We start from the raw sequence: 72,089 nt of genomic DNA on the forward strand, positions 1-72,089 counted from the left end.
TGGCCTCAGAACACCTTCCCTGGTTTGTGGTCAGTCTCTGAACCCCTTGATGTCTTCAGCCACAAAAGGCCGGCTTCTGGCATCAGACAGCTCTCAGAATCTCTGTAAGTATCATAAGAACTGCTCTAAATTTGACTGAAACTTTCATCAGGTGTGAGGCCAGACAATCAAATGTTCATCTGCGATAACTTTTACCCAGGTGCTCTGGTCTAGAAACATATTCAAGTTGGACAGAAAGAAAAATTATTTCCAGCCTACCCCTGTGAACATAGAGGAGCTGTTTCATGGATATGAATTTAATACATTTTACTTAGAGATGCCTGGGTGGCTCAGCTGGTTAAGTGTCTGCCTTCAGCTCAGGTCATGATCCTGTGGTCCAGTGATCGAGGCCCCCACTGGGGCTCCTTGCTCAGCAAGGAGTCTGCTTCTCCCTTCTCCTCTGCCACTCTCTCACTCTTCCTCTCTCCCTCTCAAATAAGCAAACAAAATCTTTGAAAAAAATAGAATAATACATTTACTTAAAAGGAAAGAAAGTCATTGGGTCCTCAGAAGTTCCAAAAAGTTTCCTCTGTCCTTTTTCATAGAAAAATTAACCTTTTGGCTTCTACACAGTGTTTAGAACACACGGACTAATGAGAGGCTGTTTGTGCTGACCTCAAAATTCTTTTATTTAAGGAACATTAAACACATTAATTATGATATATATTAATATGCTATATAAGGCAAGTCTCCTAACTAAACATCTTCACATTCTAGAGACTTCCATTATGCTTAGAATGATTTTTATGTTTTTGGTCACTTCTCGTGTTTTTCCCTTTAAAGATCTTGTCACCATGTGTATGGAAAGTAGTTTGCCGAGTTTCAAACTCCTTGGAATCTCCTCAGTTCTCCGTTCAGAATCAGGCTTAAGCTCTTCCAGGTTCTGTTTACTGCCAACTGATGATGACTTCCTTATCCAAATGGGGGAAAAACTTTTGAACATATATTAAAATGTGTGTATGATTTCTGAGACATCAAATGGCTGGAATAACAAGTCAACATTTTGATGAGTTAAGTGTAAATTAACTAAAAACACATGTACTAAATTCTCCTTGAAGCACAGATGGTTTGAGAAACCTAGAAGTGCTTGGAAAAAATATGGCTTTTATTTTCATGAACCGCCCCCCCCAAGTTTAAAAAATTGAAGATTAATTGCCATCTCTTTCCAACTGTTGCTTTAGATTTCTAATAGATTGTATCCTTTTGTTTTTAACCTGGATCACCTAAGGAATGAAAATTCTTTCCTCTTCCGTCTTCTTTCTCTTTCCTACTTAAGGATGAGTGGTTATTAGGGGCAAGAAACTCATCTCCTAAGGTGTGGATAGTGCTAATCTGATAAATATCAAGACACTGGTCAGCGATATTGTCTTATGGAGGAAACCTTGGAAGTACAGATAAACCTATATGGGGTTCTGCTTCAGCCCTATTTCCTTTGTCTTGGCAGAAGTGTCTTTTTTACTATTACATCACTAAGTGTTGATCCTCAAGTATAGACGTAGCATGGCCTGTCTTCAGCCTGTTCCGATTCTGGGCTCTAGGCTTCCACTGGATCAAACAAAAAGAAAGTTATCGGTGATGAGGTGAGTTGAAGGTTGCAACACTGGTGTTGAGGCTGAAGGCCAGTTACTAATAAAGTGATATTTTCCATAGCCTTCTTTGAACATATCTCTCTTGCACAAATCGTCTAGAAAGAAAGAATAATGAAATCAAAGCAAGATTCCTGCTCTCTAGACTAAAAACAAAAAACAAAACAAAACAAAAGAATAGAATAAAGGCCGTATATTATTGAGCATCATCTAACGCCTCTCCATTATTACTTCTGATGCTTAGAATATTGATATAATACCAATATCAAATACCAGCTCCCAAAATCATTAAACCTTATATGACAAAAGTATTGTCATATTTTCTTAAAAACTTGTTCATCCAATCATTTATTTTTCCACTTTAAGTGTTTTTTATTCACTTTTTTAAATTATAAAAGTAATACATACATACTTACCATGGTGTATAAACTCTAAAGAAAAACATGATCTTATCACCAAATCATATCACTATTATTGGAAGGTAGTAACCTACTCCTGGAAGCATTTTTATTAGGTTGATGTATTATTTCAAGCCTGTTTTCATGTCTGAGTAGTTTTTGATATTTCTTGCAGAAAAAATAAGTTCATGTTATACCACATTATTCCTTACCTGGTATCTTCATTCAAAAGCTCATTGAAAGTCTGTCTACTTCAAAGAAATCTTCTTAAATAAGGGCTTAATCTTCTATATCAGTATTACCTGTGATACGTTCGATCATTATGTAACTGATGGGCTTTTGGGTCGTTTCCAATGTCTTACCACACTGAAGAGTTTTGCTATACGAATCCTTGCACATATGTCCTTGCATTCTGGGGTTTTGATCTATGCAGTCTTGATACTCAAAAAAGGGATTGCTTAGCCAAGTAATATGGATACGTATAGCTATATTACTTTCCAGAAAGGGATGTAAAAATGTTGATAATATCCATTTCTCTATATTCTCTTTTTTATTTTTGTATATTTGCTGAATGAAAATAGTTTTTTGTTTTTCTAAATTATTTTCTAATCCATTAATTTCAGTTTTGTATTGCTGAATTTATCAGTTTATTTCTATAATTTAAAGTAATAATGATAATAAATTCTACATAAACAGAACACTGCTAATGCAAAAATTTAACACAAATCAAAAAAGAATGAGTTAGGCCACGTGTTGACATGGGAAGATGTCCACCACAATCAAAGTAATAAAATCAAGATGCAAAACAAAATGAGTAATATAAATTTTTCTAAATAAAGCAAAACAAAACATCCCTCTTAGATTAATTCTGAAACAATGCTTACCAAAATGATAACCATACTGCTTCTGGGTACTTGCTTTAGAGAGAAAGACTTCCAAATTTTACTCTGAAGACACATCTCTACTGTGTATATATTGGTCTGAGTGTATATTACTTTCTACCTAAAAAAAAAAAAAAAAATGGTATCAAACCTTTAATTGATAAAAGTAACTCATTGTAGTATGGCTTATAATGGTATACTGTTTTCTCGGGGCTGTAAAACCGCCATATTTTTTCCCCATGGTTGGTATTAATATGTTGTACTGAATTTGACCTTGTTTCCTAAAAACTGTCAGGCTCGGGCTGGTATTCTCCAGATAGGATTAATGTCAGTGCAAAATTTTTCTGGCTGCATAGTCCCAACAGAATCTAATTAAGAGCAGCGAGTTTAGGTCACATTATTCAGGTATGAAATCAACCTGGGATCGTACTTCCAAGTGGAGAGGTTGTACCTTAAAACACCATTTCAATTGCTAAGTTGTCGTTCTCTTAAACTTCACTCTAGATGTTGATATTTCTCAGACCACTCTGACAATTTTTGACATGAGCCATGCTCAATATTTAGTAACGACATATGTACAAGATTAATTTCCAAGTTGGTTTTGTAGTATAATTTTATTCTTTGAGGATATTACTGTCATTTGTAATTTTTCACTGTGGGTGAAGTATGACCTGCTCTAGTTAATTAGGTGTTTTAATCACTTAAGTTCAAAATGCAGTAACATGAACAAAGAGCTAACTCTTTCTTTCTTTAATTAATTACTGAAATATTTAAAGTTATATTCTTCTGGTAAATGAATACACAAAATGATCAGCAAAATGAATAGAAATTCCAGAAATGAACAGTATATTATATATTATGTTACTATATCATATATTTCTATATGATATTATATAATATAATTTTCACTTTACAAATAAGTGGAAAAATGGACTATTCAAGAGATGGTCACAATATAACCAGGTAACCATCTGAAAAAAAATTCAATTTCTACCTTGTACATTATACTAAAGTAAATTCCAAATGGATCAAACACTGCAACAGAAAAAAAATGAAACCATAGGATAAATAATAGCATGGGAGAATTATTTTTATAATCTCAGAATAGAGTAGGTTTTGCTAATATGCCATAAAACTAAAAGTTTTTAAATGATTATATAACATAATAACAAAATTTCTGTGTGTTAAAGTATACCCATACACAGGCTAAAGGACAAATAACAAATAAATAAAATATAATATCAAAATAGCATATTCCAAGTTAAGAGCTAGTATTCCCAATTCATGAAAAGCTCCTAAAAATCAGGAAGGCCAACAAATTGATAGAAAAATTGGAAAGAAAGGATAAGAACAAATGAAAATTAAGAAGACTCTTAAAAACTTATATAGCAAAAAAAATTTTTTTTAATTAAAAAAAAACTTACATAGCACTCAATTTCACTTGTAAGAAGAGAAACTCAAATTAAAACTCTGAAACACCATTTTTTACTTCCCATTGTCAAAGATCAAGTTTATACAATGTGCTGGTAAAGGCAACAGAAAGCAGGCATTCCTATTTATGTTGATAAGACTGTAAGAGCAATTCTGCTGCAAAGAATTTGGCCATATCTGTCCTAATAAAAAATTATATTTGATATAGCAATTGTACTTCCAGGAAGTTATTCTACAGATTAACCTGTGCATGTTGAAAATAAGACATATTGAAAAATATGCATTGTTTGCAGAAAAAAAAATACTATAACAACAGAAGAGGTCAGAAGGGCCCAGTTAAATGAAATATGTTACTTTGTTATATTTGAATACTATGCAGCCATCAAGAAGAATAAGCCAGGGGTCCGGGTAGTAATATGAACTAATAAAGGGATATTCAGTTAAAAGAAAAAAGAAAAAAAAAGTGAAAGACACAGAACAGCATGCCTAGCATGCTACAAAGTGTTTTAAAAAGAAAAAAAATACATATACATATATGTTCAGGCATAGAAAACTTCTGGGAATATAGATTTAAAAAAACCCTGGAGACAGTGGTGATCTCTGTGGACAGCAACTGAGTGCCTAAGGGATACTTCAGGTAGAATAAAGACTTGTCTTTTACCATTTACTTTTTAACATTAGCATTACCTACTTTTACCATTTACCATTTACCTTCTTACGTTTTGAACTGCATCCTTTTGGCAGTGTTCCAAGTGTTCCTATTGAAGGGTAACCCCTCCCATTCCTATCCTTCAAGTTACTGACTGGATGCAGGGAAATAAGCTTCTCCAGGTATTACAATATTCCCTCCACATACTCGGGACCAAATCTGGGAAACTGAGATCGTCAGGTTTTACTGTCATCCACACCCCAGAGGTAACAGGAGAATGTGAAGTAGGAGGAGCTCCTATAAGACAGGAAGCAAAAAGAGAAACACATTCTGAGGCTGGGGGAGGAGCCAAGGAGAAAAGAATCAAAAGTAAGAGTGTGGTCATGGGGTCAAAACCCCAAGAGAATGGGTAGAAACATCCAGATGCCATCTGGAAAATTCCAGGGTAGATTTCCTTGGTTCTTGTTTGTTTTTTGTTTTGATTTGGTTTGGTTTGGTTTGGTTTGGTTTGGTTCAGTGGGCTTGGCCTGAGGAATCGCTATGCCTCTTAGAGAGATCCCATGGTCCTTATAGTACCTCAAGCATGGGAACCTATCTGAGCAGGTGGGCTTCACGTAGCAGCACCAGCATCCTCAGGCCCATTTGTGACATGCTCAGGATCCCCCTTTTCCTCTAGACTACAATGGGGAGACAGAAAAGTCAATAGTAGACTCATAAGCCTGAAGATGACTGAGGTAGTGCCAAGGAGAGTAGCAGGATCTTATGACCAGACTCAAGGCAGGAACTATGAACTCAGAAGTAGCTGCAGTGCCAGGCCAAAGGGACCCAGCAGGACTGAGTCCCTGCAGGGAGCACCGGCTCAGGATCCTCAGCACAAGACCTGGTCAACCACTCTGCCTCAGGGAGCAATGGGGGAACCAGCAAACAGTGTGTAACATAGACACTACTCCTGCTTTCATGAGGACACTTGAAAAGCCCAGCCTTTAAGACTATTATTTTGCCATGGACTGAAGAGTATGTGTTGACACTCTACGCTAAGCTGTGATTTCTATGTTGTAGGTGGGATTTGTCCTCACCCTAAAACAAAGAATGCCTTGACACAAAAGATTGGGAGTCTCAAGTCATATGGGGATTGTAAAATACACCGATTTCATGCATCATTCCTCTTACATCAGTGTATTATTGTTTTGTTTGTTTGTCTGCTGGAAATCACCTAAAGTTCCGTTAGGGATAAGAAAATATATGGGTATATTTTGAATGTAATGTTATAAAAATCAATATTTTTTTATTTTTGTCAAGAGCTAATAAATATTGCATATTTGCAAACGAGAATTTATTTTCCCCTAGTTATTTGATAGACGGAAACTACATAGGAAGCATCAATACTTGCTCTTTGTTGGGATCCTCTTCTCCCCGACCTTGAACATGCCGCCAAAACTCCAGTAAAATCTCTAATTTTAGCTTCACCTGCTCTGAAAGCATCAAGTCATTTATCCAAAGCAAGGGCAAAGTGTGTGTGCGTGTGTGTGTGTGTGTGTGTGTGTGTGTGTGTGAAAGTTCTATACTTAATAGCTGCAAAAGTCTTCAGGTAAAGCAGCAATCAACTATTTATAATCTTTCAAATCTATTTCCAAATATACTATGAATATTCTTGGAAGCCCCCAAAGTATTTCTTGACTTGTATATTCATCAAAGTGCTGGAAAATTACACAAGAGCAATCAGATAAGGCAGTTAATATGGCTGGCACCAATGTGACTGCTTTACTCCTCCCTCTATGATTAATTACAACTAAATTGATGTTACCAGCAATGATTAATTTACATCTTAGGTGCAAAGTAAATGAACTAAGCAAATTGGAATTGGCACTAACAATTTCTTAAGCCTCAGCAAAGCACCCAAATCATGGTAAGCTATCATGCACAGAATAATTTCTCTCCCCAAAAATGGTTAAAAGGCATAGGTACAGACTTTATTTTTATATGTAGGTATATTTTTCTGTTTTTTGAAACGAAGCAAAAAAAATAAAAAAATAAACTTAGATCTCATTTTTGGCTTGGATATACTGCATACATGCATGTATGGTAAGGCAAATGTCTCGTCTCATTTACGCAGAGTAAATGCAAAATGTTTTCTTCCATCCTGATCTTTTAGTACTCATTTTAAGAATGTAGCCTGGGTTCTATGAAGATCCAAACCCACACCTGGCCCACTTGTGTATATTCAGTTTTCTCTTACTACAAATGAAGAGAATTATAACTATTTTACAAAGCTGTTGAATGGATTAATAGCTGAGATGCCCTGACACGTAGCAGGCTTCTTGCAAGATCTTATAAGGTGGAAGAGAGTAGAGGGAGTCTCCTAGAGGCTTCCCACTCACTGCCAATGCACCTGCATGTTTACTTATAGATCCAAGTACAGAAGAAAATAAAAGCCTAAGGGAGGCTGTTATTTCCTCCAAATGAATTGAGATAACAGGAACATGTATGTAAGATGACTTTGTGCTGAAATGGCATTGACACAGGGCATGCAAATATATAATCTCTTCGCAGAAGGAGGATAAAGTTCCAATCAGTCATATTTTGAAGAAATAGAGAAACATAGTTCTCAGAGTCATTAATATTCGTCTAGGTGTAACACATGATTTTAACGGAAGAACCCTGGGAGAAATTGAAGCCTAAGGGGCAGACTAGGAGCCAGGGTGAGGCTCTGGTTTGGAAAGTGCTCTCTTGATTATTTAAGATCAATAATGTGCATTCTCAGGCTGCAGAATTTACAAAATTCCCTAATAATACCACTTAACCCAGTTGAATACCTTTTTTTGTTTCAAGCAAGATTTCTTCCAAAGACATGTTACTTAACGGAATTAAATGGGATAATCAGATAAGCTTTCCAAAGATTTTTGCTCTTCATTCCTTAGAGCACAGGCCATATTTTAGTAATTTATTCATTTCAAGCACTTAGAATAGTACCACCTGGCATGGAGGAGTTGCTTGATAATTCTCTGTGAAATCAATGCATGTTTTATTCTTTAAGAGTCAGAATTGTTGGACAATTGATGGTTGTGAATAATGAATTTTTAAAAAGAGTCTATGACAACTATCTTTATCATTTTTAATTAACCTTTGACCACATTTTTTCATGACAAAGTCACATGTACATCTTAATTAAGGGACATAAAATATTGTTAGTGTCTATTATGTTTCTTTTAGGCACTTACAGTTCTTACAGGTTCTTTTCAGGTGGTATCTTTTATTCATTTGAAAAGATATATTTTGATAGTTGTAAAGAAAATTATTAGGTTGGCTCTAAACCTTAGACAAGAGGTGAGGTGAATCAACTAAAATTTCTTTTAAGGAGTTTATTGCAGTGGGGAGGAATACTCAGGGGAAAAATGAGCAAAGATCATAGAACAGCAAATCAGCTACAAAATGTGAAAATATTAATACATTAAATATCTTATGATTTCATTGAAACAAATACAGTCTTGACAAGGATGGGATGATAATAAATCTGACTTTAACATCTACACTATACAGAGGGGCCTCTTGTCTCTGTTTCTCCTTCCACATTTCGCCCATCTGAGGGGCTCTACTATTGCCTGCCCCCTCACATACAATTATATCAGGGGCTTGAAGCACTCTATACCAGCTCTTTCTGGAAAGATTTTTTTTTTAATTCAAAGCAAAAAATAAGACCTTTACCTCAGTAGTTGGCTATATCTTTATTAAAGTCTCCTGCTGCAGTTAAAGAAAAAACTTACTGAACAAGATGGGTCTTGTTTCTTTTATCTTGTACCACTGAGATTTGCTCCTTTTTTTTTTTTTTTTTTTGAGACTTGCTCCTAATTTAATTCCCTACATGACCACATATGTGTGGCTCTGTCCTCAAGAAATACAAACTTAAACAAGAGTTACTGAGCACCTTTAGGGAATTTAAAATCTGATAAAAACTTATATAGATATAGATATAGATAGATAGATATAGATATAGATATAGATATAGATATAACAAGTCTCATGTTAGATGCACAAACTATGAGTTGGTTCTCTGTGCCATTCAGGTGGTAAATCAAGTAAGTCACAGATCCTAAAGTTTAAAGTCTATCTCTTAATCTGGCATTTAATTCTGAAATGAGTTGAGAGCATTCTTTTCATCATGTTTTTGTTATTTACACAGCTTGGTAAGTAACACATTTTTAAGGATCATGAGAAAGAATTAAAGAGGGACTGATCACACAAATCAAATACCATAAGTCAATGGTACATATTAGACCATTTAAACAATGTGACTGAGGAGAGAGTAGGGTTTATGTTTTAAATCTGTTTTATGGTATGTGTGGCTATATTTATGTATTTATGCAGAAGTCCTGTCTTGGGGTATTTAGTTTTTTCTTCTAAGTCACTCATAATTTTGGGAAACAGGTGAAGCTGAAAAGTAAGTAAAACAACTACATATGTCTTTGCCTTACCAGTGTGATGATATTATCCTTTGATATGAACTTCATTAAGTTCTAACAGCTTTTACAATTCAGTGGTGAATACTTTATGTCGGAAAAAGGTCAAAGTTCTTAGTCTTGTCAAAGCATTGAGATTGACACCCTTCTTTCCTTGAAATCTCTCATAACATACGCGTCTCTTACATCATTCCTAGGCTTAGGTGGCTATTTTTGCAGGTGTGCTTGAGCTTTCTGACATTTAAACCTCCAAGCCTAGAGTGAACTTTCAAAGCAAATTTCTAGAAGTTTACCAAAATATTCCCTACAATCAGGATATAAAACTGTCCACATGGCTTTAGTCATTTTACTTAGTAACCTACCAGTTATCTATAAAACTTCATACTGCTACATTATTTATAAATATGTATTGGTTATTTCTTATAATTCTGGACCTGTTCTTTCTTCATTTGTTATTTATTTCTATATAATCAACCTATTTTTGATCATCAAATCAAGTTAATATTTTCTTAAATGTAATTGATAGCCAGGATTTTAGGAATAAGAAAGAAGTGTCTACACTCTCCTTCCTTCTCTTACTAATCTGCAAGAGCGTCTATATTTAGGATCCTGTGATAGTATCTTGGTGTTAACTATAGAAAGATGTGATGTTTAAGTTGCTATTGTCCTGATTGCCCTATCTAGTCTTTCACATGTAACAGTAAATTGGGCCCACTTCACCCATTAATGATCCACAAGCAGATTTGACTCATTTCTTCAAAAAGCCTCATCAGTAAACAATTATATTTTCCTTTGACAATGAAGAACCAATCCCATGTTCTTATTCAGTCCAGAAGCTTTCACTCTCCAATTGAAAAAAAAAAACCAAAAAACAAAAACACTTTCATGGACAAGCTTTGTCTTGGATACCAAACTGCTTCTACCCTAGAGGCCAGGAAATAGTGACAACAGCTTTCTGGGTACCAAAGTTTCAAAGCAGAGTGATTTGCTCATAAATTCACTGACTCGCTATGTTCTTTTTCAACTCCTGCTCACAACTCTCATAGAAAAGGAACAGCAATTTCAAAAGCCCTAGTGCTAGAAAAAAACTTGACTGACTCTTGCCAGAGTGCCTCTTAGAATGGGAAGTGATAGAAATCCAGGTTTAGGGAAGCCATTTTGGGGGAAGAAAAATTAACCCCAATAGGGAAAGAAGACTCAATTTCATAAAGAGATGGTGTTTTCATTTTCCTGGGTGTCTGACAGATTTTATGCTTCCCAAATCTCATGCCTCATGTGGCTCAATTTCATTTATCTTCTTTGGATTTAGTGAGACACCTGGTTGGTATACCCCTCTTCTGTGAGGAGGAACCGTACAAGCACCATACAGTCTTTGTCTTCCAACATTCTGTCACTTTTGGGGGGTGGAGAACACAGAAGAACACACGATGATGTGTTCAGGGAACCCAAGCACAGTCTATTCCTTAGTCTTAAAAACAATTGTCTGCCCCTCTTATCTCCTCTGTCTTCACTGTCTCCTTTTTTTTTAAGATTTTTATTTATTTATTCATGAGAGACACACACAGAGAGGCAGAGACATAGGCAGAGGGAGAAGCAGGCTCCATGCAGGGAGCCCAATGTGGGACCTGATCCTGGGACCCCGGGATCACGCCCTGAGCAGAAGGCAGATGCCCAACCACTGAGCCACTCAGGCATCCCTCACTATCTCCTCAATGGCACTGCCTTCCTGCCCTAGGTCACCCTAGCATAAGAGTTTAGTCTCTGTAAACAAACAGAAGAAACCAGGAAGAGAATTGATTTCAGGCTTTTTCTGCTTTGACCTTGCAACTCAACTATCCTAAGGCAGAGGAAGGCAAAAGTCCAACTAACTTCTTTGAGAATTGTAAAGAGAAAGATGCAAAGAAAACTTGATTTGAGTTAATATATGAACAAGCTGTATCACCTTGATAGTTTAAGTATATGTCTGTGACTTGCAAATAAAAAATTATTGACTAAGGAAAAGATTATTGAAAATAACAAATGGCTCTTATCACCACGTCATTACCAGAGCCAAGTCTGATGAATAAGGTGGTGTTCAAGATGGGTAATTCAGTTTGGGATCTAAAATGAGCTGTAACTATAGAGTAATTAAATTGACATTATTAATGACTTCCAAGATGCCTCTTAAATCAATTCCAAACCATGGAAGAAAACTATAGAGCTACCTAAAACTACTATGATCGACAGCTTTTATTTGCATATAATATTGCTAGTGATGTATTTCTTTACTTTTCAATAATATCAATGTGTCAGAATTCATTATTCAACAAATATTTTGCGAATTCCAATGTTTCAGGAACTATTCTAAGCACTAGAAATACTTCGGTGAATAAAACTGGCAAATTAGAAACCATACTTGCCTGCATGAAGCTTATGTTCTCATAGATGGAATACACAATAAGTAAAATAAGTAAATTATATATCCTATCACATGGTGATAAGCACTATAGAGAAAAATAATTCAGAGGGAAGAGCAGGGTAGGAAGAGTGGGGACCAGGGATGGAGTTCTAAATGTGGTGGTCAGATGATGTCACACCAATGTGACATTTGAGCAAAGACTTAAAAGAGGTGAGAATACAAACTATGAAGGCAAAAAGTATTTAGGAAGAGGTCAGCAAGTGAACACAAGGCATATTTAGAACCCAAAAACAAAGGCCAAGTGGCTGGTCTCAAGAGAGTAAGACACAGAATAGCAAAGAAGGAAGATAGAGAGCCAACAAAGAGTTGGGTCACAACAGCCCTTATAGACCATGTTAAGGGCTGGCGCTTTCGCTCGGCGGAGACGGGAAGCATTTGTAGGGTTTGGTGTCATTTCATTTGTGTTTTCGTAGGACCATTATGACTGCTTTGTTGAAAATAGACTAATGGATGTGAGAAGTAGAAATCAAGGATCCAGCTGGAAGTGTGGTAAAATAATCAGGGAAAGAGGTGATAGTGCATCATACCAACATGTTAGTAAGGAGAGCAATGGGAAGTGGCTAAATTCAGGATGAAATGAAAAGATAGGACCCAGTAGGATTTGCTGTCACATTGGATGTGAAATGGAATAGGAGATAAGCCACAGATGAGCAATGAAAAGGATCCACAGGCCACTCAAATGTAAGTAAAATTAGAGATCAAACATGTTTGGAGCAAGAAGTTGGAATTTCAATTCTGGATGTATTGTGTTTCCATGCTTATTAGACAATCGAGTAGTACTAGCTTAAAGATGAGGGCTGAGGTAACAGCTGGAAATAAAATGTTGGGAGCCTTGATTCTAGAGTGTGTTAAGATTTAGATTTTGATTTAAGGCCCCAGAAATTACATGCTATTTTATAGAATTTTGTCTGGTAGGAAAAAGATAATTTCTGTCCAATGGAAAACTATGTTCTTTTATTTGCTTTTTAAAAAATTCTATAAGACATTAGTCTATTTTGTAACTAATCCTGAAAATTTGTCTTAGCAGTGCATTCTGACGGTACTTGAGTTACTGCAGAGGCTGAGGCCTCAGTCCTCCACAAGACTGCCCTCACTTAAGACACCAGCTGCGAGACCCAGGGTTCCCACACTCATGACCAACTAGCTACAACCTTGGAGGTTCCCACTATGTCATGTATGATAATTTGCCAGAGCAACTCATTAAACTCAGGATAGCCCTATACTTACATTTACAATTTTACTATAAAGAACATAAATCAGGACTAGCCAGGTGAAAAGACACATAGGGTATACTAAACACAAAGCTCCCATGTCCTCAAGATATGTCCCCCTACCATCACATCCACATATATTACTAACCAGAGTAGTTTCCACAAGTTTTGATTTTCATAGTTTTTATTATGCAGACATTATTAATCAAATCACTGACCATAAATGCTTCAGCTCTCTCCCTTTCCCTGAAGGTCAGACTGTTATCATCTAGCTCAAACCTCACCATTCATGTATGGCCAGCCTCATCTTAGAATTACCTAGGAGCCCACTTGGAGTCACTTCATTAGCATAAACTCATGTGTGGTTCCAGGGGCTTACCATCAATAACAACATGCTCTCCTATTACTCAGTTACTCAGAAGATGCCAAAGGTTTAAATTTTTTTCTCTGGACCCACCCAGGACAAAGACCAGACAAATTTTTTATTATACAACACATTCTTTTACTGAATTGCCAGTAGTTACTCAGATGTTCTTTGAACTAGTTTTAGTATCTTACTGGCTCTCATTAATGAGTAAATAAAATACACACACACACACACACACACACACATAGGTATTGTATGTTTGCATGGAAGTTGTGATTTTTACCTTTTATAAAATTAAATGTTAGCAATGATATTAAATAAGGTAACAAAAGAGTAAATTGAGAAAAAAAAAGGTCCATGAAAGAACCCCCCAAGGCATGCCCCATTAAGGTTTAAGAGATAGAAAGCAATTCACAAGGGAGTCACAGAAATGCCTAGAGACCCAAGAAGCAAACCAGGAAAGTGTGTCTCCTAGAACCCAAACAAAGATTGTAGTTAAAGGCAAAGAGTATCAACTATATCAAAGTTGCTGATAAATCTAGTTAAAAAAACATAAACTTCAGGGTGCCTGGCTGGCTCAGTCAGAACAACATGCGACTCTTGATCTTGGGGTCACGAGTTTGAGCCCCATGTTGGGTGTAGAGATTACTTAAACAAATAAAACTTAAAAAAAAAAGAAATACAAACTTCATCATTGGATTAAGCAACCTAGTGGTCCCTGGTGACCTTGACAAGAGCACTTTTGAAAAAGCATTTGGAGTGGGTTTAAGAGAATGATGCTTGGGTTTTATACTATATGTTGGCAAATCGAACTCCAATTAAAAAAAAAAAGAGAGAGAGAGAGAATGATGAAACAGTGGAGTATTATTCAACCATAAAAAGCAATAAAGTACTGATCCATGCTCCAATGTGGATAAGCCTGGAAAACATTTTGCTAAGTGAAAAAAGTCAGACATTTAAAATATCACATTTTTGTATATATACACGTATATGTACATGAAATATGTATATGTGCATGAAATATCCAGAATAGGTCAATACATAGAAACAGAAAAGAACACCAAGGGCAAACACATGAAGGGAGGAAATAGGGAACAGCTTCTTCGTGGGTTCAGCATTTCCTTTGGGGCTGGTGAAATGTTTTTGGAACTAGATAGAGGTGATAGATGCACAAATTCTGAATATATTCAATACCACTGAATTGTTCACCTTACAATGGTTCGTTGTGTCATGTGGCCTTTGTCTTATGACAAAGAGGGAGAGAATTAGTGATGAGAAGTTGCAGAGAGTAAGTATAGACATGTCTTGTATGAGAGACTTGCTGGGAAGAAAAAAAAAAACAGAATTTTAGCTAGAGGAGCATGTGTGACCAAATGAACATTTTATTTAATGGAAGTAAGAATATGTTTGTAAGCTGATGGAAATGGTCCTGTAGAGGAGAAAAATGGATGATGCAGAAGAGAAAGAGGACATAGAAAAGCTATTCTACTCTTCATACATTTTGCTTTCATTAAAATGAAGAAGAAAAGAAGAAGGAAGAAGAAGAAGAAGAAGAAGAAGAAGAAGAAGAAGAAGAAGAAGAAGAAGGTAGGAGGGGGAAGAGGAAGAAGAGAAAGAGGAAGAAGAAATGGAAGAAGAAGAAAAAAAGAGGAGGAGGGAGGAGAAGAAAAAGAGGAAGAAGAAGAAGAAGAAGAAGAAGAAGAAGAAGAAGAAGAAGAAGAAGAAGGAGGAGGAGGAGGAGGAGGTAGGAGGGGGAAGAGGAAGAAGAAGAGAAAGAGGAAGAAGAAATGGAAGAAGAAGAAAAAAAGAGGAGGAGGGAGGAGAAGAAGAAGAAGAAAGAAGAAGAAGAAGAAGAAGAAGAAGAAGAAGAAGAAGAAGAAGAAGAAGAAGAAGAAGAAGGAGGAGGAGGAGGAGGAGGAGGAGGAGGAGGAGGAGAAGAAGAAGAAGAAGAAGAAGAAGAAGAAGAAGAAGAAGAAGAAGAAAGAAAGAAAGAAAGAAAGAAAGAAAGAAAGAAAGAAAGAAAGAAAGAAAGAAGAAGGAAGAAGGAAGAAAGAAGAAGAAAAACCAAAAACCTGGCTTTCACAATCCACTATATAATCCTAAACCAGATACTCCTGGTGTCCAATGCCAGCTCTGCTGCTATCTTGTTCAGTCTTCATGAAATCTCCTAAATCCTCACAACTGAAGCTTTCCCATCTGTAAAATGAAAGAACTGAACCATATTATCCCTGAGAATACTCTTAGTCCCAGGGCTCTCTGATTCTCCAATACTCGTGGATTTGTTTTATTAGGAGACCTAAGAATATCTTTACGGTGTCTATACTCTCTCCATAGTCATATCATTGGATCTCCTCAAACTTCCTTTAAAAAAAAAATTCAAAGCTATCCTGATTTATAGCAGATTAAACAAATGGAACACACAAGATGAGCAGAGGACTGAAGATGAGCTAGCTGCAATCAGAGACATCTGGGTGGATTTAACACCACAGCTTTAAAACATCTGCATGTCGTTAGTCCCCCAGTTCTGGAAATCATACATTCCGAAGTCTGACAGTACTTTGGATGAGCTACTTGTATCCTTAAGCTGCAGATGCCTCGTTTTGGCAAGAAATCCTGATCAGCACAGGAAAGTGCACAAAGGAAAATAAACATCAGAACATTTCTAGCATGCGATGAAGCACTATCTTAAGGCAGAAAAAAAAAAAGCAGAAATCTAAATATAAATAATGTGGTTTTTATTTACAGACCACAGGTATCTGATAAGACCCTGACACATCAAATTCGGTGCCCCAGGTGATTTTGACCAGCTTTCACTGTGGCTCTCACCAGTAGCCAGGTTCAGAATTTAGGAATCGGTTTTGACTCTCTTCCTCCTGGGGCCCCTTTGTTACATCCGTATTTTTCTCCAAGATTACTACTGACTCCATGTTATGGGCATCCTAGACTCTGAGACGCTTGCCCAGTAATTCTGTGTGCCCCACTATGTTCCCATTCCTGCCATGTGGCCAGTTAGTCCTTTCAGGAGGCAAGACCAACCTTTGCTAGATGGAGCTTTAAAAGCCCCAGTATTTGCTGGCAGGGGGCTTGAGGCCAGAGACTGGCTGGAGTAGCACAGCACAGGGCGGGAAGACCAGTCTTGCCCGGTGGCCTCACCCTTACTGCTTGCACTCATGAGTGCCTGACCATATTGCCAGTGACACTTCTCATACCTCAGCCTGTATGACCATAATCATTTTTAAAATTCCTATCTTTTGGGGGATCCCTGGGTTGCTCAGCGGTTTAGGGACTGCCTTCAGAGCATGATCCTGGAGCCCTATTGGCTCCCCGCATGGAGCCTGCTCCTCCCTCTGCCTGTGTCTCTGCCTCTGTGTGTGTGTGTCTCTCATGTATAAATAAATAAAATCTTTTAAAAAGAATTCCTCGGGGGGTGGGGATGACTGGGTGACCAGCACTGAGGGGGGCACTTGATGGGATGAGCACTGGGTGTTATTCTATATGTTGGCAAATTGAACACCAATAAAAAAAAAAAAATCCTATCTTTTTAATGTGTCAGTGTCTTTCTTTATAGAGGCAGCAGTGCAGAGTCTGTGCTCAGTTTTGAGGTCAGAGCTGGGTCAGAAGGCCACAAAGTCTGGAAACCTAGAATGAGAAGGTCTGGCAGGTTCTTGCCATGACCTCAGCATACAAGACCAACATGACCCCACTCTCTCCGTCTACCCTCCCCACTGTTCACTGGGTAAATGAAACTGAAGAGCAGGATTCCTTTCAGGAAAAGTCCTAGAAGGTGTTGGAAGTAAGAATGTAGCAAGGCCTGGAAGCAGACCAGCAAAATCCTGAAATGGCAGTTCTGGCAACATAAAGTGGGAACGTTGCCTTTTAGGGAGGTTGGTTTGTTACCTGTGGTTTTATTCTGTGGGATCTGCCCTAGAGAATCTTGACTAAATTCCATACTGGCAAGTAAATGATTTGGGAACATTTTGGGTTTTTGTTTTGTTTTGTTTTTAAGATTTTATTTATTTATTTGAGAGAGAGAGAGAGAGAGAAAGCATGATTTGGGGAGAGGGAGAGGAGGGGGTTGAGCAGGGAGCCCAATGCAGAGCTCAATCCCAGGACCCTGGGACATTTAACCAACTAAGCCATGCAGGCACACCGCATATTGGCTTTTTTTTTTTTTAAATGCATTTGAGAAAGTAGTAAAGGCAGTGTCAGTGTTGTCACACAGAGAAATCAGCTCTATTCTCTTTGGACAATGGTATGATTAATTGGGTTTCTGGAATTTGTCCTTGAAAGAAAGGAAATGGCAGTCTTCTAGAAGATCATGTTGGTATATAAATTGTGTTTTATTGTTTAGTGTTCCTTTGTAAATTAGCTGGAAAAAGAACCTATTCTGAGTAAAATGCTGAGATATGATTAAGACTATTAGAAACATTTCTAAAAATTGTTAGTCTCTTTCATCAAACTGGTTAAAAAGCCCTGAATTGTCCAAAGGTAAGTAAAACACATTCAAAGAGGGGCAGTGAGACCCATACAGGAGACCAGAAAAACAGAATATATCATTCACAAAATACTATCATTTAAAGCACCGTTATACTCTTAGTTGAGTAGGTGTTAAAATTCTTAGAATAACAAAAGAGTATAGATCCCAAACTTCAAGTCAGTGATATTCAGCAAACTGGCTATAAAGTCCTATTGGCCTGTTACTAATAATTCAAAACAATTGAGCTAGTCCAAGCTTGAAAAAAATAATTTGAAAAAAACTTGTGAGGTCTAAATTGTTGCTCCTGACTCCTACTACTAACATAATAAACTAAATGAGAGTTTTATAATATATTTGATTCTTAAGCTCCAAGCATTAACTAAGAAAGACTTTATTGGCCTCATTTGGTAGATGAAGTAGAGAGCAAGAGGGGCAGCCGGGGTCCCTCTGAAGGAGCAAAGCCCATGAGCACTGAGTTGGGAATATGAACACAGGTCTCCTGATCTATTCTCAGGTGTGAATGATTGGATTTGCTTCTCTAGGAGGATTAAATTAATCAAGTAATTTCTTTCTTGTCACTACTCTTCTATTGAGAACCAAGAAGACAAAATTTGAGAGAGATGTTTTTCAAGAGATTTTTATTTTCAATGTAATCTGGTAAATGATAAAATACCTGCAAGAATTACTGACCATGTCAAGGCTGCCAACAGCTAACATGACAGGCAGCATCATTCAAGATCATTTGGCGGTGGTTTTTTTTTTTTTTTTTTCTTCGAAATTGTGGTGATAAGATGGATAAGGTCATTTAAAGATGGTGACATGTGGTATCCGTTAACAAATGCTGGGTCGTATTTAAAACATGCTGAGAGCAGCACAGAGGCAGGGACAAAATGTTCTCCGTGTTTCCAGCCTAATATCTCTTCCACTGTGTAGATTTCCATCAACTGGTTCTATTAGGTAAATTACATCTGACCTTTATATCCCAGTAAAGGTAAATGTAATTTAAGAGTTTATGAACATGTAAGTAGGGAAAATGGAAAGAGTCCACCGTGCAAAGGAGGGATTGTGAAATAATGATGCAGAAGTCATTTCCACTGGGGCAACCCAAGAAGAGTAAGAGTTTTGTTGTTTGTTGCTTTGCTTGGGTTTTCCCCCTTGAACCTGAATCTCAGAGCTGGCACCTCTAAGTAAATTCCTTCCTTTGGTCCAAGTTGTCCTTAGGGAATCATCCATTTTCCATTCAGTATGTATTGATAACAGCACAAAAGAGAGCAAAAGTGCAGTGGGACACATGTTGTATACACTGTACTATAGGTGCCAGCACAGGTTTCAGGGGGAAGATTTCCTATGGTTTGTTGTTTTTTTTTGTTTTTTTTTTTCCCAAAGGCCTTGAAAATATTCATAAGCTGCATCATAGTGTTTCTACTTTTAAGAATTTACCCAACAGAAATGAGATGTACACTGATTGCTATAAAGCACTTCTTATAATAACAATTGGAAACGGTTAATGTCCCATAACAGGAGGATAGATAAATTATGATAGACCTTTATCATGAAATAAAACACAGCCCTCAGGTTTTCCAGAGGGCTCCCACTTTAAACAAGATATATATCTGGACTGAAAGAGAGAGAAAGAATCTAAAATATTCTCTAGAAAGTTAGCAGGTCTAGCTGAATGATGGGACTGTGGGTGATTTTCTAAACATTTCAAAGTAAAGATATATTATTATATTATTCTACTTCCTATAAAAGGAATATTTTAAAATCTTTAGAAAATGAAATTTATTGTTTTATTTATTTATATTTGTTTATATATGCTTTAGTATGAAACGAGCAAGGACTGAAAAGAAACAAAATGTGAACAGTGTCTGGATTAAACAGTTACTAGTAATATTTATTACTTCATATTTTTCTATATTTTCAAAAATGCCTAGAAGTAATTTTAATCAAGCTAGTATGTACATATAGAAAAAACATCAACTACTATGAAAAACTTCTTTTGCCATTTCTGTTTTAGCCTTTTGATACTTACTACATGCTTTCTAAATAATAGGCTCCCTCCTCTTGTGGCAGCAAGCTCACACAGTGGTCCCCAGTATTCCTCACTTCATGATATTCATGTGCTGGTGAGGTCCACTTGTAGAAAGAATAAACTGTGTGACCAATAGAATATTGGAAAAGTGACAGCCTGTGATTTGAGGGGCTAGCTAATACAGCTGACCCCCAAATAACATGGAGGTTAGAGACACCGACTCCTTGCATAGTAGAAAATCCTCATGTAATGTTTGGCTCCCCCCAAATTTACAACTAATAGCCTACTGTTGCCCGGAAGCAGCACTGATAACATAGTCAATTAACTTATATTCAGTGTGTTATATATATTCCATACTGTATTCTTACAACAAAGTAAGCTAAAGAAAAGGTTATTAAGAAAATCATAAGGAAGAACAAATACATTTACAGTACTGTATGTATTAAAACAAATCTGCATATAAATGGACCCACACAGTTCAAACCCATGTTGTCTGAGGGTCAACTTTTGTTATTGGTTTCTTGGATCATTCAGTCAGGAGGAAGTAGCTGTTGTATCATGAGAACACTAATGCAACCCCGTGGAGAGGTGGAGAGGAGCTGAGGCCTCCTGCCATCTTGGGAGTGAATTTTACAGCCCCAGTCAAGCCTTAGGATAAGTGCAACCTCATGAATAACTGACCAGGACTGTCTAGCTGAGCTCCTTAAATTCCTGATATACACAAATAATAAATACATTGTTTCAAGCTGCTGAGTTATGGGGTAATTCCTTGTGCAGCAGTTAATAACAAATATAATTCTATTTCTTAATGTGTTAACTTTGAACTTTTTCTATGAATGCTCTACCATGACATTTGAGAATTAGCTCACTTTCCCATCTCCCACATGCAATCCCCTCCTACCTCTTTTTTCCCAGTTTTAGGTAATTGTGTCCTTTGGTGGGTGAGAGGATTCTATCCATTATAGCTGGGAGGATAAATGATATGCCTAAAATTTGAGATGACTTCCCCTGAAACTTAGAGCACCTCTTAATCTCAACACATAAGGTGCGGTGGGTTCTGTGACTCTCCATTCCTCCTTTGCATACCCATCTGCGATCCTTTGTTAGCTATAACTTTGCTGATTACTTTTAGAACTACATTGCAAATAATTCTTCAATGCTCTATCAATAGGTTGATATTGATATTTGAAAATATGGTTAGTATTATGACAGTGTAAATGTATTTTTATCCAGAAAAGCCATGTGGTGTGGTAAGATCTGTTTCCGCTTCTCTTGATCCAATGTGATGAACTCTAGGGGACCCGAAGGAACATGTTTCTGTGACAAGATCAAATGGATCCTTCTTTTAGGTTCCATCAATATCTCAAAATCATGTTCCGTCTCAGTTTGCATTACATTTGGCCATGTCTTTCCTTAACATCTCTTTCCTACATCAGTATTGCCATATATTTTCCTCAATTTTTTTCAGTAAGATCTTCCAGCTGTTTGCAGCAACTGAAGGGGTCCATTTCCTTCTTCCTGATGTGAGTCTTGGAGTCCATGTTGTACTACTAGTTAGGAATCCCTATTTTCCGTACTCCCCAGTTAATGTTCTGGCATATATTTCCCTCCTGTGCTAGGTTAATTCTGCCGCATCTTTTATTTAATGTCTTCCCAATGCTTCCCACTCCCCCAAAACCCAATTGTAGGGTTTTTTCCCCTACTCTTCTCTAGAGCATACTGTTAAGTATATTTTTCAGGTTGGCTGTGTGACCTTGAGGAAGCTTTCTGTGACCTTGTCTAAAATGTCTTCATTTATACCTCCCACTAAATCAAAATGTTGGCTAGATACATAGTTCTCGCTTTAAAAATATACTTACTATCATTAAAGAGAAATTTGATACCGATATGATTAGTGTCAGACTTCACAGGACTTTTTGTTTTTTTAGAAGCTTTTAGAGTCTTGTCACTAAGTTGGTTTACAGAAAGTTTGTGACATAATGGCTAGATCATTTGACCACAGTGGAATCCATTTACAATGAAGACTCTTAACTTTTTGCAACTATGGTAAACTTTCTTCCATCATTTTTTGATAATTTTCTCTTGGCCTTTTTTTTACTATTCTCCAATAAACAAATATTGAACCTTAATTCATTTTCACAGTCTCACTTTTGCTTTCATGTTTTCTTTCCCTTTTAATTTTGCTGTATGTTCTCTTCCCTCAACCCTTTCATCCTTTTTAAATAAATCATTTGTAATATTCTCAATTTGAATTTCTATTGCATGTCACTTGTATGTAGTGAGATGTGAAGATGACAAGCTGATTACCTCACAGCACAAGGAACAGCTTCATATTGAAAATCAGAAATCAGTACTAATTGACCATTCTCTACTCCAAGAAATCTCGGTCCCGGTGCCTCAGATCAGGTGACTTTCTCAAGTCCAATAAGATTAGACAGAGACTGTGTGGTGGGTCACTTGCTGAGAACAGGAACACTAGGCAAATCCTAGGTTTCCATAAGTGAACAAGAGTCTCAGGCTGAGAATACACACTAGGGACTCTTTTTCCCCATCTTCTCTGCCCTGAATCCAGTCTTCTCATTCTTCTATTATTCTCTGCAACCGTCAGAAGAAAACTAAAACTTTCCTATGACATCAATATGCAGAACTGCTTAAATTGCCTTGTTCCAACCTTCTCATTCAAGACTGTTATCTAACCTTTGCTTTTTATAACCCAACTATTAATCTCTAATTTATCAATCATTCAACAGAACATAATAGTCAAGTGCTCAATGTGCCTAAATGTTCCGGCTCTGGAAGCCAGAGATTTTCAGGACACACACAAAAAAAGAAAGGCAAAACTGCCTACCTCCACGGGGCTTGCAGTCTAGGGGGAGAAACAAAGAATATGTAAAATCAGTAAATAGATAGAATGTAATGGTGAAAAGTTAAGCAGGGAAAGAGAGTAGAAAATGGGGTTTGCAATTTATTTTTAAATTCCAGTATGATTAATGTATAGTGTTATATTAATTTCAGGTATATAGTACAGTGATTCATTGATTATATAACATTAATCATTGCTGACCACGTTAAGTATATTCTTAATCCCCTTCATTTCTTTCACCCATCCCCCTACCCACCTCCCTTCAGTAACCATTGGTTTGTTCTCTATAGTTCAAAGACTACTAAAAAAATTAAAATAAATAAAAGTTTTTTATTTGCCTCTTTTTTTCTTTGTTCATTATTTTGTTTCTTAAATTACACATAGGAGTGAAGTCATATGGTATTTGCCTTTCTCTGGCTGACTTATTTCACTTAGCATTATACCCTAGCTTCATTCATTCATTACGTTTACCCATAATTTACCCATTCATCTATCAATGGACATGGGTTGCTTCCATATGTTGATGGTTGTGAATAATACTGTAATAAACATAGGGGTGCATAATTCCCTTCGAATTAGTGCTTTTGTATTCTTTGGGTAAATACCAAGTAGTAGAATTACTGGTCCATACTGTTTGCCACAGTGGCTGTACCAGTTTGCATTCCCACCAACAGTACACAAGAGTTTCTTTTAATCTACATCCTCACCCATACTTGTTTCTTAAGTTTTTTTATTTTAGCCATCCTGATAGTTGTGAAGTGGTATCTCATTGTGGTTTTGATTTCCATTTCCCTAATGATGAATGATGTTGAGCATCTTTTTTTTTTCTTTATTTTATTTATTCATGAGAGACACACAGAGAGAGACAGGCAAAGACACAGGCAGAGGGAGAAGTAGGCTCCATGCAGGGAGCCTAACGTGGGACTCGATCCCAGGTCTCCAGGATCAGGCCCTGGGCTGAAGGTGGCGCTAAACCACTGAGCCACCCGGGCTGCCCTGTATTTTGGAATCTAACCCCTTATCATTTGCAAATATCTTCTCTCATTTGTTAGGTTATCTTTTAGTTTTGTTGATTATCTCCTTCATTGTGCAGAAGCTTTTATTTTGTTATAGTTTATTTTTGCTTTTATTTTCCTTGCCTCAGGGACATACCTAGGAAAATGTCGCTATGGGTAATTCAGAAAAAGTAGTGCCTGCCTCTCTTCTAGGATCCTTACAATTTCAGATCTCACATTTCGGTCTTTAATTCATTTTGAGGGTTTTTTGTGTGTGTTTGGTATAAGAAAGTAGTCCAGTTTTGCATGTTGCTGATCAGTTTCCTACCACCATTCTTTGAAGAGACAATATTTTTCCATTTCATATTCTTGCCTCCGTTGTCATAGATTGACCATATAATTGTGAGTTTATCTCTAGGCTTTCTATTCTATTCTGTTGATCTATGTGTCTCTTTTTGTGCCAGTATCATACTTTTTTGACTACAGCTTTGTAGTATATCTTGAAATCTAGGATTGTGGTACCTCCAGTTTTTTTTGTTGTTGTTGTTCTTTTTCAAGATTGCTTTGGCAATTTGGAGTCTTTTGTGATTTCATATCAATTTTAGGATTTTTTTTCTAGTTCTGTGAAAAATGCTGTTGATATTTTGATAGGGATTACCTTATATCTATAGATTGCTTTGGATAGTATGGACATTTTATCAATACTTTTCTCCCCATTCATAAACATGGAATATATTTCCAAACAAATATTTTTGTTTCATCTTCAATTTCTTTCACTGATATATTAAATTTTTTTCAGAGTACAGGTCTTTCACCGCCTTGGTTAAGTTTGTTTCTAGGTATTGTATTTTTTTGATGTAATTATAAGCGGAATTGTTTCTTAATTTCTCTTTCTGCCACTTTATTATTAATATATAGAGATGCAACACATTTCTGTATGTTAAGTTTGTATCCTGTGACCTTACTGAATTCATTTAATAGTTCTAGTAGTTTTTTGGTGAAATTTTTAGGGTCTTATGTATATATATTGTGTCATCTGCAAATAGTGAAAGTTTTACTTCTTTCTCACCAATCTGGATGACCTTTATTACTTTTTCTTGTCTGACTGCTGTGGCTAGGACTTCCAGTACTATGTTTAATGGGTTTGAAATTTTTAATAGAAGGATCAAAGAAAATCTCATTAAGAAAGAGACTGTAGAGCAAAAGCCTCAAAAATATCAAACCGGATCATTAAATGTACATCTTTGGCTTTGAATCATCCACCCAGATCACTTTGACTGAATTTAAACAAGTCTTTTTAGCAAGGGTCAGGATTGTATAACGATCAAAAGTTCTTATGACAATAATCAGAAGACAGGCCCATCCCAGGCCTTCTTGGGAATATCAAGTCAAGTAGAATTTTTGTAAAGAAGGGCACGACCTTTAATGTTTTGGTGACCACATGTACTTTTGTGAGGATCTTATGTCCCCTCTTTCTAGAGCTTCTATTGAATGATAGCAACTAGATTCTTTGTTTTCTTACAAGGAATCCTAACATCAACTCAATTTTCAGATGAGTAAAAAAAGACTATACTTTCTTCCACATAAAGCCCCAGAAAAGAACCATGTATGTGAATATAAACTAAAGACAAATCAAAGTCAGGGGATTCTTTCTTAATGTACCTTTTCACTCCATATCTGTGAATAGTGAACCATAAGGTAATCTGTGGACTATGGCTGATTATGATGTGTCAGTATAGGTTTATCATTTGTAACAAATGTATCCCTCCAATGGCAGATGTTGATAATGGGAAAGGCTGAGCATGTGCAGGGCATTTGTCTCTACTTTCTGTTCCCAGCAAGTCCCAAAGAACATATTTGGGACATCTCACACACAGTCATGTAGGATTTGTCTGCTGCCACACCTCTCCCTTTGTGAACTGTGAACACATCAGAGACTCGGTGGCCACTGCCTTTTTATCTCTATTCCAGCCACATTTAGAAAGAGGCGAAAGTGAAGTAAAACGAGGTTAAATGGGTTTTCATAATAGGACCCACAATCTCTTACTATTAGAGCTATTGAAAGGCCCTATTCTTTCTCTATTTCCCTTTTCGAGAATTCAAAAAAAAAAAAAAAAGAATGGCCAAAAGACCACATGGTCAGACTAATGAGAAGAATGTATAAAGGAAACACTTTACCATTTTGCAGGCCCTCATGCTGCTCGTATTTACAGACATCTTACCAAGAAAGCATGTCCTGCAGAACATGCCAGAATAGGGGATGTTGAATTTTCAGTAACTCTTGGCTGCTTCTAACTGTGCTTTGAGTTTGACCGGGGCAGGTCTCACGGAGTGCTGACGTGTGGTTTCCCCTACTTGGTTCAGGCTCTGGCATGTTATCTCTCAGCTAGCAGAATGATCTTATGGTTTATTTGGCTTGGGGTACGACGTAAGGGCCCGAGTTATGTAAGGCTATTAAATCACAACCTGCCTGGGTGTCTTTGGAAGGCTGTTAGCCTAGTTCAATCTGGGCAAATACAATTAAGGCCCTGGCTATTATTTACAGCAAATACCAGTGAAAATAACCTCCAGTTCCTGGGTTGATTAACATTGATGCTGAGGGGAAAGGGGGGAGGACCAGCGTAGAACGTGTTCAGTGTCACAGCTTGCACTGATTAAAACCCTACTTGTCATATTCTATATCGTTGTACTGTAGTTATAGTAAATGTTCCTTGTAATGCATTTTCAAGTACAAAAATTGCTTCAGAAAAGAGCATTTAGAAAACTAATTCTATTGAAACCAATGAAGTGTTGACACATTGCCTGATGCAGATTTGTTTAAAGAGGCTTGTTTTAAGTTATAAAAGTACAGTCCTGGAGGCAAAAATCAGTGACTCCTCAGTCTAGCGACTGAGAGAACAGTAGAGCAGTATGCTCAGCCAGCACCCCCTCATTAATCCTTTCCCGTAATTCTACCCTCGTCACCTTCCCCCTCGCCTGACTCTATAGAATTTCAAACCTGCTGCCAGCCGAGGAACTTGCTCAGAAACCATTCATTACTCAGGCAAGGCATTTATAATGTTTGCTGATGTGTCGGTGAATAGGAACACAGTGTAAATCTGGACTGAAGGGTGTTCTTTTTGTCATCTAAATTGCTCCTATGCAATGTGTTCCACCAGCATTAGAAATCACCGGGGGTTTTGACACGCTCATCTTTCTGAAAGTGGCATTTCACCGAGCCCAACCTTGGGAAGAAGAAAGGATGTAGACTGTTTGTAGCTGAAAAGAGAGATGTGGCATTAAGTAAAAAGCTTATTATTTACCTCAAACTAGGCCACTGGCTCCCACAGAAACCCTTCAATGCCTACAGCCCCTGCTAAACTCAAACATAAAGATAGGCATCTCTTGTGTTCTAAATAGGTCCCTAATGTAGCCTAATTAAGCCGTTTCATGATGAGAGAATGTCAGGGAATGAAGGGAGTGGTCAGCAAAGAAAGTTGGTCCAGTTTTTAGGTGATAAACTGTGTCCCTGGGGAGAAACATGCCACAGTCATTGTTAAGTGCCAACTTCAAATTTCATAGCTGCTTTACCTGGAGATGATACGTAGGGGTATCTGTAAATCAGCATGCGGACACAGGGTGTCTAGTGGGGTAGATTATGACACTCTTTCTTTTACTCACGTGGATGATGAATTCCTTAGATTTGTTATGGCTGTTTGTATCCACGGACATCTGTCTGGAAACCCAATTGAGTCCCTGTTTTTTCCCAAATTCAGTTTCTGGTATAACCGGGACATTCTGCAGATCTTGGACTTTTCTTTATTTGAGGTAAAGCTTATGTAAAATTAATCTTCCAGTGACATTTAGTGCATCCACAGTATTGTGTAACCACCACCTCTATACGGTAACAAAACATTTCCATCACTCCAAAAAAGAAAATCCATACCCATTAAGCATGATTCCCCCATTCCTACCTCTTCCTAACCCCTAACCCTTGGTAACCAATCACCTGCATTCTATCTCTGTGGATTTACCTACTGTGGATATTTCTTATAAATGGAAACATAGAAGATCAGGCCTTTTGTATCTGGCTCCTTTCACTTAACATGTTTCCAAGATTCATCTGCAGTATAGCACTCCTTTTTATGGCTGCATGATGTTCCATTGTATGGACATAACCATAGTTGTCCATTTATTTGTTAATGGACATTTAGGATGTTTCCACCTTTTGGGTCTTGTGAATAGTGTTACTATCAATATGTGTGTGCATATATTTGTCTGAGTACCTGTTTTCAATTCTTTTGGGGTATCTACTTAGAGGTAGAATTATTGGGTAATAGGGTAATTCCACATTTAACTTTTTTGGGAAACTCTAAACTGTTCTCCCCAGCAATGATTCATGTTATGTTCCCATCTGTCATATATAGGGCTTCCAATTTCCCTACATCCCTACCAACGCTTGAGATTTTCTTTTCTACTTATATCCATCATCATGAATGTGAAATGATACCTCACTATGGTTTTCATGTGCAATTTCCTGGGGACTAATGATGTTGAACATCTTTTTATGTATTTGTTGACCATTTGTAGACCTTATTTAGAGAAATATCTATTAAAATCCTTGTCCACTTATTAATTGGGTTGTCTTTTTGTTGTTGAGTTGTATGGAATCAGGCTTTAGATCTTTACATTGCATAGATTTATTTATAATAGATTTATAAATTTATTGCATAGATTTATTCCTGCTTTGAGGAATAAAGAGGAAACATAATTAGAACCTGCAGTCATTAGGAATACCAAATTTTCAATTATAGAAGACTACTCTGGTATACATGGTAAAATGAGAAGAAGCCTAAGTTTTGGAAAACAAAAGTTGTGCTCTACCACTTCCTGCCTGTATGACCTTAAATAATATCATTTACGCCCTCTAAATCTCAGTTTTCTAATCTGTAAAATAGGTCTCAAGATGCCTACTTCATAAGGTAGTTATGTGGCCTCTAGAAGCCACTCGACAAATAGATTTTTGTTCCTCTCTATAGAATTAATATGGCCACATGGATATTTCCATGAAAATCACAAGTCACATTTTAAATCTCTAAGACATTTACTTCTTTTTTATTTTTTAATATTTTATGTATTTATTTGAGACAGAAAGAGAGATGAGCATGAACAAGGAGGAGTGGCAGAGGGTGAGGGAGAAGCAGATTCCCTGCTAAGCGAGGACCTGACCCCTGGGCTCTATCCCAGCACCCTGAGATCACAACCTCAGCTGAAGGAAGATGCTTAAACAACTGAGCCACCCAGGTGCCCCTAAGACATCTGCTTCTTAAGAGGATTTTATAGTGAAGTCAATCCTGAATTGATATGTCCTTTTATAATTTACCTGCTGTTTCTTTCTGTTATGTAAATCCTTATTCTCATGTACACTATACATCAGGCTACTTTTTTTTTCTCAAAAGTTATGTCAATATTGAACTTAGAACTTGTTCTCCATTGGGGTAACTGAAACATAGTGGCTCGATTCCCAGGCTGGCCCATGTAGGTATCACCCTCATCCTAGATCCTAGTCCCAGGGCTTATGTACAGCTAGGAGGGAAGAAGAGAACACAGATGGGTCCTGGGAAGAATTTTGAAACAAAGTGTGGTTTTTATCATTCCCCATGTTCTTCTATAGGCCTTTCCTACTATCTAAGACCCCCTCTTCCTGCCATCATTCCCATCATACCCTGGAGCCTGTTAAGCACCCACTCTTCTCTTTCTCTTCATCCATCCCAGACAACCCTCCAGTCTTTCAAAGGACTCTATCCTCTGAAGATATGGCATCTCCCAGACAAAATTGTCAGTTCCTCAATGCCCTCACATAAGCAAATTCCAAAGAGTCCCTTCAACTTCAAAGAAGTATCTTCATTATGGAAATGTGATATTTATTAACCCCAATAAATTATATGGAATATCAGTGAAGAGTTCTTGTGAACCGAAGGACTCCATTTTGAGCAGACCAGTTTTCTCAGAATGTTTCTTAGATCTATGTCCTTAAGCCACACATCTTATCTGGAGTTCCCCAGTTCCTTCTACTCTGAGCCCAGATAATCTTTGAAACCCATTTTTTTTTTCATAAATATTCCCACAAAAGCCCCAGTGCTGGTGGTGGGAAGATATGGTGAGTTAGGACTAGTGGAGCCATTGCACTGAAAAGATTATGTGTCTTCTAGGTGCCTATAAATGTAAGGTAATCTCGGTTGGGTTTGGATTACATGAGATTTTTAACTTCTTCTCACTAAGAAATTTGGGGATATCGTTTGTGGTTTATACCTCTCTGCTCATTTTTATAATTTCTTAAGTCTGTGTTCTTTTTTTATCCACCTCTTTTCAGAACGTCCAGGTATGTATCACTATTCCATGTTACAAATAAGAAAACTGAGGCCTGAAAATCCTATGGAACGTGTGCAAAGTGATGTAGTTAGCTCACGATGGAGCCAGAATTCCTATCTAGATCTCTTTCCAAAGCCAGAGCCCTTAACCAGTAGATTTTTACCACCCCAATCTATCAACTACCCCAGAATCTTAGCCCTGGAGCTGACCTTTGAGACCATTGAGTCCAGCTAATTCATTTCTCAAATGCAGAAGTGTTGTGAGTGTTCATTATTTTTTATATATTTTGTACCTCTCCTATTACTCAGGGCTTTCCACAGAAACAGAACTAATAGGATGTATTAGACAGAAAGAGATTTATTTTAAGGAATTGGCTTCTGCAACTATGGACACTTGGCAAGTCCAAAAAGTCTGATGGGGTAGATCAGTTGACTGGAGACCCACGAAAGAGTTACAGCTCTGTCTAAAGGGCATCTGCTGGAAGAATTACTTCTTCCTCGAGGAGGTCAGTATTTGTTCCATTAAGGCCTTCCACACATTGGACAAGGGTTTTCCATTTCACTCCCCATCCAAAGATTTAAATTCTAATCTCATCCAAAAATCACCTTCAGATAAAGATCCAGAATAACATTTGACCAAATCTCTGGCCTCTATGACCCAGCCAAGTTGACACCTAAAACCTGTCATCACACTTTCCTTCCATACCATTGTCCACACACACTCAATCACATGAACTCTCGTTTCCATGAAGTAAATTCAGGCTTCCCTAACCAGCCTCACGTGTCACTTCTAGTGGAGCAGCAGCCCTTAGGCAACTTCTGTGCTGGACAGTTAAATGATTTTACTCACAAGCCCAATAATCTAAGCAATGTTGCAGGAATGCCAGTCTCTCCTGTGTATCCACACCGGAGCCTGACTGCGGAAAGCCTCTCCGATTTCCACAAAGGCAGTGAGGCACATGCTTTGGTTAATTGGTGTGGCCAGGTCTCTGTTCGGGAAAGACATGTTTCCTTGGCCCACAGTTTAGGGTTTCATGCTGATCTGGTCGACACAGTTCAGATCACTTTGACCCACCACGGCAGTGGTTATGCTTTGATCTGAAGTCTAGTTTGTAATGTGATCCATTCAGATGGCTTTCCTAGAACAGGCAGGCAGGACAAAACCAAAGCATCCCATTTATCTTAATGGGTTTTTCGTCTTCTTTTTTCATTCTTTTCTTTTCCCTTTTCCTTTTCCTTTTTTTTTTCTTTTTTTTTTTTTTTCTTTTTTAGACATGAGGCCTTGCCAATCTTTTGTTGAGAAAAATGAGGAATCTGCGTATCTGGTAGACTTTGAAACACCATCCGATGTTTAGTGTTATTGTGCTCTGCTCTCACAGTGGTGTCCTGAATCATATCTTAAAAGTTCAACAGCCATTCAGTCACCACTCAGTATACTGGGTCATTATCAATGATTTAAACTTACAAAATGCTACCTGGAAACAAAGCCCATTTTTTTTTTTAAAGATTTTATTTATTTATTCTTGAGAGATAGAAGGAGAGACAGAGCCAGAGACACAGGCAGAGACAGAGCCAGAGACACAGGCAGAGGGAGAAGCAGGCCCCATGCACCGGGAGCCCGACGTGGGATTCGATCCCGGGTCTCCAGGATCGCACCCTGGGCCAAAGGCAGGCGCCAAACCGCTGCGCCACCCAGGGATCCCCAACAAAACCCATTTAACAGGCTGTTATCCCTGAGACCAGGTCTGCTGCTTAAGATGGGTCTTCTAGTGTGGTATCTGTTTGTCTGACATTTGTCACCACCTGTGGGTACCCAGCAGAATTTGTAATCCTGAAAATATCTGGTTAAATTACATAATTTTATGTGACAAAAGAAACACAATGGCATTTTTACCGCTAAGATGTAACTGTGGGCTTGCATTACTTTTCTCAACGCCCATATATTGGCAATGAATGTGTGAACAGATAAACTTCATTTTAATCGTTAAATACGTGCCAAGAGAGTTAAATATTCACAGATACTCTCTAAGTGTTAAGTGCAGTAGGAAAACCCATCAGTGAAATAAATCCTGTGATGTGCTGGGAGGGGGAGAAAACATTTTGTAAACGAATACTCATTCCAGAATGCATCTGTTTGGCAGGTAAAAATATTGTTCAGGGGAACACACACCTATATTTAGGACAGTTTCACAAGCTTAAACAGTGTCATTAAATCCCTGGACGTAACTTGCGCTTACTGCTTTTAGAATGACAGCGTGGCTTTCTCTTCTCACTTAATAATGATCAGGATCGCTTGTATGAAAAGCGACAGTATAGTGCTTTACGCAATAGTCATAAACAACCTCTCCTAAAAATGCATTTTTGCTTCTATACCTCAGTGAACAGCTCTGTTTGAGTAAATGATCCATCCTTGAATTGTGTATACAGAGAGAAGATCGGCATTGGATTGTTGTTTTAATAAACTGGAAGTCTGCCAACATTCTCTGGGAAGAGGACGAAGACATTAATGCTAGCATGCAATCTAGCCCGTGTTTGGATTTAAGATGGAATTTAATCTTCTTGCCTCCTTTTCCTTCCCCCTCCCCCCTTTCCAGTTCTTTCTTCCCTTGGTACACAGTCTCTTTTCATGGAGTTAACTCAAGCTATCTTCGACAGCATGAACTAATAAAGGATGGCAGTTTTAAAAGGGGAGGTATTCACCAATGCTGGAATGTGGAACATTTAAAATTCTTTCTGTGGTGCCTAGTTTAAGAGAGTGGTGATTAATGAGTTTATGTTATCTATCAAAATGCTTCCATCATGCTGCTGATGTGACATGGGATTTATGGTAATGAAAACCCTGCGATCCATCCCTGGTATCTAAATCTATCAGCCTGCATTCATACAAAAAAGCCCTAAATGATGTATTTGTAGCTATCTGAAAGCGAGATCATTTTTAAGAGATTATGCACTGCCAAAAGGGAACATTCTTAAAATATAGGAAAGGAAATGATTTCCTTTTTAACCTCTTGCTCCAGCAAGCATCATACTCCTAATATCAATCTCTTATTTTCAATAAGAGAAAACACTGAGCAGATGATGGTCACATGATTAGGCTAGCAATGTTCAGTGAATTTCCTAACATTTTCTGGGAACTCTTTGTAATACATTTGCAAAGGGTCATACAGGTTTTCTTTGGGAAAATTTGTAGTTGCTTTTTGTGCTCTCCATCTTAGAAAGAGAAAATCCACCAGTACCTAGAATAAAACTCACTGGGTTCCATCTGGCAGCTAAGAGTTTTCCAAGTAGTCCCCCCAAAAGCTTCTCCATTCTCAGCAGCTGGAGGAAAAAAAACACCATCCATCGCTTCTTCTTCATTAGGCAGGTATTTCTGTTTCTGCAAGGCCTTAGAGAAAGAATGAAAATGCGTTTCCAAAAATTGCCTATATCTCGCTTTCTGACGCCCTCTCAAAATGGTGCCAAAATATAGATGGAACATGCCGTGTTATCACTTGGGTTTGTGAATGCATATATTAGAAGAGAAGATACTGGATCGGGTTCCCAACACAAGGTCTCTCAACAAGCTGCAGGGTGTTGATTAGAAATGAGGTGTGTGAAAATAAATTTGTTTCTGCAGATAGTAAAAGTACTGAACTTTGCAACTGATTTACTTTTTAAAAAATATTGACCAAGGGCAGCCGGTGGCTCAGGGGTTTAGCGCTGCCTTCAGTCCAGGGCCTGATCCTGGGGACCCGGAATCGAGTCCCACATCCAGCTCCCTGTGTGGAGCCTGCTTCTCCCTCTGCCCGTGTCTCTGCCTCTGTCTCTCTCTCGTGAATTAATAAAATCTTAAAAAAAAGTATTGACCAAATCATGTGTACACTCATTGAAAACTCTCTGTTACTTGGACTCTGAAACACTTTGATGAATGGGAGAAAGGGGGAGGAGCAGCCCCTAGAAGAAACATGCATGTTTATAGTAAAGCCCTCCTGAACACCATCGTGTGTTATGTATACCCTAGTGGGGGATGTGTCTTTCACATCCTGAGGACCCTTCTATATTTTTACTTTGTGCATAGTCACTTTAGTTGGGGTCATCTCTATGTCAGGCATTTGGATGCCTACATTTCAAGTTAATCCATTTTTGTGTGCTTTGGAAAGCAGACAAAGAGCCCTGTAGTGGAATATTTTTCTTAAGGCAGAATTTCTACCTCCAGAGTGTGGACACAAGCTCAGTGTGTTCCAGAAACAGCACAGGCTTGTATTCCTTTGCCATTTTCCTGCTGCTTTTGCTACTTCTGCCTTGGAGAGATGCAAAGGATTGAGAAACACAGCTACAGAGAAAGGAATCCCAGAGGCCACAAGGCGAGTGGTAACAAGCGAGTGTGTGTTCTGTCTACAGGGCTGGGCTTGAAGGGGGTGGGGAAGTCTTGTTAAAATCACAGAAACTGTCTGTGCAGCAAATAGATTCTACCCCCCACCTCCTCCCACTACTAACACTGCAGAAAATGCCATCTATCAAAATGTTCTTAAAAGCAGTCCCTGATGACGCTAGAATAAAAAAGGGTGTTATGACAACTGTGAGGTGGGAGGATCCTCTTTCCACCCAGCTGTCTGTCAGACTGGGCACCAGAGACCCTTTCGGTTAATAGGGTCATACAGCAACCTGGCTCTCCATGGAGATGTTCTCTTGCTGCATTCTTCATTCTTCCCTCCACCCACCTCCAGATACCCTCAGGCCTGGCCCTTGAGGTCAGAGTCACAAGTCATTTCCTACCAGTTATGTCAGTGTTTCTGGCCTCATTGGCCTCACTCTGGGCCAACCCCAAACATCTTCTTCAATACTTAGATGGTCCAACCTTAGAAAAGAAATGATGAACCATTTGCAAGTTTGAAAGCACTTCTCTGTTACAAATTGAGGTTGGTTTCAGTTTTGAAGAAATAATAAAATGTCAACATGATTGTCTCCAAAGTATTATCTGCCTCACTGGCTCCCAAGTATTAAAATGCTATTAGTAGTTTTGTTGGGTTGGCTTGATTTTTGCCAACTGGGTAAAAAAACCATGAAAATCTCATTCTCTTTTCATGGGCAGGCCCTGTTTTCTACAATGAGGGGAAAATAAGTTATATTTGTTATATAATAATAAGGTAGAAAAGCTCCTAAGAAAACATCTCTAACTGCTTAAATTTCATAGGACAAAGCGATTAAAGAAAACAGACACACAGTTCAAGCAAAAAACACCATCAAGCTTTCGTTCCTTAAGCAGATTTACAAAGAATACCAGCTAGTTAAGCTGCAAAGGTAAATGGAAGAAAAAAGATTTTATGCACTCAAGTATCAGTCTTTGAAGGCTTTCTCACGCCATCACACACATGAAGAACTCTTAATGAGAAAGGGGCCTGACAATAGGGAGAAAAAGAGTTTTAGGACCGGTAATAATACTATATCCAGCCACATTGGAGCCTGATGGAAAAGGAAATATCAGTAATACTGATTGTGTTTTTATTTAAAATTTTGATATTTTGTTCAACATGAATTTTTGCCTTATTTTTTGATTTTGAAGTTATTACATTAAAATGGGATTTATCTTAATTAACTGAATTTTTTGGTACCTCCTAAATTTTATACCCAAGGCAAGTGTCTGACTGACCTCATTCATCTTGACCTGGTTCTGGCCCTTATTTCAGAGAAAAATGAAGCAGAAATTGGAGCCACTGGCATCAATAATTTTCCTAAACTTAGCAAGCTCCAATGAGCATAAGAATTCAAGTCTAGATTTTCATCGTGAAGTTACCAACATATTGTTTTCTAAAACACATGTCAAAGTACTTCACTGTCTGGAACATTTTATGTATATTAGGTGACAGATTTTGAGATGCTATCTGGGGATCTTCTTCCCAGCCCCTTACTCATTGCCATGAGTACCCCACCTATTAGTGTGATACAGTCATTGCCTCACAGAAAGGACATATGCCTCAGAAAAAAGAAGTAAATTCAGTGGCTGGCTAGGTTTTATAAATATATAGCAGAGAAAGACTAAAAAGCTCCAGTATTCAATTGCAAGAGTCAGGTGATTAAAGGGGGAAGATTTCTCTTAGTCCCAAAAGTTTGGGTTTTCATATCAAGAAACAAAAGCTTAAATATTCAGTCATAGCATGAATACCTAAAGTCTCACAATGGGGAATATGCATCATGCTGGTAAGAAGCTCACACTTTCCCACTTGAAATTAAATAAGAATTCATTCAGTAGATGGTAAAAGAAGAATGTTAGAAAACATGATAAAAGTATGGGTATCAGGGACGCCTGGGTGGCTCAGTGGTTTAGTGTCCACCTTTGGCTTGGGGCATGATCCCAGGGTCCTGGGATCGAGTCCCGTGTCTGGCTTCCCACAGGGAGTCTGCTTCTCCCTCTGCCTGTGTCTCTACCTCTGTCTCTCTCTCTCTCTCTCTCTCTGTCTGTCTCTCAAGAATAAATAAATAATATTTTTTTAAGTGTGGGTAGCAGGGGACACCTGAGATTGGTCCTGTTCCTGCTCCCTTAACAGAACAAAACCTTATAAAATTGTAGAAACACCAAATATGTACCAGAACACCAGAAAAGAAGAGGTTTCTATCTAAAAATGCTCTTTTCTGGCTTGCATAACTACACATACCACAAAGAAAACTTCACAATTACAATTCACAAGATTCCATGTGCAGAAATGAACGTTCTTTTTCTCTGTAACTAAACTAAACCAAACTAAAGCCTCCATCTATGTGGCAGAAAAGTTAAACTTGTCAAGATCACCTCAACCACATCTAACTTAGAACATGTTTTATTGGTTATAAATTTCTGTCAGTTCCATACTCTAAAGCTGTTTTCCTGACATTCCTCTCATGTGTAATAATAGATTAAACAGTTAGCGTAGCACTTTTACCTGCCAAGTATAAATTAACTCATTTCATCTTTACATCAACCCTCTAAGGGATACAGTTTTATTATCTCTCCTTTAGAGGTCTAGGAATTGAGGCACAGAGAGCCAAAATGCTGCAGGTTATACAGCAAGTAAGTGGCAGAGCTGAAATTTAAACCATGTTTTTAATGCAACCCCTGAATAATGGAAAAGCAGTCACTCAGGGGCAGTTTTGGTAGATGAATTTGAGGAAGGCCTCACCGAGCTGCCTCCCCATACCATCAGGGAGCTCTGAATCCCTGGAGAGAAATTCTGAAGCAGGTGGGAGTTGGCAGATAGTCTCACAAGGTACTGGCAGTTGAGCTGATAAAGCCAGAGGCTATGCTATAGGACAAGACACAACAGGGGAAGCCAGAGGGAACTCAACTAAATCTGGATTAGATGTACAGATGGTATATAAGTCTTTGGGAGCACAGAGAGCCTGGGGAACTTAGAAAGTTTATACAGGTTAGGAGCACCTACTCTGGAGACCCCCGGTTGGAATCTGAGCTCTACCACTTACTAACTACGTGATTTAGAGCAACATGACCTCCCTAGTGCCTTAATTTCTACAGATAAAGTAAAGACCATGAATACTGCATATGTATAAGATTTAAAAGAATTACATGAATGGCTTAGGATATTATGTAGTGAGTATAATTTCAAGTGTTGGGACGCCTGGGTGGCTCAGTGGTTGAGCATCTGCCTTTGGGTCAGGTCGTGATCCCAGAATCCTAGGATCAAGTCCCACATCAGGCTCCCTACAGGTAGCCTGCTTCTCCCTCTGCCTATGTCTCTACCATTCTCTGTGTGTCTATCATGAATACATACATAAAATCTTTTTTTTTAAGTATAATTTCAAGTGTTTGCCACTAAATTGTTATTCCTGAAAGATATGCAGAAAAACAGTATGAGGATCTCAAATTAACTGAAATTTATAAATGGAAATACATTTTAAGCTAGAAGCAACTGAGTTTATCTTAAGAAGTGGAAGTTTTCCACATTAAAAAAGGAAAGGTGATTTCCAAGCTAAGTTTGGTTTGATTACAGAGACAAAAAAAACAAGAAATTTACATTTCTGTACACTGCATCCATTGTAAGACACCATTCTTTGACTCTCCCCTGTTTGAACACATCATAGAGTGAAGTCACTGACTGGCTGTTTTAGGACTATATTTTTAAGGATGTTTGTATAGTTAAAAAGTCTTGGTATACCTTGGATATAGTGTTCCTCCAAAGAAATTAAGGCATATTTGTTTATCATCCAAAAAATAAAGATAGTATCTCTTTTCAGGGCAAATTTTAGGCATGCTCACTGCCCATTATAAATGATTCCTGTTACCTAAATTCAGGATTCCTCTCCTGTAACATAACCCACTGTAAGTGCCGGCATTACCTGTCCTTCACAGTAAGGCTTTGTAGGAGTTGGGTCAGAGGAATCTGGGGCAATCTGTGGATACTGCTGTTGTGAGTAATAATAGCTTTGTCTCTGACCCAGGAGTCTCTTGTTTTCTGTCGAAATCCATGACCCTGGCAGGCAAACCATTGTAATCTTACCAATAGGGTAAAATCTCAGAACCTTCACGTTGTTTTGAGTAGATTATCAGTACCCTAACTAGATCAAATGATTTAATGTTATGCAATGTGATTTAATAAGAATGGATAAAGAAGATGTGGTAGACATATACAATGAATATTACTCATCCATCAAAAAAGTTGACATTTCCAATGCCATGTATGGAGCTAGAGTAGATTATGCTAAGCAAAGTAAGACAGAGAAAGACAAACACCATATGATCTGTCTCATATGTGGAATTTAATAAACAAAACAGATGAACATAGGGAAAGGGAAAAAAAGGGAGGAAGGCAAACTGTAAGAGACTTAACTATAGAGAACAAATTGAGGATTGAGGGAGGGAAATGGGTGGGGGATGACCTAAATAGGTAATGAGCACTGGGTGTTGTATGTAAGCGATAAACCACTGAATTCTACTCCCAGAATGAGTATTACACTATATGCTAACTAACTAGAATTCAAATAAAAACTTTTAAAAATTTATTTCCATATAATAAACCTATTCTGGATCCTCATCCATTGAAAATTAAATAAATAAATAAAAATAAAATCTAAAAAAAGAATACTAATATTTTTACTTCTGTAAGTTTTTCAGTGTTTTGTTCTCAGGCCATTTATATATATAAAAGCTTATTTTATTCTATACCCACGATATATCCTTTAAAAAAGAAAAATGCTCATCTATATTTGAACAGTAATTAAAGGCTTATGCCAGTGACCAAAGATGTCCAGATGTGGTCCATTCTGAACACACACGCAGTCCAGGGGTATATGATTACCAAAGCTAAGAACACTGCAGAGTACAGATTCTCAAGGAGTGCAAATTCCGTTTCTTCATCTGGCACATTCAGATGAAGTCATGCAATCAGAATGCATTAGCATTTCAAAATCAAGTTCAGGACCATACCTTGAAGAAAATAACTACAGCAAATGGTGAATTCAGGACAATTATCCATTATTTTATTATCTCTAATTGAAAACACTTGGTTCACATTTTTTACTATTATTCAAAGAAACAGCAAACAAATCAGCTGACGGTTCTTCTAAAATCATACAATGAGCTCACCAAAGCAAACATACAAGATATGTATTCACAAAACACCGCAAACATCAAAGAGGGGAGTCAGTGTTTTTCCCTAGCTCTACCAGAGTCTGGTCATTCTGGAATAACATGTTTCTGCCATCTGCCCATTTGTGAATAACTTGTAGAAACTGACATCTAAAATAACTTGATGGGGGTAATTAAACCTAACCAGTCTTGGCTACTTTCTCAAATGTCATAATAAAAGGGTGAAATTATATACTAGACAGAGCTGTTTTCCAAAGTGGGAAACATAAAAATTTAGGGAGCTGAATTATAATGTTATGAGAGCAGTATTTTTACTGAGGAGACCGATGAATGTGGTGTTGCTGAGACATTTTTCCTCTTGCCCCACTGTTGGGAGTTGCCTCTCTTCTCTCCTTTATTCTTCCTCCACTTTTTCTACTCGGTCATTATCAAATACACTCATCTTGTTTAAATAACACGGTACTTAACCTCTGTTTGATGTTGGGAATGTAGGGCTGCTGAAATTACAACCAGAAGGATATGAGAGAGTGTGAGAGAAATAGGCAGGGAGGATAATAGAAAGAAATTTCATGTCTAAGCCTCATTATGACCAGAAAATATTTTAAGTTCAAAGTGTGACATCTATTTTTGGAAGGAGGAAACCAAACTGACCATAGATATTTTAACAGGGTAAAACTGGAGACAAGGATAGTTATTTAGGGGTTGACCATTTTTTTGGATTTTGGCATAGTTGTATATTAATGTAGCCTCATGACCACCCACCAGTATCTAAACAGCTCTTCTACACTCATGGAAGTTGAAAGAAAATCCAGTGAAGTGAATCTTAATCAGGATGCATTTTGTACTACCTGTGGAGTTTTCAGACCTACTTATACTAAATGTCTGTCTTTTAAACAAAAAGTTCATAGTGACTCAAATGGTACCCTTAAGAATTACTGATCTTGGTTGAATTAGTTTTTTGTAGTGACCTGAAAGAGATATATGTGGATTACCTTCAGGCTGGGGGATTATTAAAAGGCTATATAGAGAATGCCATGTATTGCAATCTCTAAGCCACGAGGCTTTGAGGACTGGAACACAAATGACTTCATGAAAAAACAGAACAATAGTGCAAAATGTTTGTGCAAAGAACTTGAACTACATTGGCCTACCTCTTTCATTTATCTAGAATGTATTTTTTAAGCAGTGTAAGTGGGGTCTATATTCTGGCATTCAATAAGGAGCAGTGGTATTATTCCAAAAGTCATGCTAAGCCACTTCACATGCCTCCCTAATTTTCAGCCCATATGCAACTGACTTTGGTTTAATTGGTGCTCTTTCAGTTACAAATAAAAGTAAGTTTTATCTACTTTATGCCATAAGAGGTCTTTGTTGTTGGCATATCCCAATCTCCATGAAGGTGATATAACACCTGGAGTGAAAGGAACTGGAACTCAAGTAGACTAGGATTCTCTTCTCTGCTTCTCTTTTTCTAAAGTTCTCCACATGCCAAAGTTTTCTTTGAGGCCGAAACCATAACTAGTAATATCTTATATCTTCCCAGCTCTGCCATCAGAGAGTGCTCTTTCTTCTGGTTGTAAATAAAAAACAAAAGAAACAAAAATTCTCAAGAAAGACTCTTATTGGTTGGCCTGGGTCATGTGACCATTCCCATAGCCAGATAATCCAGGACCTCAGAGTGGCAAGTGAAATAAACCTTTGTGTTTAGAGTAAGGGGAAAAAGAAGTTCCTCAAACTAAAAGGAGTAGTTGCTGAGCAGGTAAACAGTAGCTATCTGCCATCTTGGGGAAAAGGTTTGGTTTTATTAAATATAATATGTAGGGAAAACTATAGCTATCTGTGTAAGATAGAGCTTCCTGGGTTACTTTACTTACTATAGCAGCTGTCGTGAGAGAACCAACTGCAGTTTGCAGAATCATGGTGCAGCCTGTCTAGTGCTCTATTCAAATTCTCTTCCTTTGACAAATGGGGAGATAGAACCTAGAGACATAAAGGGCAATCCACACACATGAATCTAGAAAATAATAGTGTCCATTTGAGCTGATATAGCAAAGATACCATAGACTGGGTGGCTTAAACAAGAAACATTTATTTCTCATGGTTAGGGCGACTGAGAATTCCAAAATCCAGGCACTAGCAGATTCAGTGAAGGGGGAAGGCCCTGCTTCCAGGCTCATGGTTGGCCTTCTTGCTAAATCCTCACATGGCAGCAGGTGCAAGAGAATGCTTTGAGATCTCTTCCCCCTGGGCCACGGTCATCTAAATTCTGGTGCCTGGGTCTCCTTTGGGTGTAGGTCGCCCACCTGGACATGTGCTGCCCATTGTACTCAGCTGTTCTCTGATGTCTACCTCCGAACGACCATGAGGTGTCCTCCAGCCCCACAGGCCAGTCATGTCAGCACTTGTAGGCCTTGCACCCTCCCTGCACTGGAGTTGTTCCTGGGGTTGCTCCTTGGCCTCCCTGCCTCCATATCTGCCTCCTTACCAAGCCATTAACAAATGCCAGCTGCTCCAGGGCCAGTCCAACCCTGAGGCTTCTCTACGAAGTTAAATCTCTTCTAGCCATACTTTGAGAACTGAGATGCAAAGTCCACCACCCCTCCCAGATTCCCCCAAATCTACCTGCATGTTTCCCTCACACATGCATACACACACACACACACACACACACCACACACACACAGTGGGAGCTCTAACTCCTCAGGATTCCCAGACTGAGGTCTGTTCTGTAGTGCTCACCCTTCCCACTCTCTGTTAAATTAGGGGAAAGAAAGCTCCTGTTTCATTTTCCCTGTGCAATGTCTCATGGTACTATATTTTATTTATATACTTTATTTTTATAAATTATATGTTATTTATTTTATAATTCTGTTTTAATTATATATTATATATATATATATATATATTCCTCACACTTCTCCAGGTTAGTTGTTTGGGCTCTCAGCTGAGAAGTGTAGAAATGCTAAACAAATACTCTCTGTCATAAGCATTCAGTTCCTTAACATAAGAAACACTTGTTCTGGGGCACGTGAGTGGCTCAGTTGGTTAAGTATCTACCTTTGGCTCAGGTCATGATCTCAGAGTCCTGGGATTGAGCCCCACATCCAGCTCCCTGCTCAGCAGAGAGTCTGCTTCTCCCTCACTCCCTCCCCCCTCCCCCTACTCATGCTCACTCTCTCTCAAATAAACAATAAATAAAATCAAGAAAGAAAGGAAAGAAAGACGAAAGAAAGAAAGAAAGAAAGAAAGAAAGAAAGAAAGAAAGAAAGAAAGAAAAAGAAAGAAAAGCTTGTTCTCCCAGACCATGGACTGTAAGTTCATTATCAACATTAGAGGATAAGAGATCAACTCTTTTTTTTTTTTTTAAGTGGTAAATAAGGGTAAGAATCAGTATTTATCTTGCCTTCTTATATGATGACAATAACCAAATAGTGGGGGGCAGGGAGGATACTTCAGCTTATAAATGAATAAGAAATGTTAGAATTACAATTTCATCAGTTTGTAATCTCTATAACAAAGGATTTCAACAGCCACAAACATTGCAAAAAGAGAGCCAGAAAGTAATGGAAATGTACCACCATAGTCTATAACATATCCTTGCCAAAACTAATTGTACGAATGAATTAATTAATCTGATCAAGCTCTAGTACCAATTACAGGATAGGGGAACATGGGAAACAACAACTCCTTTAGGATGGAATCAGCAAAAACCGGATGGGGGGGGGGCACAAACAGACAACCTCGTTTCCTCAACAAATAAATTGCAAAGAAAGAAAGAGAAAAGAAGAAACCCATTGAACAAAAGAAGTTTTAAAGTCTATAAGCCAATCATAATATTTGGGTCATGTTTGGATCTAGGACTAGGAAAAATGAGTACCAAAAAAAGGACATGACCTTGACAAACAAGAAAGTGTTTGATTTGATATAGATGATATTAAAGAGTTGATGTTTTGGGAGTGTAATGATAGCACTTCACTAACATTAGTCTTTGTCTTTTAGGGATGTGTACTAACATATTTACAGGTGAAACTATTTAATGGCTAAGATATGCTTCAAAATAACACAGGGCTAAATGCAGCATGGTATCCAGGATTGGAATCTGAAACAAAAAAAAGGAAAATTAAAAAAAAAAAAAAAAAAAAAAGGAAAATTCCTGGGAAAAAACTGGTGAAATCAGAATAAAGTCTGAATTTAATTAATAGTTAAATACAACTATTAATTATTCAGTTTGACAATTGCATGATGGGAACATAAGATATTTAATAAGAAAAAAAGATATTTAATAAGAGAGAAATCTGGGTGAAGGTATGTGGAAATTCTCAGTGCTCTCTTTGCAAGTTTTCTGAAAACTTAAAATTATTCCAAAATGAAGAGTTTATTTTAAAAGTGATGAGAGAAAAAAAAAAGTGATGAGAAGGGTGGGTGACTCAGTGGTGAGCATCTGCCTTCGGCTCAGGGCATGATCCCGGAGTCCTGGGATTGAGTCCCACATCGGGCTGCCTGCAGGGAGCCTGCTTCTCCCTCTGCCTGTGTCTCTGCCTTTCTCTCTGTGTCTTTCATGAATAAATAAATAAAATCTTAAAAAAAAAAAAGTGATGAGAAAGGAGAATAACATGGAGCTCTGGATGGAACAAGGTTAACCATGGACTCGTGGTTGTTGGGACTGAGTGGTGAGTACTTGGGACTTACTATAATATAATTCCTGCTATTGAGTAAGTTGTAAATTCTCCTTAATAAGAAGTTAAGTCATTTTAAAATATATATTATCATCTCTTCTCTAGACTCTTAAAAGTCTACATAAACCTTTAGAAGCTGGTAATTTGGCACTTTATTCTGTGTACCGTTCCTGCTATCAGGACAGTGGTGTTTATAGAGCAAAGGGTAGGAGCAGAAAGAACAGGAAAATAGCAGAATTAAATAGTGTCCAGTTACATGATTTGCTTATTCTCTTTTGTTATTAGATGACCTCAAATTATTTCCTCTTCCTTTTTTATTTTTAAAATCATTTTCACCTCCTTTTTTTTTTTTTTACCACTTTTTAGATCTCTGTCACCATGTGCCCATCCGTGTGTCACTTGGCATAAGGCCTCACTGCAGTATAACAGAACATGCAAATAATTGTGGCATCATCAAGGTGGAAGCTTATGTCTCTCACACTTAAAATAGGTCCAGAAGTCAGAGTCCGGGGCTGTCATGGCAGCTCCTCAGAGTTTTCTGTGACTCTGTCTCCTTACTGTCCTTCACTCATCAGTTGCTAGGATGTTGACCTTGTCCTCAGGCTTTCCAGATAGCTTCTAGAACTCCAGCCATCACAACCACATTCCAGGCAGCAAGAAGACAGATCAAACCATTGCCTCTTAAGAAAGGTTCCCAGCGGCCCGCAGAATACTTGTGCTAACGTTTTGTTGACCAAAACATACCCATACAGCCACTCCTAGCTACAAGGTGGAGCGTGGAAAATGATTTTTTAATTGTGCCCTGGCTGTCCTCCATAAAACCAGGGTTCTATGACTAAAGGAGGAAGGAAGGGTGGAGGTTGGGTAGGCGGGGAGCAGCCTCCCCACAGTCAGCCGTGGGGAAAATCTGAGCATGCAGTGGCAAAGCAGTCCAACCATGACTTATGCCCGACTTAATTACCCGCCTAGTACAATCAGCAAAGATCTGGAAGACTGTCATCCCACATACACTGCTGACGGTTTACGTTGGTTGGTTTGACCGAAAGTTAGAACTAGAAAGCGGCCTGTAGGTTCACCCTTCACAGCAAGATAGCATCCACATGGAAGCCGATGTCTGTGCATTTCTGTCAGCCTCATGGAGAGTACAAGATATGCCTGCTGTGACTATAATGTTTTTTAAACCTAAAGTGGAAGCATTATAGATTCCTCCTGGCAGCCTTCTTGACCCTCTGGGAGACCTTCTGGCCTCCTGGCCAGTCTCCAGAGAGATTCCTGTCCGTCTTCCTGTGGGGAGACACATTCTGGGCTCCCTGCCCGCGCTCTAACCTGCTGTTCCTGTGGGTACAGAGCTATGTCTATTTGGGTCAGTCCTGACTGATTATCCTGTGACCTTTAAATAAATTTGCTTGAATATTCCACACATACCGATCAGGTACGCCGCACGTTTGCACCCTGGATGCCCAGTGAAAAAAATGAAGGATGGTCTAAAGAGCATCTGAGACATGACAGTGAGGATTAAGACTCAGCAATTTCTGGTCCTGGTGGTGAGACCTTAGGGAATTCACTGAGAGTCGCGAAGCCTTAGCTTCTCATATTGCTATGTCCTCAGCTTTCCTTGCAAGCTGATAGGGAAGCTCAGTTACAAGATAGTGTGTGTCAAAGTACTATACTTTACCTCCCCCCCCCAAAAAAATTATTATATTCAATTGTTATTACTGACCTACAAAAAAGTGAATCATTGAAAAAATAACAACAAAAAATGATAATAATGTGATTTAAGCCCATTTGTGGATAAGAAAAAGAAACATAGTAGAGAGTACAGAATCTGCAGGGTAAAGGAATGAGCCGGGTGTGCCTGAGTGGCTCAGTCCGTGAAGCTTCTGACTCTTGATTTTGGCTCAGGGTCCTGGGCTAGAGCTCCCTGCTCCCTCGGAGTCTGTGTGGGATTCCCTCTCTCCCTCTCCCTCTGCCCCTCCACTTCTGCTCCATCTCTAAAATAAATAAATAGGACCCCCGGGGTGACTCAGTCAGTTGGGCATCTGCCTTCAGCTCAGGTCATGATCCCGGCCGGGCTCCTGATATCGAGCCCCGTGTTAGGCTCCCTGCTCGGTGGAACCTGCTTCTTCCTCTCCTTCTGCCTGCCTCCCTGCCTGCCTATGCTGACTCTCCCTCTCTCTCTCTCTCTCTTTCTCTCTCAAATAAATAAATACAATCTTTAAAAAATAATAACTAAATAAATAAAGTAAATAAATAGATGAGACAGGATGGGTGAAATTATATCTGTCTCAGAAATGATAGATAACAAGCGACTTGTTCCATGAAATAAACTCAGAATATTTAAACCATCATTCCCATTAATTAGTATCTATTCCTTCCATGGAACACCAGTCTGAAGAGTCAACCTATCATTAAAGATCTTGTTCTCCCCCTCAGGGAAAGTTAGAATAAGTTTCATTCCTTTTAACTAAGTTACCTTTAAAAGAGATCTATATACTCCAGCCTCAACAGCAAAGACCTTTGGGCACAGTGTGAAGTGGCTGTATACACAGAAATCCAATTTGGGGCTAGGTGAGGAGGGGTAAGTATAGATACGAATGCATGTGCGAATATAACTCTATATATTGAAGCCTGCAGAAGGCTTATGGTTTTGCAGAGATACTAATGAGGAGAAATTTAAAATCCTTTAGTTTTTTATCAGAAGAAAAAAATATGCAACATAAAATTAAAATGCTTTTACAGACTATCACTTTAATGATTAACATTTTCATCGAGTGTTAGATTCAAAACTAAACTTCTGTGATTGACATAATAAATTACTCCCCATATGTGAAACAAAAATCACTTGGGCTTTACTGGCCAGTTAAGGGTTTTTGCTCTGATCTAACTTTAGAGGGTAATTTCTGTTGGGAGCTAAAGAACATTCCGTGACTTGACTGCTGAAGTCATAAAAGTCAATAAGCAGATTCACTGACCGTTTGTGAACTTTTCATGTGACCCACAGCTGGAGTAAAGGACCTCTTAACTGTGAGTAATTTTTCCTGATGAGATTAAAAATTTCTCACTCCAACTTTCCTAAATCTAGAACTTCCCTTGCATAGAAAACACACACACACATCACAAAAAGAATTGATTCCAGATGTGTGAGAGGCCTTGTGTGACAGTGTCTGGCTTTGATGGTCACAGAAGGACATTTTGGCAGGTGGCCACAACGGTATTTTGTTTCTCTCAAACTTGATGCCATCAAACCACACTGTAGTGCTCATCTGATTTATATCTGTATGATTTCTTCCTAACAAAGGAAGAAAAACAAGATAAGAGAATTAGCTAGATGTTCAGATCACAAGGCTAAAATGTATGGTTTCTAAAACACAGGTGTAGGTGAATTTCCCAGAAAGAATTTTGTCAATGCTGACTGTACTCCCAGTTCAATTCATGCTGTGTGGATAGAAGAAAGATAGGGGACATTGTCCCAAGACTTGAGAACTTAAAATGCCTTATGAGCAGCAAGGTTGTTAAGAATGAAACTACCATAGTGCTTCCCTAACTCCCCATGTAAAGCATCACTGTACAACCCACACCGGGTTATAATGACCTGTTTGTGTGACTGATGTCACTCACCACATTGAGTCCCTTCCAGAAGAGGAACCATGGCATGTATTCAAGGGAAATAAAGTGCCCAGAGTGTAGCCCAAAGCATTTTTAATAAACATTAACTCAGGGAGTGAAGGAAACACTGTAGGACAGGTTAAGGGGGTGGAAGTGCCATAGGGATTCCAAATGCAATCAAACATGAGCCCATTGTATTTCTGGGAAGTAATTAAGAGTTAATATCTTTCATTCTGCTGATAAGACATTCCTTCATGTTTCTAAGAACCAGTGAATTTCTGCCCCAGACCGTGCTATACACTGAAAGACAATGGCTACCATATTGAGAAATAGTCCTTATTCTTGGAGTCCATTGCTAAAAAGCAGACATTCTACACAAGAGGAGGACATTTCACACAAGAAGGGGAGAGGGATCTAGCTGAGAGGAAGCTGATTTCACTGCTATGTTTGACAACAGTGTATTCCCAAGGAGCAAGGCAGTACTGCTAGGAAAACTGGACTCAAACTCAGATGAGGGCTAGAGATTCTTCTTTTTTTTTTTTTTTTAAGTAAATTAAGACCTAATCTGCATATAGCAGTTAAGCAAGACAAAGTAGCTGCTTAGCAGCTTATAAACAGAGGAAAGAGCCCCTCAACTCTGTTCATGATCCCAGAGTCCTGGGATAGAGCCCCTTTGGGCACTGCTGCTCAGCACAGAGTCTGCTTAGAGTTCTCTCTCTCTCTCTCTCTCTCTCTCTCCCTCTGCCCCTCTCACTCATTCTCTCTTTATCAAATAAATAAATAAAATCTTTTAAAAGAGACAGAGAAACTCTGGAGGATGAATAACCTGCTTCCTTAAAGAAAAAAATAGCGAAGAAAGAGAAAAGGTTATCTGTAAATTAAAAGACACTTGAGAAACAGATCACTCTTGGCAATGTGTGGCTTTTATTTGGGTCCTTATTTGAGCCGAGCTAACCATGAAAATATATTAATGAGACAATCAAGAAATTATGGATATTTGATAATATTAAAAAATTGCGAACATTTTTGGATATGTTAAGTATTGTGGTTGTGACTTTAAAATTTGTTATATTTAAGAAGTATATTCTGAAATATTTATGTACAAAATGCTTCAAAACAAAATTTGCTTCAAAACAATCCCAGGACAGTAGATATCAATGAAAAAAGATATGCTGTAATCTGATAAGGTGGCTACATGAGGGTTTGTTATATTGTTCTCTCCAATTTTGTAGTTTTGACATTTTCTGAAGTAGAGGTTTTTAAAAATCAATTGGAAGAGGAAAAAATGAGACAGAGATTGTTACAAACTTGGTGTGAATTCAGAGTTTGAAAAGTAATGAGGAGGAAGAATTTTTAGAAGAAAGGGGGCAAAAACATTATGGGTGATACAGGAAAATTAAAATGTATAAAAATTGGGTGTGCCTGCCTGGCTCAGGTGGAACGCTTGATCTTGGGTTTTAGGTTCAAGCCCCACCCTGGGCATAGAGATAACTTAAAGATAAAATCTTGGAGTGCCTGAGTAACGTCAGTCTATTAAGCATCCAACTCTTGATTTCAGCATCAGTCATGATCTCAGGGTTTTAAGATCGAGCCTCCAGTCCAGCTCCACGCTTGGCGCAGAGACTGCCTGAGATTCTTGTTCTACCTCTCCTTCGGGCCCTTCCCACCACCCTGCCCCCCTTTTCTCCCTCTGTCTCAAATAAATAAAATCTTTAAAAATAAATGAATAGAAATAAAATATTTTAAGAAATACAAAAAGTGTGTGAAAGCCAAGAGAAGGAAAAAAAAATCCAGTGGACTTTTGAGAGAGGAGAACAGACAGCAGAGGGTCCAAGGCATGGTGCCTGGTGAAGAAATGCTGCTCACACTTATAACCTCTCATTTGAAAAAGGTGGTTATGAAGAAAGATGGTGGCTGGAGGTCAAGTGAAGATCTGTTGGGAAGGATAATGCTATGGACTGAATTGTGCCCGAACAAAATTCATATGTTGAAGCCCTCACACCCCCTCAAGTGATTGTACTGGAGATCCTACCATTAGGGTAGTAATTAAGGTTAATGAAGTCATGAGGGACAACTCTGATCTCACAGAACTAGTGCCCTTAGAAGAAGAGGAAGAGAGAAATTGCATTTCTAGTGAGAAAGGCAGCCAACTGCAAGCCAGAAAGAGAATCAGAACCCAACCTTGCTAGCACCTAATCTAGGATTTCCAGCCCCCAGAACCATGAAAGAATATATTTCTGTTCTTTAAGCCACCCAATCTATGGTATTTTGTTATGGCAGCCTGAGCTAAGACAGATAAAGCAGGCATGTTCACTTCATTAGCCTTTCTACTTCATTTGGAATTTATCACATTTTTCTTTTATGAGGTGGAATTCATACATGGAAAAATAAATGTCTCTAGTCCGTGAGGTGTGTCCACAAGAAAGGCATGGGAAAACAAAGCTTAGTAGACTCTCACAGGTCCTAGAGAGAGAGTCATTCATTGCACACCAAGAGTGGGCCATATGTGAGCAGACCTAGGGAGCAGCCTCAGCCAAGCAGGTGGAAGCCGAGAGAGCATGAGGACCCATGGGCAAGCACCTTTACTGGGGGTCAGCGTAGGGTACACAAAAAAGGGCTCACCAGGATTGCTTCAGGACATTTGAATCTCCCTACATCACGGTCAGGGGAGCGCAGAGAGGAGAATCATGGCCGGGACCAACTTTATCACACTGCTGCACCTGGTCACCTGGGCTGGTTGCTCACAACCTATGTAGAGGGGGATGTGGAGGCAGCAGGACCCAAACCATGAAGTTTTAACATTTTACAGTACAGGTACCAAGACTCAATAATTGCTTCTTTGAAATTTTGTTTTCATGATGTGTTCTTTTCACTGCGCTCACCTTTTATTTCTTTCGAGCAAGTAGAAAACAAAAGTTTTCAGTTCCATTATAATCAGAAGGCCTGCATAAACAATTTTAATTCAAATCTTTCTCCCTTATGACTCGCAAAGGCATCGGGATCTGCTTCAACTCTTAAAAATGGACTCGTGCAGGATCTTTTGGTCTTTCTGATGAGACTGGTCTTCATGTTCCTCCTCTTTATTATGTCACGGGTCCCCCAAATCACTGCCAGATTTGATGATTCACTGGGACAGTTCACGGGACCCATATAGAGTCACAGCTATGATTTATTATGGCTGAAGGATTCATGCAACATCAACAACACATGTGAAATACTGTCTACTAGGAAAGGTCAGTAGAATTAGTGCCCAAGGTTTTTACTGGAGGCTGGGCATATAGACACCCTCTACCAGCCCAAAGCAAAATTCCAGAACCCCAGGAGAAGAGCAGACATTCAGCATAAACCAGGGATACAGGTCGGACACAGGGAGCTACTCTTATCAGGGAATGCCGAGAACCTTCCTAAAATTTAAGAACCCAAATGCCAGCCTAAGCCAGCCTTGCAAGCAAGACAAGTGAGCCAGGTTCTTCATTTTGCTAGCATGTTGGGCCCTCCTGGTGGTTCCAACCAGAACAAGACAGTTCTGTTGCCTGGGTCCCACCACATGAGTTTCTGATCCAGCTGCTCTATAAGGAGGCCTGGTCACTGGGTTGTCCAAGGGTTCCCAGGGTTTTGAGAAACACTGATAGGGCAGTCTACTTTTGCCTGTGCTTCATACAAAAAAAGCCCACTTCCAACATATAGCCCTTGCATCTGTATTCCTCTTCTGTGATCACTGTCCTCCCTGCAGTGGCTTGGTCTCATCTCTGAGGTCCATTTCACATGCCATTTTCCTAAGAAGCCTTCCATCATCACCAACCAGAAGCATCCTCGAAGAGAGACGGTTTACTCACACCCCTTGTTCTGCTGCTTATCCTTCTCAGCCTCTGATTTGTGCATCCCTGCTGCTCTTCTTCCCTCCATGGCCTTTCCAGGCACCTTCTCATAGTTGATTTGTAGTGAAACAGTGTGTTCTGGAGTTACACGAGCATTTGAAAACTGAAAATATGACCCTTTTTATGAGAGATGTGTGATGCTTTTGATTGGAAATTCACCCAATCATAAGTAGACAGGGGCACCTGGGTGGCTCAGTGGTTGAGCATTTGCCTTTGGCTCAGGGTGTGATCCCGGGGTCCTGGGATCAAGTCCCGTATTAGGCTTCCCACAGGGAATCTGCTTCTCCCTCTGCTTGTGTCTCTGCCTCTCTTCATGTCTCTCATGAATAAAGAAATAAAATCTTAAAAAAAAAAAAGTAGACAGAATTTTCTTGTATTCCGCCAGTTGTGATTTGCTCTGAAGGCAGATACTAGCCCCCCATCAATGATTTTAGGATCTGGATCAACTCTATGAATGTATTTGCTTTACTTCTCGCTAGCATCTTGTCCCTTTTCAGGCTTCCGTAACCAGATTCAAAACTGTGTATATGGGACTCTGTAACTACAGAAGACAAAATAGTCCCCTTTGCCCTAATGTCCCCTGCTATGTAGTAGGCTAGGTTTGCTTCCAGAGTTTAGGACAGAAAAAGGAAATGAGAATTATTTTTTTTAAGATTTTATTTATCTATTCATTAGAGACACAGAGACAGAGGCAGAGACATAGGTAGAGGGAGAAGCAGGTTCCTCAAGGGGAGCCTGATGTGGGATTCGATCCTAGGACTCAGGGATCATACCCTGCCTGAGCCAAAGGCAGACAGACGCTCAACCGCTGAGCCACCCGGTCATCCCAGGAAATGAGAATTAGCACCCATCATAGGTTGGCATTAGCTTGGCTCTCTGTCCCCGACTACTTCAGGGCTGACGGCACACCTGCATTTCGAAGCAGGCACCTGCTAATCCACCTTTCCACCCACAGCATTCTGACTGGCTCTGCGATTAATACCCTCTTGTTTTGTGCGCATGGACGGATGGCAGGGGAGAAGGCAGAGGAGAGAGACAGGTCTGATCGTGTTTCACACCCCCAGGTACCCCGTCCTTCGTTGCTGACTGGGAGTCTCTAATCTTGACTCGTTCTGCCCAATGAGGGGCCCCAGAACACTCTCCCTGGCATGCCTGACACGTGCATACATGCACACAGGTGCACACGCACACACATGCACACATACATGCATACATACCCACGTGCGCATGCATACATACACACCTGTACGTGAGCATACACACATACACACCTGTACGTGAGCATACACACATATACACACATGCACATACACATGTGTGTGCATACACACCCAAGAAGGTGACAAAGAGAGCAAGAGTTTCTGAAGAAGTTGGGAGGAGGACGAAAGGGGGAAATGAACAGAGACTTTTTTTCTTTGCCCTTTGAATACTCTCCACCAGCCTTGGATTCATTTTAAATTTTCAACTTTGGAAAACTGAAGGCCCCAGCCTGTCTCAGCTTTATTGGTACTTTATCGACAAAGTAAGGTTACTGTGCCAACCCACACCTCTTTCTAAATGCAAACTCTGGGTCGTCCGGGGCAGCCCTACCTCCCTGGGAACCTACGGTGGCTGTGGATGGCACTGCTCCTATTTATAAGGAGCCCTTTGGGTGAGCACCTGCCCAGCAGACTGTAGGAACTAGACTGACTGTCTAGCAACGGATGCCTGCTGGGGCTGTGGCCCCCCTCATTCTTGCACTCATGGGGACAAGCCTTGTGAAGTTTTCATCTGAGTTGGCAGCACTTCCTCTCTGTCCACCCTGGGCACTGCCAATCTCTTTAAGGAGTCATTTTCTAGTGCTACAGCATGTCTCTGCCCCCTTTCCTCCCCTAATACAGTCTTGTCCTAACCCTGGTTTTGAATTGTGGAAAATCAAAATGCCAGGCTTTGGTCCTGGTACTTTATTAACATGACTGCCTCCTGGTCTTGTGCTAGGAACTTTATTTTACATCTTGTTTCAGTGAACATTCACAGCAAGCGTCTGGGATTGGTTCTCTCATCCCCAGTTTACAGGTGAGAACACTGAGGCACACCATCTCACCCATTATCTGGTGCCCATTCTCCCCGCCTCCCCCCATGACTTGCAATTTCTCACTTGGTCTCAGTATGCTCTAGGCTTGAAGTGGCATGTCTGATGGACCATTTAGATTAAGAGAATAAGGAGGCAGGTGATTGATCCAGAGGAGCCACCCTTCTTTATAACAAACAGGCAAACTGAGAACTGGCTATATTCGTGCCATCCTATAGAGGAAAGGGACAACACCCTTTCGAACCACAACTCCTCCTCTCTCCAGTGATTAGGGTCGGACCAAGGCTCTGGCCATTTGGGGTTGAATAGACAAGGCACCACCGCAAAAACATTGGCCTGTAGAAGCAGGACTTCACTGCTACTGCAGAGGCCACAGATGGAGTTTTAGGGCTGCCTCTTTCTCAAATCCAGACAATATACACAGTACCTTTTAACTGACTTATTTGATTTCCTCTTCTATTGCAGTCTTTAAATTTTCGAGGGCTTTTCCTTTTCAAATTTCTTCACATGTCTCCTGATTATCATTTTCCTGATTCTTAGGCCCAGAAGTCACGATATCTGCCTTAGGAATCAAGTGGAATGTTTCTTCCATCCTATTCCGTACTACCTCTGCCTTTCAAACACAAAGGTAAAGTAAATGCTCCTGTGGGAGTGTCCCAACAACTAGTATCAGTGAATGAGACCTTATTTGGAAATAGGATCTTTATAGTTGTAAGATAGGAGTTAAATGAGGTCATACTGGAACAGAGCAAGTCCTTAATACAATATAACCAGTGTCCTTCAAAGAAGGGAAGACAAGACACCAAGACAGACACAAAGAAAGGAGAATGCTGTATGATTTGGGACACAGATTAAAGTGGTACATCTACAAGCAAAACAAAAACAAACAAATCCTGGTAACCACCAGAAGCTAGGAGTAAGGCATTCAATAAATAAAAAAGGAGTAATGCAAAGCTCTCCTAGAGCTTTCAAAGAAAGTATAGCTCTGTCAACACCTTGACTTCAGAATCCTGGACTCCAGAACTGTGAGAAAATAAATTTCTGTTATTTTAAACCACACAGTTTGTGGTACTTTGTTATGGCAGCCTTTGAAAATTAATATAGGTAGCATCTGAATACAGATATTACAGATGGAGGCCAAAAGCAGGAATCAGGACCGCAATATTTTCAAGGTTCAGGTAGACACAGGCTGTTCTGATTTTGTAAAACACCATCAGTTATTTATCTTTCTGTAAGTGTAGTAAAGTTTCTTAAATTTCTTCTGGGTCCGGGACACCTGGGTGGCTCAGCAGTTGAGCGTCTGCGTTTGGCTCAGGGCATGATCCCCAGTTCCTGGGATTGAGTTCTGCATCCTCCTCTCAGGGAACCTGCTTCTCCCTCTGCCTATGTCTCTGCCTCTGTGTGTGTGTGTCTCTCATGAATAAATAAATAAAATCTTTTAAAAAAAAAAACATTCTTCTGAGTCCTACAGTGCAGTAGGAAAGTTTCCACGTGAAATACTCTTTTACCAAAGAACTGAAGCACACAGCCAGCTTTGCAAATCTCCTTTCCCCTGGCCCTAAACTGCCTGCTGGAGCCTTCTTGCATCTAGCAACATCTCCCAGGCATTGTCCCACCGTGGTGTTTTCAAACTGTGTTGATCTTTGAAAATCCCCACTGCCGGAAATATCAGTGAGGGAGACAGAACATGAGAGACTCCTAACTCTGGGAAACTAACTAGGGGTGGTAGAAAGGGAGGTGGGCAGAGGGTGGGGGTGACTGGGTGACAGGCACTGAGGGGAGCACTTGATGGGATGAGCACTGGGTGTTATTCTATATGTTGGCAAATTGAACACCAATAAAAAATAAATTTATTAAAAAAAAAAAAGAAAATCCTCACTGCCCAGATCAGACCCCAGACCAATTCCATCTAGATCTCTGGACCTGGGCAAGGACTCCAGGCAGCCTTATTTTTTTTTTTTTTTTAATTTTCCAGGTGATTCCAGTGATTTTTTTTTTTTTCAATCAAGTCCAATGTCCTACAACTTCCTCTTTGGAGTTTTATGTCATCAGATAATGAGCGTAAGTCAGTCTTCTGCCCTATTAGAAGCATCCTTTTTTAAAAGATTTTATTTATTTATTCTTGAGACACAGAGAGAGAGAGAGAGGCAGGGATACAAGTAGAGGGAGAAGCTGGTTTCATGTGGGGAGCCCAATGTGGGACTCAATCCCGGAACTCCAGGATCACGCCCTGAGTCCAAGGCAGACAACGCTTAACCGCTGAGCCACCCAGGCGTCCCTCTTAGAAGCATTTAGAACAGAGGTCAGCCTCCAGCTTACAGCCCGTTTGGTAAATAAAGTTTTAGTGGAACATAGACAAATTGATTTACATGTTGCTCTCCAGCTACAATAGCAGAGTTGAGCATTATTGAGTATATAGCTCACAAAGCCAAAACTCTTGAATATCAGATGAATTACCTGAGTCATCTTTCCTCCCACAGTGAAGATCTAGCAAAGGCCTTTGCACTTAGTAGGGGCTCATATAAATCTAACTGAAGTCAAGTGAATTGAAACAAACTGAATTAAACAGAATCTTCTTCAACATATTATCTGAAAAGGATCCAAGGTGTTATACCTCCCAGGGTATTCACATTTTAATAAGTAATGTGTAAAGCCCCAAAGCTTTTATTTGAAGACAGACAGAAATACCTAACAGCTGAAATTCAAGCACCTGTAATTATGAATGTGCTGTTCTATTCTGTTAGATTGAGAAATCTCCAGAATCCCTCAAATTGCACCAGAAGGCTACCAGCTGACCTGAGCATAAAATCTAGTCCTACTGAAACATGTTCCTTGGATGGTGCGATGGCCTTTACTGTGAAAAAAAGTCTATCTCTCCAAGGTTTACTTTGTTTTACTTATACTCTAATACATTAGCCCGGCAAATTCCTCCTTGGGAAAAAACTGGTGCTGGCTTTTCTTAAAAAGTGTCACCACTTCCCATTTTCCAAGTCCTAGAACTTTCTAGGGAACATGCAACATGGGGACTTCGTTTTTTATTTTTTGTTTTTTTCTCCCTGTGAACAGGTCTGCCAGCATAAATATGTTAGCAAATTTCCTTTCATCGTTTAAGGTTACACGGGTCCATGAGGGACGGGAATTTGTTCTGAGGTAAATTCCCTCAATGCCAAGTCAACTTGGGAATCTGTCGGTGAGATGGAGCAATGCAAAGTCTCCTAAGGTCCTCATAAACAGAGACGTTCTTAAATTTTAATTAATTGACATGGATCCTCAGAAAGAACAAGTGTCATCTCTGTGTCCCAAGGAACCCACACCTTCCCAGGGAAGGGGTTTGGGAAGCTGACTCCCAAACGTGTCAGGGGATGGAAGGCTACAACCAAGGAATCATGCAGATCTAGATTTGAATTCTGACTCATCGTTCAGTGGTAACTAAATGGGTTGTAAGGATTCATGACAGGTAGGGACCCTGGCACAGTGCGTGCAACTTAGTAAATATTAAATAAATGCTATTTGTCCTTATGATCTTAGCTGAAATGAAATTACTGTTGTGGGAGCTTGCGTTCCTGGGACAGGTGTCTCTGGGGAATTCTAACCCATATTTTCATGAAAGGAACACTCATGAGATACCATCCTGTTATTGCATCTGATGTGTGTGCGTGCTCATACCTGTGCATTTAATTTATAAACATGAAGATCTGACATCTACCAAGCAAAATATTAGAATATTTCATTACTCTTAAACAACAGCCAAACCTTCTTTCCTTTACATTCTTCGTCCCTACCCAATCATTCTGTCCACTGCGTGATTACACCTTTCTCCTGTTCAGAAGGATTGAGTGGCTCCTTTTCCCTAACATGACAGACATAAACTGTGCTGCTTGCTTTCAGGAACCACAGCAGTCTGGCTCCTCAGCGATTGAGTTTACTAAATCCCACCCCAGGACATTTGTCTTTTATCCTGGACTTTCCCTCTCTATTCCACACTTAGGTCACACTAATCCTCTCCTCTGTTGGCTCAGCCTTGAGCTTCTTTGGCTTTACTCCTCTCTTCCTTCTATCTTCTCAGATCACACTCACCCTTTAGGATTCAGCTTTGGTACAACATCCTCCCTGTCAGGGACTCCCTCCAGGTTCTCAAGTTTCTCCTTTATTTCTGCATCTGGTAACAATTAAAGTCTGTGTCACACAATTTAACATTTTACTAAACACTATCTCCCATTCCTTACTGACGTTTTATGTTTCCTACCTGTGACTACTTCGCCTGACTATGATCCTTGAGGTGGGAGACATCTCTTATGATTCTTCTGCAGCACCTGTTTTTAGATTATACACACCCTGCGGTGTGAAGGGCATCAAATTTGGCATTGGACACACCTCACTTTCGGTTCCCAACTCTGTGACTTTGGGCAGGGATCTTTACCTCTGTAGACCAGTGTGTCCTCAATCATAAACATAAAATCGTGTCCCCATAATCATAATCATAATCATACGAGGATTTAGTGACATAATGTCTAGTGCCTAGCACATAGAAACCATTCAGTAAATACTAGCTATTCTTATTTTAAGTCTGATGAAGTAAATGGCAGTAAGTACCTTGGGAATCTGGTGCGTGTGGATGTGTCTCACATAATGTGTCTTAGCTTGGTGCTCCCCAGAAAACAGAGCTTAAGAAAAAGCCTGGATGCTACCACGTTGTTAGCAAGTGTAATGCAGAGAAACAGAAGTGAGGGAAGGGCGGGAATGGGCTAGAGAAGGAGGGCTAAGACTAATTTAAGGGTGCTTAATAGAACTGACTATCTCTGTACACGGAGTGCTGCTCAGAGCTTATTCTTGCCTTCGAGTCTTCTGAGAAGCATATTACCCACTGCACTTCAGGGCAGTACATTCAGAGAAAGAAAGTAGACTATACCCAATGGCTCCTGATCTTCTCTTGGTCAAAGGTTCTGCCCACAGGACACTGACTCCCTTTACTACTAGCTTGTGTGGCCATAGAGTAAAACTCCAGTATTTTAAGCCTCAGCTTGGGGCGTGAAGTGAAGAGGACTGGGTATGGATGTAGGGAGAGTTTTCTTTGGGTGGTAACCGTGAGCCCAAGAGGAATTAGAGATATTTTTTTCTCAAGTTTTTGTACCAATCTTCATTGTCCTACTATTTTGTATATTTCCTTCTCCATGGATACCGATGGGAATGTATGTGTTCTTTTTCTATGTCAGTTATTTTATTTTATTTTTTTTAATTTTTTATTTATTTACGATAGTCACAGAGAGAGAGAGAGGCAGAGACACAGGCAGAGGGAGAAGCAGGCTCCATGCACCGGGAGCCTGACGTGGGATTCGATCCCGGGTCTCCAGGATCGCGCCCTGGGCCAAAGGCAGGCGCCAAACCGCTGCGCCACCCAGGGATCCCTATGTCAGTTATTTTAAAAAGTAATGCTTAAGAGAGAAAAATTAAGAAATAGGAATAAGCAGATAAGAAAACAAAAATACTTCAGAATTCTTTATCGTGGTATAGGTTATGCTTACAGCTGGCTTTTTCTTAATATATTTTTAACTTACTATGTTAATATCTTTTCTTGTTAACAAATAACAGTCCAGAATCTCATTTTAATGGCTTTATAACCTTTCATTTTATATTTGAACCATTATTTGCTTCATCAGTCCCCTATTATGGGACATTTGCATTGTTTAAATTTTTGCAACTATTAATAACACCAAAGTAAGCAGATAAATATTGCTAAAGATAAATTCCTAGGAGGGCAATTGATGGCTTAAGGGTATGTCTCCTTTTAATGCTTTGGGTAATTATTATCAACTCCTCCTCCAGAAAAGCTATACCAATGCAAACTCTTCCAGCAGTGTTCAGGATTAAGAAATGCATTTGCAGACTTGCAGATTCTATTTAATGGCTCTGACCTCAGTGGGAACCTGCTGGGCGTATTGAGCCTGACCAAGCATGATTCCAGGCAATCACCCTCGTCTTATCATCACCACGTAGGCTTCTGAGCACTCTGCAATAGCATTAGCTTCTCAGGACTACCTTCCTCCTTTCTTTCCGTCTCTACTTAAGAAATCCATCAGTCCCTCCTTACACGGACTATCAGGAAATAGTCTTCATCTCGGCTGGGCTACTTTGGAAGTCAACACTAGTTGCGACAAATAACCTTCTTCCAGGTCTTGGTTGAACACCTGGGTCAGGTGAGCATAATTCCCACATAGGCGATCCTGAGTAACCTGTTTGCCAACCTTACAGCACAAACCACAATTCTCTATGTCACACAATCCTTTCATCTCTGGGAAACACATTCGGCTGCCCAGCTAGGCCCTTAGTGTGCATAAAACAATAATAAGCATTTATGCTGGGCTTTTAATCTTCAAAGTACTTTGTGAACATTAACTAATTAATTTTCACAACACTCTTGTAAGATTAGTAAGTACTACTCCTCCTCTGGAATAAAAACAGCGCAAACCATCACAACATCTGACATCACGGAAAGCCTGGAACATAATAGTCTGGGAAGAGAAGATTGTTGATTACCAGCTGGGTAGTGAGAGTAGAAGGAAGCTGGGCAGGCTAGTCATTTATCCAGAATCACAAAAGGAGTCAGCAGTGAGGCAGCAATTAGATTTCTCTTTTAAGCAATGGTGCCCATTGCTTGGCTTACACCAGAAAGCAGTTAGACCGTGTAATTCAGTCAAAACTCTACAAGGGTTAAGAATATCTGACAAATTCGGGATCCCTGGGCGGCTCAGCAATTTAGCACCCACCTTCTGCCCAGAGTATGATCCTGGAGACCCGGGATTGAGTCCCACGTCAGGCTCCCTGCATGGAGCCTGCTTCTCCCTCTGCCTGTGTCTCTGCATCTCTCTCTCTCTCTCTCATGAATGAATAAATAAAATCTTTAAAAAAAAAAAAAGAATATCTCACAAATTCAAGGTCACCAACATATAGGCGAATAATGTGGAGGAAAGGTACAAAGAAAGTCGTAAGTATTCAAATTAATGATTTAAGAGGAAGAAAGTGTATCTCAGAAAACAGGCATACTTGGCATTGAATTTAAAGTTTAGGCCTCAATGAAGAAATGCAGAATATAAACACGAATGACAACTATACAATGGCTCATAAGAGGACCGTCCTACAAATTCTCACTTGAATGTATACCTCTCCCATTGAATAATTGACAATTAGGAACTATGAAATTCCAGAGAATAGGTAAACACCCAACTTCTAACACTCTCAGAAAAAAATTAATTTGTTTTATACACCCAGGGACTAGTGATTACTTTTGACCTTTGTGCATAGATGATGACATAAAGAATTCGGAGTTCTGAAACTTTTCATCATGTGCTAAATCACTAGGTTCATCACGCTCCAGAATCCAGACTATGAAAACACGTGTCACCTGGTAGTATTTTTTTTGCTTGATGTAGATGACACATGTGATGGGCACCATGGGAAAAGTGTACTGGACTCCTGGAAATCACAATAATCATAACAACAGTAACAATATAATGATACATTGTATGTTGCAATTATTATTCACTGTAATATTGCCTATTAATGCTGGATACTGTATGCAGAGTAAACAGCAAAGCTGATTTTGTGGTATGAAAGAGTGTGGACTTCAGCAGGAAAGCCCTGACTTTGAACTGTAATACCACCACATATAAGGCACGTGTCATCGAGCAAGTTATGCACACTCCCTGAGCCCCAATTTCCTCATCTGTGTAATGAGGATAATGACACAGTATTGGCCAGGACTCTTGGCCGCGAGCAACCCTTCCTGGACTCTGTATTTCCTCCGGCAACTGCCTCCATTGTTAAGCTCTTCCCAAAGAAAGGCCGATGCTCTGTGACCATGTTCTGACTTTTCCACCTCTCTTCAGACAACCATTAGTAAGCTCCTGACTCTCTGACCAGTCCATTGGAACTTCTCTTTTTCAACATAGAAAACCAGGATTCTTCCCAGACTTTCAGGAGCTGATCCTCAGTGCCCATGGCTGAGCACATTCTTTCCTCCTGAAACTCTTCCTTGTCTTGACTTCCTTCATATCACCATCACTTGGGCTTTCTTAAACCTCAGTAGTGATTACTTCTCAATCTCATCTGCTGGTACCTCTTTTTCTGCCTAAATTCTAAATGTCAGAATATCTGAGGGCTCCAACTTTGTCCCTCTTCTCTATGTATCCCCACCCCCTGAAAGAGCTCATCAGCTCCCATGGCTTCCCATAGAATATATATTTATGTCTCCAGCCTAGTGGAGCTCCACCTCCAAGCTCCATCCTATCAAATTCAACAACAGTCCACTCAACTTCTGCTCTTTGATGGGTAAGAAACATTTCAAACTTTACACATCCAATATGAAAATTGTAACATCCATCCACCCACCTCACCTTCAGACCTGCCAAACTTTTCTTCTCCATACCTTTCCACCTCCACTATTCATCTAATTGCTTAAGCCAAGAACCTAGGAAACATCAGTATTGCTTCCTTGATTTTCCTCTCCTACTCTCCATCTCCCACCCTCCACTCATATATCCGACCATCAGGATGTCCTGCTTGCTCTGTCTAAGGATATATCCACTTCCCTATCTTCGCCACAACTACCCTAGTTCAAGCCAGCAACATCCCTTGCTTAGGTTAATAGACTTTACCAGGTATCCCTACCGCTCTTCTTCTTGTCCAGCTGTCATTCATTCTTCATGTGACTAAGTAATTATTTTGGAACATAATGCAGATAAGTGTATGCTTCTACTGCAAAGCCACCAGTGGACTCATACTATGATTAGAATATAATCCAAACTCTTTAGCAGGTTCTAAGAGGCTCTGCATGAATTAATCATGCCTCACACACCAACCTTGTTCATCATGACCTTTCTGATACTTGAATACAATAAGCACATGTGGATTTCAGAGACGTTATACTTGTATTTTCCCATTGTATTTGTACTGGGATACTCATGCCCCAGATTTTCACATGGCTGGCTCACTGACGACCCAGATCCCAGCTCAAATGTCAATTCCTTAGAGAGACTTTCTTTGACATTTTAAAATAAAGTTGTCTCCACACACTTTCACATGCACACATATATTTTCTACTCCATTAAACTTCCTCATTTTTTCAAAGCCATATTACTATCTGAAATTTTATTAATCATTTATTTATTATCTGCCTTCCTCCTATAAGATTCTATAACACCAAGACCCTATGTCTTTTCTTCTCTATATCCTCCACATCCAATAGAGTTTTAGTCTATTCAGAGGCACTCACTAAATATTTTTTACACTTTAAACGAAAACCCAACTGAAACTATCTTAAGGAGAAGTAAACCAAAAGAAAAGTAACTTATAGGTCAAGGAATAGATTTGGCATAAGGTATAGCTGAAACCAAGTATCCAAGATTGACATACTAGTGTTGTTATAATTAACAGTCTCTTGACTCAGTTTCCCTGTGGCTTGTTTGTTTGTTTGTTTGTCTTGTTTGATTTGGTTTTTGGTTTTGGGTTTTTTTTTTTTTCATTCTCAAGCAGATTGAACAGTAAGAAGCACAACAAATAAATTCTCCTGAATAACAAACATGATTCATAAAATACTCCATCTCAGAGGGTAGAAAGTTCCCTGAGAAGAGAAACACTGATTTGCCCACTACTTTATCCCCAAAACCTAGAACAGTGGCTGCAATGTAGTAGATACTGATTAATATTCACTAAATGAGTTAGAGAATAAATGCACACCCTTTCTTTCCCAGTACCGATATATTAACTCCCACAGAAGACTCTATTAGCCCACTTGGAGAAGAAAGTTAATGCTGAGAAACCATCTGGATCACACGTCCATGCTAACAAACAGAGTTCCAACAAAATCACAAATGATGAGTGATGGGCCTCTCCCACTAGAAAAAGTGCAATGAGAAGACCAAAGTACCACAAATACCTACCAGACTAGGATGATTTAAGCATTAAGCAAGTTAATATTTGTTAAAAGTCCTAATGCAACACAAGAAAAAAAATATTTCAGCAATTATTACTTTCTTCTGCCACTTCAAACACTTTAACCTACACGGGGCATAGAAGCGATTCATATTAATTAGGTTCCATCCTCTTGAAAACCTGAAGACTACTTGAAAAAGATAAGTTTATAAATTGCGAAGTCTGAAAAGCCATTCTCACACAGATTCTTCTGGACCTAGAAACAAGCACTTGAGTTTCAAATAACTATGATTCTATTTGCCCAAGGATCCTAAACCTCAAATGCTGAGAAATAAGGTTTTACAAGCTTGCGGATCCATCTACTTTTCTTGCATGCCCCATCTCATCTGCCTTGGTCCCAGTTCTCTCTTAACATAGGTAGATGTTACAGATGCTTCAAATGGATAAATGGCTATGATTTGGACATTATTGTGAGTGGGTTTTATGACAAATACATTTTAGGAGTGGGAAAGGCAGCACAGAGGAAAGAGTATTTCTAGCTTTACAGAGATTTAATTTCACTTACTAGGAATGTGCTTATTTGCTCACGCTCATGGCCCTGCATTATATTTATTTCTCTGATCAACTCATCTTCCCATTTTCCCAGAGAATATTTTTCACATTATACTCTCTCCATAGAATCTCAAACTTTGCCTCACTCCTCATTCTCATCTAAAAGCCTTTCTCTTACTTTTCTAAGGAACTAGGAGTTACCTAAACAGCATCCAGAGGCTCTTACCGCCAAACATACTCTTCTCCTTGCATAGAATCTGCTCTTTCTACAGATGAACTGTCTATTCCCCTATCAAGGACCATGACCATCAGCATGCCCATCAGCTATGCATGGAGTTACCCCTCCCATCTGTGCATGGGTTTTGGTCTAACTAGCATTTATTCTCTCCTTTCTGCAAAGTCGGTTTTCCTTCTGGGTGAACCATGACCATGAAAACATACTTAAACAATCTCTCATGATCAAACATAGGCATTCAGCAATTGCCTCCTTTCCCTTTTCAACAATATGGCTGTGAAATAGCTGTTCCCACTTACTTTCCTTACCTCTCTTTTGAAGCAAATCCAATGAGATTTTTGTTCCTACCACTCCACCAAAACAGCTCTTGCCAAGATCACCATTGACTTCCACATTGGTAGATGCTATAACCAAACCCAAGTTCCATCTTACTCTATCAGAAGCAGTTGATACACAATATTTTTACTTCCTTCCTCCTTCTATGGACTACCTCCTTCACTTTTAGAACAACACTTCTGATGTTCCTCCTGGTTCATTGGACACTCTCATCTCTTTTTCTGCTGGTTCTTCTTCATACTGCTAACCTCTAAGTATTCCATTGATCCAGGGCTCCAGTTTGACTCACCTTACCTATTTTTACTCATTGCATCAGGAATTTCATCCGGTAAAAGTACTATCTATATGCTAATAACAACCAAATATACATTCTAGTCCCTAACTTTCCTCTGAAGTCCCAGTTCGTTTGCCACATTCTCACTCAATATCTCCATTTAGAACTTTAATAGGCTTCTCAAACTTAATCTATGTTAAAAATCTCCCAAAGTAAATACTTGACCCACAACCCTAAACATGTTCCTTCTCATGTTTCTCATTTCAGGTAATGGCAACTTAATTCTACCAGGCAACCCTGTCAGCTCTAACTTCAAAAATACACAGAAAACAACCATTTCCCACCATCTCTACCACTACACCTAGTCCAAACCTCCATCATTTTGCATGAATTATTTCAATAGTCCCATCACCTGCTTTAATTGATTCTTTTGCACAGAAACCAGAGAAGATTCTTAAAAATATAAGTCAGGTCATGTTACTCCATTGCCCAAAACCTCCTAGTGGTTTCTCATTGCTTGTGAAATAGAATCCAAACTGGCTGGCTATGACCAAGAAACTTGCCAAAGGGTATGGGCTTCTACTGGTCTTTAGACACAGTCTGCATATATTTATATGCATTATATATACATTATATATATATTACATACATATAATGGAGTGTATATATATATATACACACACACACACACAAAAAACAAATATATATACAAAGCAAATCCCTCCATATATATATATATATATATATATATATATATATATACACACACACACACATATATATACACACACACATATATATATACATATATATATATATATATATATATACACGGAACCAATGGAATATACCCATTGTGGAATTGGCTCACATAATTATGGAGGCTGAAAAGTTCGACAGCTGCCATCTGTAAGCTGGAGACTCAGGAAAACCAGTAGAATCCCCACCTGAGTCCTAGGCTGAGGACCAGGGAGCTAATGATATAAATCCTAGAGCAAAGGCAAGGAAACGCTGATGTACTAGCTCAACAGACAGGAAGTAAAAAGAGCAGTTTCCTCCTTCCTCAGCCTTTTCATTCCAATCTTGCCCTCGGAGGGTTGGATGACACCCCATCTACCTGGGGGCAAAGGGGGGAGGCAGTGTACATTACTGAGTACACTGATTCAAATGCTAATCTCATCCAGAAACACTCTCATAGACACACCCATAAATAACATTTAATCTGGGCATTTCCTGATCCAGTCAATGTGACACACAAAACTAACTATCACACTAGTCAATTTAGTTTGTTTTTCTGTCACTCGTGGCTGAACAAGTTCAGTTACAGTTTCTAATTTTCTAAATTTCATGCTCTTTAGGGAGAATGTCCTTGCCTTATACCTTATACTATTTCCACAAGCCCCTGACTTCTCCCAGGGAGATACTCAATGTGCTCATAAATCATCTTACACCAATATCTGTGAAATTTCTGGGAATTAATTGTCCTTTTGGCCCCCGATCTCCATTCCAGAATAATTACTTCGAGAAATACTCATCTCTAAAAAGGATTGGCAGAGGAAATCAAATATTCACATCTTTAACTTTTCTTCATACAGAGACAAACAAAAATGAAGAAACAGCTTTAATACTGACAAAATCTCGACACAGCCAAAAATAACTAAGTAGCTATATAAAGACTTATTGTAATTTTAGGCTCCAACCAGAGTGGAAGTTTTGCCGTAATGTCAGAGCAAAAGATGAAAATGACAATAAAAATCAGGGACGAGGGATGCCTGGGTGTCTCAGTGGTTGAGCATCTGCCTTTGGCTCAGAGTGTGATCCCAGGATCTGGGATCGAGTCCCACATGCAAGGAGCCTGCTTCTCCCTCTGCCTCTGTCTCTGCCTCTCTCTGTGTGTGTCTCAGATGAATAAATAAATTAATTAAAAAAAAATCAGGGACGAGGGCTTCCCATCCAGCAGTACAGTAGATGCATGGCACCCCACCCTGCACCCTTCACTGAAGCCAACCATACATCCCCCGTTGCTAGGAAGATCATCTGCTGATGGGCCACAGCTAAGAGACTTTCTGGACACTTTCTGGTCCCAGTGAACTGCTTCACTTAAGGTTCCCTTCTCAAGGAACAATGATGGGCTCACACGAGGTTACAAAGGCCCAGTCCCCTTGCCACGATTTGGGATCATTCTAGAGGGTAGTCCCAATTCCAGCACTCCCTGCAGGAATGTCTCAGCCCTCAGCTGCAACCATGTTCTCAAAGCCTGGTGCTTCCCTACATTCTTTACTGTCATAAAGGCACACCCCAACAAGCCTTCTGCAGGCACTTCTCCACCCCAGATTCTGTTTCCACCAATCTGATCTAAGAAAGGTAAAAACGGGAAAAGAAATTAAGAAAAGATGAATAACATGAGTGTTTGCATATAGAAAGAAATGGAGGATGGTACTGCACTTGAAAGAGAGTGTCACAGATTATTAGAGAACCACAGACTGCTGATGCAGAATGCAGTGGGTGGAATATCCTATAAACTACTGACTCCTGGGGTGCCTAAGGGGCACAGTCTAGGTTAAGTGTCAAACTCTTGGTTTGGTTTCAGCACAGGTAATGATCTCAGGGTCATGAGATCAAGCCCCATCCATGTCGGGCTTCACTCTGGGAGTGGAGTCTGCTTAAGATCCTGTCTGTCCTTTGCCTCTGCTCTTCTCTCCACTCGTATGCACGCTCTCTCTTTCTCTCTCTCTCTCTCTCTCTCTCTCAAATAAATAAATAAATCTTAAAAAAAAAATAAAAATAAACTACTGACCCCTAAATTAGGGGAAAGAGGAAATAGAAATCTGCATATTTTTAAATTCAATGTTTTAAATCTGAATTGCTGCCTTCACCTCTCCTAACCCCAAAATGCACTGCAAGTACATTAAATATTTAAACAGCAACAGTAAAACCAAACACATTAAATTAGTGATAAGAAAACGAAAGAAGAAGAAGAAAGAGAAGAAAGAAAGAAAGAAAGAAAGAAAGAAAGAAGAAAGAAAAAGAAAGAAAGAAGAAAGAAAGAGAAAGAAAGAAAAGAAGAAAGAAAGAAAGAAAGAAAGAAAGAAAGAAAGAAAGAAAGAAAGAAAAAAGAAAGAAAGAAAGAAAGAAAGAAAGAAAGAAAGAAAGAAAGAAGAAAGAAAGAAAGAAAGAAAGAAAGAAAGAAAGAAGAAAGAAAGAAAGAAAGAAAGAAAGAAAGAAAGAAAGAAAGAAAGAAAGAGAGAGAAGGAAGTCATGTATATTCATTTATCATCACCACTCTGCTTCTCTGACTGAACCGTGACTGATACATTATTAAATCGATTTGAACTACATCAAAATCCTAAGCATGAGAGCTTAGGACTTGAAAACTTTAAAAAATTAATGATTTAATGATGAGTGAGAAAACATTACAGGTAGAGCTCACATTTGTCTAAATAGCCCTAAATGAGCAAGATGAGAATAGTAACTCCCCTGGACATTTTACAAATCAGAAAGAAGGAAAAGACATAGTCAATTTCGTGACTTAAGATGCTACTTTCATTTTAGTTGGCTCTTAACTGATTCTACCTTCGTTTTTATGTTCTAGACATTAGATGAAGAGGGAAACAACTTGGCTCGAATAAAATAGCTTATACTGGAAGCATCCTGGGCACCAGACTTTTTACCTTTAAAGTTTACTTTCTTCATTTAGGTTATTTATTGCTTTTAATATATATACATATTATATATATATATATAATAAATATATATATTGCTTTAAATATATATATATATTTATATATCCCCTATTTCCCAAAATATTTTGGGAAATATTTCCCTTTAAATATATATATAATATATATACTCTTTTGGGAAATAGGGGATATATATATTTATATATCCCCTATTTCCCAAAATATTTTGGGAAATATTTCCCTTTAAATATATATATAATATATATACTATTTTGGGAAATAGGGGATATATATATATATATATCCCCTATTTCCCAAAATATTTTGGGAAATATTTCCCTTTAAATATATATATCCCCTATTTCCCAAAAGAGTTGAAGTTACAGCTAAAAAGAGAAAAGGAATTTGCATCTTTACACAGTATATAACATTGTGCAAATATTTCCATCAAGATTACTTCTGATTCAATTTCTTTATAACATCTGTTTCCATTGAACGAAAATAATATGCTGTCATGTATCTAGGACATACTCACACTTTCTATTTTCATATTAACAACACAAAAACTGTCATTGTTAACTTGATGTAACTGCCACCAAAACACGGACATGCATACTGCACACTCACAAACTTATATTAATCTATCCTTGGAATGTTCTACAGAAATCAGCAGTTGCCCTAGCTCACCTGAACCTGTTTTCAGTCTTATATGCTGGATACGTAGTGATGTTTTTTACTTAAACACATGCAATAAAACATGTATATAACAGAGAACAACATCATTATTCTTCTCCATATTTTCCACCTTTTCTACTATGAATAAGTATTATTGTTCCACACAGAAAAAAAATATGACCTATTTTTAAAAGTAAAATAGCAATTTCTTGTCTTTTAATGGAGGGGAAAAGTGATAATGAAAGAGAGACTTTCAACAAAGTAGAAAAATGGTTTTGGACGCCTGGGTGGCTCAGTGGTTGAGCGTCTGCTTTTGGCTCAGGTTGTGATCCCCTGGGTCCTTGGGATTGAGTCCTGCATGGGGCTCCCCACAGGAAGCCTGCTTCTCCCTCTGCCTATGTCTCTGCCTCTCAACCTGTGTCTCTCATGAATAAATAAATAAAATCTTTTTTAAAAAATTAAAAAAGAAAAGAAAAAGAAAAATATGTTTAGAACAGAAATATCTTTTACAAAATCTCTCACAATCAGGTATATTCCATTCTGAACAGTGCTTCCTACTACTTCATTTCAACATCTACATGCCCACTTTTTACCTTATGATTTTTAAATAATCACATTGTTTTCTATATATAATATATATACATATGTGTATATACCTATGTATATACACACACATACATATATGCGTGTATGTGTATGTGTGTGTATGTATATGTGTGTGTGTGTATATAGTTGGAAATTCCCAGCTATATCTTTTATTTCTTAAATGAGGAAAGAGAGAAAAATTTCTCATTCACTTTCTCTTCTTTGTTGCCTCCTTCAGGATCCTCTGCATGCACGGCAAACTCCAATCCTAAATTTTTCTTCCATTCCACCTGTGTTTCCAGTCTGTCTCTCAATTACCTCAACACAAGACACCCAAACCAGAAACCTACATGTCATCCTCTACTCTTGCTTTCCATATCCACTCTGTTGCCAAGTCCTGTAAACCCTTTACCCTAAATTGTTCTTAGACCCTGTCCCCCCCCCCCCCCAAAAAAAAAAAAACAAAAACAAAAAACAAAAAACCCTGTCCCTCTTCTCCATCCCCTTGAAAACACTTTAATTCTAGTTCCACCACTTTTTGGCTAATTCACTCCATGGGCTTTCGTAATCTGACTATTGGTGAATCCAGTTCATGGAAGTTTAAACCTGAAATCCTTTTATTTTTTTTCTGGTAACTGTCCCCAGCTGACCTATATTGAAAATTTCCTTTCTAGACCAGGTGCCTATAACTTTCTTGAATTTTAGTTACAAAAGATAGTGTCATTTTGGGGCACCTGAGTGGCTCAGTCAGTTGAAAGTCCAACTCTTGGTTTGGACCCAGGTCACAATCTCAGGGTCATGGGATTGAGTCCCACATCGGGCTCCACACTCACTAGGGAATCTTCTTGAGATTCTCTACCTCTCTGCACCTCCTCCCCTGGTCCTGTAGTACTCTCTCTCCCTTTCTTTCTTTCTTTCTTTCTTCTTTCTTTCTTTCTTTCTTTCTTTCTTTCTTTCTTTCTTTCTCTCTCTCATTAAAATAAATAAACAAATCTTAGGAAAAAATAGTATCATTTTCTATGTAAGGTTCAGGTCTATTTATTCTTAAAACTCCAAATTTGCTCATTTTGGGGAACCTGGATGACTCAGTTGGTTAAGCACCTGACCCTTGATGTTGGCTCAGGTCATGATCTGAGAGTCATGAGATTGAGCCCCAGGAAGGGCTCCACACCCAACAAGAGTCTACTTGTCCCTCTCCCTCCCTCTCTGCCCCTCTCCAAACTCACACACACGCGCTCTATCTCTCTAAAATAAATAAAATCTTGAAAAAGGAAAAACAACTCCAATCTCAGGCTCCATGCAGAGATGGTCACCTAGCTATCTATCTTCATTGTTACATGGAACCTGTGGTTTCAACAGTTTAAAGAAAGGATGACAGATGAGGAAGCATCCAAGTCTTCCTTTTATTCACAAATTCATCTAGTGTGCTAAGGGGGGAAGGAGCAAAAGGGAAAAGCACAAGGATCTCGTGGCTAAGCAGGAGCACCGTCCTCTCCTTGATTAGCTGCATCTGCTATTATCTGTGGATTCAGGGAGAAAGGATCATGAGCCCAATACTAGACACTAGTAGTCCTCTGTGAGGTTCAGCCTGGCTCCCTCATGGGCTCCAGGAAGGGCTGTACTTACTGCATCTCTCCCATTTGTGTACATCTTTGCTCCCATGTGTCACTAACTCCAGCAGGATGGCATCTCTGGTCTCATCTGTGCAACACAGCCAATGCCAGGACCTGCTGGCATGTGCAGGATCCATCTCTCTTACCTCAGCGTGGGGAACCTGTGGACTCATTTGAACCTCTGTCCTCCCTGTTGTTGCTCACCACAGTGTCTCTCTTTCATTCTCTCTTCTT

This window comes from Vulpes vulpes, chromosome 12 (assembly GCF_048418805.1).
Source record: "Vulpes vulpes isolate BD-2025 chromosome 12, VulVul3, whole genome shotgun sequence".
In the NCBI taxonomy this organism is placed as follows: Eukaryota; Metazoa; Chordata; class Mammalia; order Carnivora; family Canidae; genus Vulpes; species Vulpes vulpes.